This window comes from Thermobia domestica, chromosome 17 (genome assembly GCF_964235325.1).
Source record: "Thermobia domestica chromosome 17, izTheDome1.hap1.1, whole genome shotgun sequence".
NCBI classification, from domain to species: domain Eukaryota; kingdom Metazoa; phylum Arthropoda; class Insecta; order Zygentoma; family Lepismatidae; genus Thermobia; species Thermobia domestica.
The window spans coordinates 172,319,991-172,380,938 of record NC_137470.1 but is presented as its reverse complement, the minus strand read 5'-3'; the positions used below and the strand labels follow the sequence as shown (position 1 = coordinate 172,380,938).

At 36.9% G+C, this 60,948-nt stretch overlaps 1 long non-coding RNA gene across 1 annotated transcript; it reads left to right on the top strand.

The window, feature by feature from the left end:
• Positions 1-22,372: 22,372 nt before the first annotated feature.
• LOC145673815 (uncharacterized) lies at positions 22,373-47,641 on the top strand. Its single transcript, XR_014128821.1, has 3 exons — positions 22,373-22,458; positions 23,230-23,284; positions 45,791-47,641. It is a non-coding gene; the product is annotated as an uncharacterized LOC145673815 (long non-coding RNA).
• The last annotated feature ends 13,307 nt before the right edge of the window (positions 47,642-60,948 follow it).

Here is a 60,948-nt window from a genome sequence, read left to right as displayed (position 1 = left end):
ACACAGAGAGAGAGAGAGAAACTACAAGTTCGCGTGTGGTTTCAACGGGAGCTGAAAACTCATATGTTAGACACAATTTCTTCCTTTCGCTTCTGACAACGAAATTTAGATTATATTGAAATAGATTTTCCTCAGGAGCTGCCACTACAAATTAGTAAATAAAGCAGAAATAACAATTAATTAATCTTCTCAAAATCACAAGAATTCCACTTAATCGGATATTAATTTTAATTTCGATTATTAGCTCCCGGCTTGAGCATACGGGAACTTATGTTTTAATGCAAGGTGTATGTGTGTGGTACTTTATTTCTCGGTAACTACTGGCTGGATCTGAAGCAAATTTGGTGGGAGAATAGCCCATGCCCAAGTAAATAAAAACGCTATATTTTGTGACCGGGATCACCCATGGACAAGCTGATTCCGGTCACCAAATCGACTTACCTTGTGTGTGGGATTATATTTCTCTGTAACTACTGGCTAAATCTAAACCAGGTTTGGTGAGCAAATATCCTATGGCTAAAGAAACAAAAGTATTAGATTTAGTGGCCATATTTGGCCAGGGAAAGGTGGTTTGGGTTAATAACAGCATCTGAGCTTTTGAGTTTGGGTAACTTTGGCTTTTTTGATTATTCATTTGTATGGGGTTTATTGCTCGTTTAATGAAGAAGCTATGTCAGACATGGATTCGCATCACACACACTCTAACCGAAATTCAAACCCAACGATAGGAAAAAACTGAACAACCATATATGGCCTTGTAAAAGCGATACATTACATGTGAAGGAAGAGCAGTTGGACAATTTCTTTTTTGTTAGGCTGTGAGCAATCATTATCTTACATTTATTCATGGGATAGTCTTCAATTTATTAAAGGGTTTGGTTTATCAAAAGACATTTGTTTACGTACTTCGCCTATCCTTTCGGAAAAGAAAAAAACCTCAAAAATTACTTGATCGATCGGATCCCGTAGTGGCTCAGTGTCAGGATGTTCACCTCTACTGTGTGGGCCCCGTGGTTCGATCTCGAGCCAAGAGGACTTTATATTAAACAAACAACGTATCTTTATGTTTTCTGTTGGGGTTATTCTGCTTTCCCCCATTTTTCACTTCACCATTTCATACATTCAATAGTAGCAAGAAAGTTTTCGACCAGTTGGCGCGTAGTTGGCTTTTGGTTTTCTACGCTTGCACTTGAAACGCATGCTTTCATACAATCTGCCTTTTGTTGTACTTGCAAGCCATGCTTTACGTTATAGCATCACTGGCCGTTCATTGACTATTGACTTGACTTGACTTGTAAAACACTTGCGTCAAGCTTGAATTGAACACTGAAAAGTTGCCTCCATGTAACTTCGTTATTGTAATCCAATTTGCGGTATGCTTGCACGTTTTCCAATCAAGCTAGATGCAAGCTTGGCCGACTTGCAATTGAAGCTTAGAGCAAGCGCTTTGCAAGTTGTCTTTGCTACTAGGGTTCTTATCATCGCCGTCTCTTTACCCAACACGGGATATACGTGAACGTAAAGCTGAAAGATTATATTTTATTTTCATTACTACTTGATGAATCGCTATCAATATTATCCAGGGTGTAGAAAGTCCAAGATTAGAAATATAGTCTGTTTATGAAAATGATCCATCCAGTTGGTAGATATGGACAACTAAAACTCGGCCCCTAATTCATAATATGGACCGCTTAAATGCAAAGCGGTATAGCTGCAAACACAGTTATATAAAAGTTTCCCTTCGTAGTATGCAACCTAACTGAATCCAGATATCAACTGGTTGCATACCGTTCAATCCCATTCTATATAACCTAACGGTTTCGCATAGTGTACACACGACATTGCTAATTGTTTATTTAGTTGCAATCGCGAGCAAGATGGCCAGCAATACAGCGCTCACCTGGGCTTATCTGGGTTTATTGTGAACTGCATCGGGTATCTGGCTTTTTTGGATGTTGTATCTCATTTTCCCTTTCACCCGTATTAACATCATTTATGTCATAAACATTAAATTTAATTAAGCATCCTTCTCCTTTACTTTAAAAACCATGATCATAGGACGTCAAATTGTTTATTCTTATCTTATTATTGTGTTCTTGGTCTACTACGTGGACCTTTTACATCGTAAACAATGAAAAAAAAAGGCAGGTACATCCTTCCAGTTTTCCAGTAAGGCTTAAAGGTAACGTTTGAAATAATTGGTAAAGATGATCTACTGCGACACTGCCGGCATATACCAGGAAAATCATTCCTTCCATCACCGCGTTCGCACTAAACTAAGCACAGAAAACAATTTCGAATCTAGAATGCTATTGACTGGATTCAAAATGTTGTTTAATTCTTTAAATTTTAAAATGAACTATATCGAAAGGTACATCAAAATTTTTATAGGAAAACCGATGCGTCTGTAAGTTTCGCTAATTCATACAATGTTACGCGAACTACAAATCAATTTAGAGTTGCGGGTTGCATAACTATCCAGACGAAACTTGTACATTCTTAATTGGCAAGCCGAAGGTTTTGGCGGGGATCGACAGGCATGTATTGCAATAAAACCGATGTTAATTCGAAAGTCAATTGGTAACTTATATCCATAGACGACACATTCGCACTTTTTACAGTTTACGTTAACTTTGAACATTAGGTAGGCACATTGGCTCAGTAGTGGAATTCTTATCTCTGGTGAATGAGACCACTGATTCGAAACCCGTCCAACTAAGTTTGTAATGGACAACACAGTGTTTTTGAGTTTTCTGAGGGCACTTCCGTTTCCTCCTACATTCCATTACACCAATTCTTCCATCATGACTCACTTCGACTTAATGATTCGTCCTCCTTAGTATAGACAGCATAATCGTAAGACGTTAAACTAGAAGATTTTATTTTGAACAATACTGCAGTAGACACAGAGAAAAACTTTCAAATAACCTGTATAGTCATAATAGGCGTAGTTTATATTTGTTGTTTGCATCTTGGTTTTCTGTGACGTCACTGCCTCTCACTTCTACTCCAATTTAACGCAACAAGAAATAGTAGAGACAGATATACCCGTTGTCAAAGCAGTAGTGGAGAGTGCACAATTTGGAGACATGATTGTCTTTTACGTCTTCTCTTCGTGGGTGCATTACTACTTGTACACTGACAAAACGATTTAACTCTTACAAACCAACCATTCTTTTCCTTCCATGACTCTTAATAATTCATCAGTAGTCATTGGGGTTTTAGATACTCTGCTCGTTGATTTCTGAGTACTTTATACTGCCAATAGTTCTTAACTCTTACCAAATGCCCAATCTCCACCGTTCTTGCCTCTTGCTGGTTCTCACTAGTTGTCGCCAAGTGAAACGTGAGATTTGTACAGAAAATTCATTTTGTCATTAACGTAAGAGATAAGAAAGTTTTTTTTTTCTTTTGAAAATAGCTACATATTCTTTTTCTCAAGAGTAGACCATCTCATAAATCCCTGAATTTAGAAAAATAAATTGCTATTAAAAAATAACTGAAAACGTGTTTCAGCGTATATGAAAATACTGTTGCTAAGGACAGAACAACAATGTTTTTTATAATATTAAAATATCCCAATATGTATTCCCGCAACCTCCTTCCTTTCCAAAAATGGGTATTTCAGCTATAGTAGAACTCACAAAAGACTTTAACAAACAACAATCATAGTCGGGACAGTCTATCATCTACAATTGTGAAACTATACTATCCTCACAGCTATTGGGGAAACTATTACACAGTTGATTTTAAGGACTAAACATGTCAATACAAATTAAATATATGAAATTATTCTTTCTGAAACATTCGGCAGGTCATTTTGAAACAGTCCCTTTAAAATAACAACTTTATCCTGGTGTGCTGAAAGGCATATAACGTAGAGTCGTTTTATTGTCTGTATTAAGGAATTTGGTTTACCAAGAAATACTCTCTTATATAGTTACCCTACTGGTCCATGTATTCGTCCCTCCAAGAGACAACCAATCCCAAGAACTACCTGATGGATCATGTTCAATTTTAATCTGGGTATAGAGGATCAAAACTAAAGAATCGAGTTCGTTAATAGATGGGATCCATCTAGTTGTTTCGAAGGAATGGCCACACATGTTTTTACATATATTATATGAATTGCCCCTTGGCAGTATGTAACCCAACTGTACCTCAAGGTAATGATGGTTGCAAGCCATTGAATTAGATTCAATATTTTAACCAAACTTCTGCACATGATGCACACGTGAAACTGATGGAATGTGGATATGGAGGGTTAAAGTAAGGAATCGAATCCGTTGAAAGAGGTGCTCCATTTAGTTGTTTCGAAGGAATGGCGCGGGCCGCGGTGGCTCAGTGGTAGAGCGTTCACCTCTGGTGCTAGGGGTCTCGGGTTCAAACCCTGCTCCCGCCAAGTGAACTTTGTGGCGGACAAACACCGTGTGCGTGGGTTTTCTCGGGGTTCTCCCGTTTCCTCCCACTTTCTTCATTCCACCATTTCATTCATCTCTCATAATCACCGTCTCCTTTAGCCTAACCGGCATAACCGTGGGACGTAAAACTCAAAAATTTCATTTCATTTTTTTCGAAGGAATGGCCACACATGAATTTACATATGAGGTAACGAAATAAAATTACCCCCTGACAAGTATGCAACCTAATTTTACCTGAATGTAATGTTGGTTGCAGATCATTCAATTACTTTCAATATTCTAGAGCAGTGTTTCTCAAAGTGTGGGTCGCGTGTTACTTTTGTGGGTCACGAGAAGTTTTTCCTTTCGATTATGAAAATTTCATTTTAATGGAGGAACGTATGTTGTAAAGTACTATTCAGAAAATGAAAATTGGAAGCATTTGTTAATGAGTTGAAGAGTAAGTGGTTATTCACAAGTAAACCTTACGTTTGGGTGAATCGAGTTGCTGACTGAGACACATATGAGAAAGTAGTACTAAATGTGGTCAGTATTTCAGTGAAGTTGTAGGTGCGAAGCTCCAGGGGTTTAGGAGATACAGCTACCAGAACATCACATGGAAGTATAGAATAGTCTTCATACAGTTGGAGGTAAAAGCTCTGTAAGACCTCTTGTAACGACAAAAGGTGAATAACAAATATATGGGTACATATTAGGACTAGGGGGAAGTCATATAGTAAGGGTATACCTGACGGCGGCCATCTTGAAATCCGCCATTTTGAATTAAGGTTAAGTTTCTAAAATAGGGATAGGAATAGGAATAGGGTCATGTGATACATGATTTAAGGCGCAAATTTAATCAGAAGAACAACGGTGACGTTAATTTTGATTTACGCGCAATTGTTAAAAAGTTACAGGGGAAATTAAATATTGTTGCAGCATACTTTGACGCGAGAGACCCGGTTACGATTCCCCTTTTGAAATTCGTGTGGATCGGATCGCACGTTAAGCTGTAGGTGCATCTCTATTATAGCCTCGCTGTTGAAAGAGACGCTAAACTGAAAACCAAGTCAAGTCAATCAATATTCTTGCCAAACATGTTCATGTGGTGTATACTTTACACCGTTACTTGTTTTTTCTATGTCTGTAGAGATGGTTTTGTTTTTCACTTTTAATTTTCTGGTTGTGAGCATAATACACATAAAACTACTTTCAAATGAACGTTGTGTTTATGTGTATATGCATGTGCATGTGTGTCATAAAAGGGTCAAATAACAAAACTGCAATATTCACTTATTTCAGTTTTAACATCTCGCGATTATGGTCGTTGGGCTAAGAGTGGCTGATGACTAATTCAAGTGAATGATGCTGGAAGTATTGGTGGAATGTTAATGTTGCAGGAAATGGAAGTATAATAAGAAAACCCACGGACACGATGTCCACCACATTGCAATATTCACTTATTGGCTAAGTGAAAGAAAGGTAAGTTTTTCGCACGTTAGAATAAGCTTTTATTAATATCACTAGCCTTTGGTTAGCTGGAGGCTCCGCCCCGAAGCCCCACGTTCGCCTATGGTCTCTTAGCTCTTAAACCCACAATTGTACCAAATTTCAAGTTTCGTTTCTATTTCAACCATTTAAAAGATAAGATTTTGTATCCATTGGATCCATTAAATAACATGGGGATTTCTTCATCCTCCCTTTAGACCCTCTAAAACTAAAAATATTCACTTTTTTGTAATTTTTCTGTGGGTTAGTCCCGGAAGGCTACAATCATGCGAAATTTCATCATTCTAATCCTGCCGGAAGTTCCCAAACATTTTTGGGTGTAAACGATGACCCATATAAATTTCATGGGAAAGAGTTTTCAGTTCCTCATAAAACCACTCTACATTTGATTTTTATTTTTTTTTTTATTTTTGGTTATTTATGTAGGTACCGCTTACAAGAACATACATGCATACGACATTTCAAGTATTTATTCCAATTCCAAGTACCTAAAATATGTCATTATATGTCCATAACAGGGCCCTTTTAAATAACATGGAAATTTCTTCATCGCCCGTTTAGACCTCCTAAAAATTAAAAATATAAAATTTTGGCAATTTTCCTGTCGGTTAGTCCCGGAAAGCTACAATCATGCCAAATTTGAACTTTCGACGTTAACCGGAAGTACTTGTTATTTTATGTCAGTTTATGTAGTTTTGTATATAGTTAGGATAGCTGAAAATTTGAATGATTTAAAAATTGTCCTCTTTCCCCTTCTACAAGAGATATTTTCATAAACGTTACAACACGTAATGAAGATTTTATATGCCGAATTTTACACCTGTAACCTAAGCTAATTCTCACATTGTGCATTTTTTCTGGTTAAATGGTTGGAATACCAGTATGCGTCGACCGTGATGCAAGCTAACTTTACTCAAGAAACTACATATGCTTTAGATTAAAATGACTATTTTCAAGATATCGCTACTGAGTAACTGACGTCAGCAACGCCCAATTACATATAGTTACTAGATATGACATACACAAAAGTCCTAAAAAGTAAATGTGGGAGACCATCGATGGTAAGATATGAATCCCATCAAACTGTGTTTTTCCTGGTTTCTAGGTCGACTTACTGACTGATTTAAATTGTTGTCATGTTTCCGACTAGCTAGAAGTATGAAATGTTGCACACTAATATGGAGTAACGTGAGTACCTCTATAAAATACTAACATTGCAAGCACCACTGCTAGGGTCTACAAAAAGTGCGAACAACCCGCAGATGAATGGAAATGGTCACTTCGAAATCATAGAAATTAAAGTAACTAATAATATCAACAGCGCCAAATTACAGACAGTTAATAGGTCTGTTTTAAGGGGAGAGTGATACAAAGCAACTAAAAGGGTCGGAAAATTTTGCAAAACTAGTGAAAATATATTTTCGGACCCCAAAGGAATCGACACACACGCTGTTATCCAGCACAAAGCCTACATGGCACGAGCCAGGATTGAACTCGGGACGCCACGCACCAAAGATAAGAGCTCTAAAAGTGAGTCTCTCTGATACCTTAGTTTACTAGTAATGGCATCTTCTACAAAACTGCTAAATCTTAAATGAAGGGGCTCATGGGAGGTTGAGATATAAACCCCTCAAAATTTCATATTTAGTGTAAACTGTGGATTAGATCGAAATGGTCATTCGCAAGACGTTTCTGCTGACTAATTAGAAAACTAAACAACTATAGATATCTTCACGTTATCGTTCCCCAGACTCTCTAATGAAAGGAATTATCTTCACGATTATTTATCTATACAAAACTTTGCACATTGATAGTGGGTAAACACTTACATATCCTGAAAAATTCCAACACTGAGTTTCACTGAATGGGGGATACAGCGTCATCAATCTCCCTGAGTACCCCTTTACTAGAGTCGAAATAGAAAGAAAATATGAAACTAATTAAAAAAATGAATTTTTGGTTTAAACTCTTCCAATCAACATATTAAAAAAATATATATACACAAATATAGTCAAGCTAAATATATTTTTCGGCTACCACCTTGAAGACATGGTGCCAAAATTAAAAAAATATATATATAAAACATTTGCTGTACTAAATTCCAAGGAATTTAATGTTCAACGGATATGTTTTTTTTTTAAGTTATTTTTCCTTAAACTATTTACTGCAATGTACATTGAAATAGGGTTTATGGTGTACAGCAACCCGTCAAATTATGTAAAGTTCTGATATCCCAGTCGAAAACACTTAGTGTTAAAAAGGAGTCAAGCTCCGAATAAGTATAACAAAGTAACGTTAACTATACAGCCAAATTCTTCAGTCAAGGTAAGTTATGATACTGATTTTACCAAGCTACTGAAAAAAATGTCTTCATTCTGAAGGTATTTGAAGAGCTCGGCTAACTGGTTACGTCATCAATACAGACAAATTATTCACCCAATGTAAGTTAGGATCTTTATAACCAGTTTGTCAAGTTCAGGAAATAATTTCAGAACAATGAAATTTATTCCAATAACTTGACACAATAGATAGCATAATTTGCCTTGGTTGAAAACTTTAGCTGAATTGATTACTTTTTATTTTTCCAGACGAAATGTTTTAGATTAGAATTAATCTATTTTCTATATATACAACTGAACCAAACTCAAAAGTTCGGTGGGAGCACTCTGTCGAAAAAGTGTAAAACCCTTTTTCAGGTCAGCCACCCTGAATGAGGTTTTCCTGGGTTTTCCTCATTCACACCAGGCGAATGCCGGGATGGTACCTAACTTACAGGTCCCAGGCCGCTTCCTTTCTTTTTCAATCCTTTCTTCCTTCTCTTTCCCCGGATAGTGTAGGAACATCATCCCTCATACGCGACGGGCTAAATGGTTTTAGATGCCGAAAGCCCAGAAATCTAAAAAAAAAAAATCCTAAATCCTAATCCAAACTCAAGAGCTCTCAGAATGAAAATATAGCCATGTTATCAAATATAGCGATGTTTAGTTCTCGGCGATGAGCAGCTTGCTACCGAACTTTTTGTAAATCAAGACACTAGTTACCGAGAAATAGAGTATCAGATTCTAGACGAGCTTGTTTCTGGCCGACCCTGGCCACAAGATGTACCAATTTTTATTCCTTGGACAATGGACTCTTCGCTCATCAAAGGGGAGACGGTGACTCAGTGGTAGACTGTTTCGATACCCGCCCAAATAAAGTTTAGTGGACAACATCGTGCACGTGGGTATTGACCTTTCCTTCTGCATACTCATTCTATCAATTCTTCCACCATCATGCACTTGCTTTGATTATCGTCTTCGTTAGCCTAAAGGACATAATCGTGAGTCATTAAACGAGAAGTTTTCATTTTTTTATATTCGTTGATCGAATTTGGATTAGATTTGACCAACATTTACCGAGAAATAAAGTGCCACGTACAATGCAAGCCGAGCAGAGTTGAACCTGTTCCTGGCCGAGCTTGTCTACCAAAATAGCGATACTTATTCCGTAGAAAATGGGACATTCACCCACCAAATTTCGTTTAGATTAGGTCAGTAGATACGGAGAAAAGAAGTACCTCATACAAAACGAGCCGATCGGAGGAAATTTGAGCCTATTCCTGGCCTAGCCTGGCCCCCAAATGTAGCGATCTTTATTTCCTACACAATGGGCTACCTGCAAACCAAATTTCGTTAAGATCCGAGTAGTAGTTATCGAGAAATAAAGTACTACATGCCTTTCCCTGTCCAAGCCTGGCCACAAAATATAACAACTTTTCTTCTCTAGACCATGGACTACTGTATCTGTTGGACAAATTTGGTTTCCATTTAACCAGTAGTTACCGAGAAATACAGCACTGGATTATTTAGTTCAAAAATCGCTACATTCCCTTACTTTTAGTTAAAAGTTTAATTACCAAATTTCACACTTCCACCTTATTCGAAACTTTACATTGTGCACTTTTTCTATACGTTATTCATTTCCCCCTTCGGAGCGGAAAATTTGAAAAGTTCTCACGATTCCTCATTAAATATATCTATTGAGAAACTTAATACCGAATTTTGTCTTAACCTTAAGGATTTCTATTGTTTAGACAAGAATGCCATGCACATATTTATTGCTGCTTTAGTTGAAATGCACTCTATTTAAAAGAATGATTTTGTAAAGTAGCTAAACTGAAGAGAACCACAACGCAAGCTATTTCATAATGTTTTATAAACGTACTATGGTTAGGGTATGCAATATTTGTTTTCTATTCCTACTGCACAAATACTACAGCCTACCTACACCCCTATAATATACATTGGACGCTGCCATAACTGTACATTGAATCATTCGACGACTGTTTGTTTTTGATGTAAGATATTTTTATGTGTGCATTCCTTCCGTTCATCCTCTGGATTGCAGCACGTACTAAAAGCAGAGCTACCAACATCTGAGGACTGAAAAGCTATACGTTGAATACCAAATTTACGTTTAACTTCTTCGACAGTATTTCAGTCACTAACTGAAATATAATGTACTAGCTAATATACCCGTTCTTCGCACGGAGAGAATAGATTTATAGAAAACATTTGTACCCTCTTCCCCCTTAGGATATGCATACCAATGAAATCCTAACTATATATCAAACTACATGAAAGGGACATAAAATAAAAGGGATACTTTCAGTTGGCGTGGAAAGTTGAAATATTCTATGATCGTAGCCTTTTGGGACGAACCAGTAGAAAAATTGCCAAAAGTAAACATTTTTGAGTTTTAGGGGATCTAAACGGGGGATGAAGAATTTCCCCATGTTATTTAAATGGGCGTCTTTTGGACGTATAATATCATATTTTAGGTATTTGGAATTCGAAATTCGGTGTGCTTGTATATCTTCTATAGGATTATTTAATAACATCACTAGAAAAATTTCTTACTTTAGAGTGGTTTTATGGCGAACGGAAGAATCTTTCCCATGTTATTTATATGGGACATCTTCTTCCCTCCAAAATGTTTAGGCACTTCCGCCAGGGTTAGATTGATAATATTTGGCATGATTGTAGCATTCGGGGCTAACTCAAAAGAAAACTGCCAAAAGTGAATATTTTTAGTTCTTTATAGAGTCTAGAGGGGGGATGAAGAAATACCGATGTTATTTGAATGGGCGTTTTCTTGGGAAAGAAAATCTAATCCTTTAGATAGTTGACATAGGAAAACAAACATGAAAGTCAGTAGTATTGTGGATTTAGGAGGTGCGAAGACCGTAGGTCGAGCAAACGTTGGGCGAGACCATAGGCCGAACTAGTTATCCAAAGGCAAGTTGTAATTATAAAAATCCATCAGACACTCTATTTTGAAATCCTCTAACATTTTAGTACAAGCCTGTGAATCAATCTGACAAGATAATAACCTAGAGACAGAACTAACTATGCTCCAAGATTATTTCAAACGGATAAGTTGTTTTTCATAATGCAATCACAAACAATAGGCAACATCTATTTCAATATGGCTAAAAAGAAAATGCACCTTCCCCCTCCTCTGAACCCTAATTTTCGAAAATGCTGAGTCATGTGATTGTTTGTAACTAGTTGAAATATCAATACTTCGCTTGAGTCAGATAAAATATCTATCTAACAAACTGAACAACGAAAGGAAAAAATATAGATCGTTTTCTACTACTTTTACATACCCCGGTAAACGCCCCCTGAGACTCCCTGATTCGTATTTTGATGAAAAAAAACGCCTCTGGCTCCCAGCCGATAGGGGCTGTATTTTGAAGTCAGCGCTTGAGGGAATATCACCATTTATCTCACTGACCGCAAAAACGATCTATTTGACACTAATATCGGACCTTCCCCCACGCAGGTGACTCCCGGATCGCATACAATGGTAGCTGAATTTGAATGTCTTCGCTAATGAAAGTGTCACCATTGATCTCAGCGATCGCGAAAACTATGGATTTGACACTAATATCAGTCATTTTGGATTATTTTTACATGTCTTGGTATCCCCCTCCCCCCGGTGACTCCCGAGCCGCAGCCGAGTGAGGTGTATTTGGATGTTAATGCGATCGGAGTTTCATCATTGATCTCAGAAACCGCGAAAACTATGAATTTGACAATAATATCTGTCATTTTCTACTACTTTAACAAGTCTCGGTAAACTACCCCCCCCCCTGAGACCCACCTGGTCTGAATTTTGGAAAAAGTGCTTCGTCTTGGTCTAAGGCCTGGACGAAGGTACTCGTGACCAAAATTTCGTAACTCTCGGTCCACTCGCCTGGTCCCGAGGCCGTACACAGGCAGACAGACACACAAACAAACTTCATTTAATTTATATTAGATTAGATGAGGAGTGCATATATATATATATTTATTTCATCTTCCTAACTTGAGGGACTCAATATACAACCTATTTTTGGCATTAATTTTGAACTCAATACTTCTTTAGGATACGCTCTTTAATAAAAATGATGACTGGAACCTCGTTATCATTATAGGTATTGAGCCATTAACGGCAGGCCACTTGCTGCAACTGAGAATCTTCCATGCTCTACGGTCTTCCGCTAACCTCTTCGCCTTTAAGTATATTTTTTTTCTGTTTTTATATCGTCCATTAATTGTAGTCTTCTTTGCTCTCCCCCTCTCTTTCTTACCGCCATACTCCCTAGCACATTCTTCATGATACAGTTCCTTCTTAGCCAATGTCCCAATCAGGTTCTCTTCGTCTTCTCAATCCTAATACTAACTATATATAAAACTACATGAACTGACATAAAATAACGGGTACTTCCGGTTGATGTGGAAAGTTGAAATTTAGCGTGATTGTACCCTTTCGTGACTAACCTACAGGAAAATTGTCAGAATTAAATATTCTTAATTTTTAGGGAGGTCTAAAGGGGGATGAAAAATTCCCCATGTTATTTAAATGAGGTTTCCTTTTAAGCTATAAATCTCGTTTTTAGGTACTTATAATTGACATAAAAACTTGAAGTGAGATATGCTTGTACGTTTTGTTTAACAAAATCACTAAAAATGAAAGTTTTCAACTTTAGAGTGGTTTTATGGAGAATTCACAAATCTTTCCCATGTTATTTACTATATGGGACATTTTCTACACCCCAAAACGTTTAGGCACTTCCGGAAAGATGAGAATGATGAAATTTGGCATGATTGTAGCCTTTCAAAACTAACTTACAGGAAATTACCGAAAGTGAGTATTTTTAGTGTTTATGGGGTCTAAAGGGGGAATGAAGAAATACCCATGTTCTTAAAATGGGACTTATTTGGACACACAATCCTCATGTTCTACGTGCCTGGAATTGGAATGAAAACTTGAAATTCAGTATGCTTGTATGTTTTCTATAGCGTTTCCTAAGCGAATCATGAAAAATAAAAATTTCCAAATTTATAGTGTTTTTATAGGCAGGGGTGCCCACAAAGGGGGGCTATGACGCAAACTGCGTCATTGAAATATTTGGGGGGTTAAAATCTATATAAATATGTTTGATGGGGGGGTAAAATTAATTGAAAAGATTTTTTCATGGAAGAACACCTACGGATAGACAATTGGGGGGTGCGTCATGGACATAAGGGGGGGTGGGCATCACTGTTATAGGAATCTGAAAAATCTTTCCCGTGTTATTTATATGCCACACCTACAATATTGTTAAACTGCGCGGTTAATGCTATCTTATGTTATCAATATGGTAGTTACTGTTAAGCCAGTATTAAGAAGCAAAATCTGATTTATATGAGATGAGAGTCTGTAGGCTGAGCAAAAATTGGGGGCTGAGATCGAAGCCTTTATCTGACCAAATGATTGTTTCAGATAAAACCTCCAGTTAAATCATAAACGGCTGTAGATATCAAGATCAGACAAAAAAAAAAAAAAAAAAAAAAAATCAGATAGGAAAATGCCGTACAGCGCAAGTAACGGAGAATATTGTTTTTCCCACATTAATCCCTATCATGGGGCACTTGGAAGTCACTCGAAACTTTAAATGTGAAAGTATACTATTCTATATATCATTGAAAAATTATTTAAAAAATAACTTCAGTAGGATTTTTTTCCTGTGAGGTATTGTTTACGAAAAGGCTACAATTTAAATGTGAGTTCTTGCACAGCCAGTGTTTATAAATTATGAACGGCTGAGAGCAGAAAATGAGATAAAATATGAGGTAGAGAATCGTCTACGGCGCATTCAATGAGAGGTACAGTTGAATCATGGACCACTCAGGGCTCATTCGAAGTTTTAAATAGGGAATTATGTAGGAGCCTGCTTTCGGTTGGAGTTTCTAATTCATGCATGACCAATGTTTTTTTCTCTTCTTGCATGCAGTATGGAATAAGCAAGTGGCCCAAAAGTAGATATACAGTCCCGTCCCATATTTTATATGATTTTTATTGTTATCAATTGGGTAGATCTAGTTTCTTTATTATTTGTTCTTAACGTCTTTTTACTTATAACTTAAGCCCGGAACAGTCGAAGCAAATAAATCTATAAACTAGAACGTTATACTTGATCAATGCATTGGTGTATAACTACTTTTGGGCCACCCTGTACATTTCACACACAATTAATTGAGGCACTTACTATCAAAAGTTGCCAGATTCTTTTTTTTAACCGAAATTGAGTTATATATCGCTTATTATATATTGATCTAAAGGAATTTCGTGGAAACAGAATTGTGTTTAAAAGCTTAATATTTCATACTAAACGACTAGTTCAAATATGGGACTTTGTACGCATGTATATGGAGCTTCACTGCACGTTTAGCGAGATTACTCGAAACTAAGCGAAATGAATGTGGCGGATTTTGATACTAGGCACCTCAATTATAATGTCAGCCATATACCGGTATGGTGTTCATTGGGCAAAACACTCCAAACAATAAAGATTCACCTTAGACTGGAGAAATGGTTATTCTTCGTTTTTCATTATCATTTGGTCAAACACCTGACAGATATGCAACCCCTGAATACAACCATGTTGTGCTGGAATGTATAACTTATATGATATGATGCTTTACTTTCTTTTTTTAATTTCAACACTTCCAGCGTACCCCTAAAAAATGTAATAAAGGAATAACGGTCATATTTTTTTAAAATATTCAATTAGAGCTTAAACAATTCACAGACGAGTTTGAAATCGACCAGCGAAAACGGCACGTTCCTAGCACTTGTGGTTTTCGAGATCTTGTTGTTGAAAGGTTTAAAGACAAACATATAAACCTAAGATTTTAATATATAGATTAGGTGGTCAGCTATATAGTTGATAAAAATGATAAAGAAAACAACGCTTCTTAATGGCAGTTGTTTCTGTAGGGTACCGCTTATAAAAACCTCGGAGACCCAACAGTTCATTTGTTAACACATGGATAAGGCAATTGTCTTTTTTTTTTAATAATAATAATAATAATAATAAGTACATCCATTTCTTTGGGTAGCCGATTACTTCTTAGTTTTGTGATTCTGTTAAAGTCTACTTTCAAACTTCATAAGTTGTTACCTTAATTAGAATAAACAATGGAAATAAAGGAGAAACGTAATCAATTTAGAGATTATATTCCAATTTCGGCGGAGCCCATACGGTCTAATGTATGAAATAAATTGCTGGTAGGAACATATGTGTGCCTTCCGTGTCAGTACTATTATTTTTCTCTTCCCCACACGCATTTCACTACAGTATGTGCACTTATGATACCCTCAATGCTTTATTATACAAGCGGATACAGAGAAGTTTTTAGTTTTTTTTTTTTTTTTTTTAAGAAAAAAGTCAAAGTTGAAGTTTTATGATGAATTTACTCAATATATTCCCCTTATCAATTTGATGCATATTTTGCTTTGGCACTGTAGTTTGTTTAGTCCCTATGAAAATGAAAGATTTTTGTTTATGCCAAATCATTCATTTGCAACTGCAAATGCTTCAATAGTGTTGATGAATTTTTGTCCATCCAGGATGGTTTAGGGTTTAGATTTGTGGGCTTTCGGCATCTAAGACCATTTAGCCCGTCACGATTTGAGGGAGGAATTCCCTCGTCGAGCGGACAATCCGGGGAAATGGAAGGAAGGAAGCAGCTTGAGACCTATAAGTTAGGTACCACCCCGGCATTTGCCTGGTGTGAATGAGGAAAACCCAGGAAAACCTTATTCAGGGTGGCTGGCCTGAAAAAACGTGTTACACTTTTTCGACCGAGTGACCCCACCGGGGAATCGAACCTGGGACCGCTCGCACCGTGTAGACCCAGGAGATTTATATATATATGGGAATAGGTGGTAGTCAGATAGAGCTTAGTCAAGTGAACAGGGTCAGTGATTCAAGGTTTGGAACCCTAATCAAGCTAATTTGTTAATTGTAACATTGATCTTGTGAGGAGATGCCTCGTCATAAAGACAGATAATTTTCTTTCTTTCGGTTTAACGTCTCAGATGATGCCCTTTAGGATAAGGGAGGAGGATTATTAAGGCAAGTGAATGATAATAGAATAATTGGTGGAATGATAATATGGGAGGAAACGTAAGTACCGCGAGAAAACCAACGGACACGGTATTGTTCACCACAAACTTAATTGGTCGGGGACCGTACCAGGGACCCCACGAACAAGAGATAAGCACTCTACCACTGAGACACCGTGCCCCCGAAGGTGGGCAACATTCTGGAACAATCTTCACCGGCCTTTTCTCCTCAACTCTGAGCGAAGGCTACACTCTCTCTATATATAAAGGACCGGATCCAGGATTTTCTGAGGTTGGTACACCAATAACTATCAGTACATTTGAATCAAATTTATTTTTTTTTAATGCCTTTAGGCATCTGTAATGTGTATGAGGAACTGACTTAAACTATTGTGTTTATCAAAACCACTTTCTTTTAAGCCCGAATCGGAAACATGACATGAAATTTTAAGAAAGTATTGCTATTTCCACTGCCAGTTTCTCACTTTAGATAGTGTATATTCAGAACGGAGGGGGGATAGCACGTGCTCTGGTGCACCCCCTAAATTCGGCCCTATATATATATATATATATATATATATATATAGGTAAATGCAAAACAAAGTGGGAATATGTTTGCCAAACCTCTATATAAATCAGTTTACACCTACTAAGTAAAATTACTAATATGAAAGTGTTTAAAATTGCATTTTTATCAATAAAAATATTATATTGTCTTATAAATTTACTTTAAATGTGCATAGAAAACTGCAAATTTTGTAATTTAATCTAAGGAAATGTATATCAACTTACAAAATAAAAGGTACATTGATATTTGGAAATTTAAATACAGATTGTTTTTCCAGTGTATCTAGTAATAAGGTGAGCTCGGTCATGGTGTTACCTTGCTGTAAGCAAGCAACAATGGTTATCCCGTCCGGATCCCAGAAACAGTAGTAAGAAAATCTCGACACCCGAAACTACTTTAATCTGGTTGAACCACTGTGACCCTATTACTTTATTTGTCCTTTTATCTTTTTTGATCGTACAAACAGATCCACGTTTCATCATCTATGACCAAACGCGAAACCAAATTAATGGTATTGTGCTCGAAACGGCCCAGATCTTCTTTGGAAGCAAGCACCCTAGCATCAGTGGCGGATCCAGGGGGGCGATCGGGGCGATTGTCCCTCCCAGAAGAGGAAAGTTTTTTTTTTTAATTGTATATATAAATTAAACCCATCCCTGAGTTTGGAGCTCTTAAAAGTAGCTCAAACTAGTAGTATTACAACTCCCAGAAGTCCGTCCTGGATCCGCCCCTGCCAAGCATGCCTCGTAATTTAATGTAGTCGTTTGGGCACCCACTTGGCAGAAACTTTTCTCATGTCAAGATGTTCAGTATTAATGTCAGGGATGTGTTTAGAGGAGATACCTAGATCGTGTGGTATCATTTTGACAGAAATGTTTTGGTCTGAGATAAATTCATGGATACCTACCTTTCAATTGTTTCGATCACAATCACTATAGAGGGTCTCCAAGGGCAGGATTCATCTTCAGTATCTAAATGTTCTGTCCTAAATTTGGCAATCATGTTGTTTACAGTAGCATAGCAAGGGCGTAGAACCGCGTTGTTTGAAGCATTTCGTTATGAATAATCTTTGCAGATTTCCCTAGCAGGGGGAGGAACCTGATAACTACTCTAGTTTCAGCATCATTGAACTCCACTTGCTGACTCACCTGCGAGAAGAATAGGTCCATTAGTCCCGGTGCTTTGATTTTGATTCACAAATATATAGAAAAGTGTAGTTTACAAAGAAAATATAATTTATTGAAACCATATATTGGGAAAGGGAAAAGCTAAAGACTATCCAGCACCAAGGGCGCTGAGGGCCCCCCAAAGCTCATGTGGGCCCACCTATTTTATTTATGAATACATAATATTTGGCATAATTTGAGTGAAATTTGTCTTTAAATCTTCACATACATACCTTCTGCATCTGAATGGGACCCCCAAAATTTACAGAGAAATCGGCGCCCTTGTCCAGCACCCCCTAACACATCATATCACGTGATTTTTATTTCACTTTTTGCGTGATGTTTCAGAATTTTGTAATATCTGTTTTGGATTATTATATTACCTATACGTTCTTTATTACTGAGAAAGATCTTACATTTGAATGGATGATCATTTCATAAAATGTGCCATACACGAAAAGTAAAATACACACTTTTTCTGTCTTTCTTCTACTTTGTCATGATATACCAAATGACATACCTTTTCATTTACCGAAGGCAGTGAGAAAAAGAGTACTCTTCATGCAATGCGCCCTCTGACATTTTTCTTTCTCAGTTTTCCTTTAACCGTTTTATTATAAGCGTTGGGCGTATCTGACTGTGCAAGAAAATCATTCTAAATTGTTGATCATTTTGTAAACGGTGCCCCCACATGAAAAAAAAAAGTCCAACAAAATTTCTTCAAAGTTTTAACAGGAAGACCAATGGGAAAAACGAACATTAAGAAGACCTAGGTGCAGATGGGATGACAATATTAAGATGTATCTCGCAGGAATAAGAATACAAAGTAGAAACTGGATCCAGTTGGCTAACGATAAAAGTCAATGGAGAACTTTTGTGAACGCGGCATTGAATCTCATGGTTCCATAGACCATAGGGTTAATTAGTTAGTTATTTAGATAATTGCACAGGGAAAGAAAGATCTCAGCATTCAGAGACTGAGAAATTAACAAATTTCCATCATTTGGCATTAGATTTCGAATCTCTCGGCTATGAATTCACGAAGTTAAACACTCATCCACGAAGTATGCTACTTGGCGAAGTATATTTTCCTCTCATTATCTCAAGAATGGCAACAGTTTCGAGACATGAAATTCCATAATATACGTTTACTTCAATTAGCAATAGTTATTTATTTTAAATACTCAAACAGGCGTTTGCAATGTGTAGAAAACATAACATATAAGGTGCATAGTAGGCGAGAAACTTCAGCGTCTTAACTACAGTATTACAAGATCTAATAACCAAACGTTCTCTCCCAACAATCGGGGATATTGTTGGAAACATGACATATATTCCTGAAATACTAACCCGGATTGGATAAAATACACAATCCGATAAAAGGATCAAGAAGCTAGAAGGATTTATAGTTAACACTGTAATCTACGCAAAGTTTTATTTGTGCGTTAGTCTCGGTCTTTTAACAAGCTCTTCTTACTGGTCTAGTGGCTAGCATGTAAGTCTTTAGTGTATATGGTCACGGGCTCGATTCCCAGTGAAAAGTACAAAAATCTTCGAGTCTAATGTTCAACGATTATGTCCTTTAGGCTGCTACTACTACTACCACTAACACCACTACTACCACTACTACTACTACTACTACCACCACTACTACTACTACTACTACTACTACTACTACTACTACTAATAATAATAATAATAATAATAATAATAATAATAATAATAATAATAATAATAATAATAATAATAACTTACTCTATGGAATATGGAACCCGGAGGTTCAATACCCAGTATTCATAAATGCTCTCAATTCACTTATGTCCTTCGCCAACTGGATCCAGTCTCTACTTTGTATTCCTATTTCTACTTGATCCATCTTGTCCTCCCATCTGCGCCTAGCTCTTCCTAATAATCGTTTTCCGTATTGGTCTTAAAGTTAAGACTTTGAAAGCGTTTCTACTTTCTTCCATTTTGGCTACATGACTTGCCCACCTCAGCTTCCTAGACTTGATGACCCTTTGAATGTTTGGTAAACGTTATACGTTATGCAATTCTTGGTTATGAAGTTTCTGCCATTCCCCATTCCCATTTCTATTGGGTCCAAATATTCTTCTCTGGATCTTAATAATAATAATAATAATAATAATAATAATAATAATAATAATAATAATAATAATAATAATAAGAAGAAGAAGAAGAAGAAGAAGAAGAAGAAGAAATTTATTCTCACTTAGAATACTCCAGACGAACAGAATAACTGATTGGACAAAATCAACAATAATTTTGAATATCTAATGTATTTTTAAATAGCATCGTTTTCTTGTCAACCAACTTAAAAAGTACGTTCCTGCATTTTTTACATATATATATATATATATATATATATATATATATATATATATATATATATATATATATATATATATATATATATATAAGTGTGTGTGCCTGTCTGTTATTTGCGATTTTTTTAAATTTTGAGCCCTCCATTCGATAGACCATCAAAAGCTATCTGAGAAAGTGATGGAATTTTTCGCGTCACTTTTACCGTTCCCGAGATATTCCCCCCCCCCCAAAAAAAAAGTTCCGATTTCGGGAAATTTAAGTAACCATATCTCTGAAACCGTAAGTTATAGAGAGGTCATATTGCATTTAATATATACCTAAGAAGATGGTGAACGTTTTAGTACCAAATAGTAATCGGTGGCTACTGGCTTCCCCAGATATTGGCCAAAAATTTCGAATTTCAGGAGGTTTAAGGAGCCATATCTCGGGAGCCGTAAGTCATAGAGAGATGATATTTTGCGAATTTTTGCGAGAAAGAGAAGAAGGTGCAGATAAAAAGATTTACTTTTACGTGTAGAAACAATCACAATTATCCTTTCCTCTCCATCCCTCCATTCTTTTTTAAGTTCGGTTTGGTAATGCTCTTGGAGCATTCTCAAATAGTTTTTTTTTTTATTTTTTTCACACTTGTGCCCTCTGTACAAATAAAACCATACATTTGCAGGTCCTTTCCATCGGAACCTTTATTCTTCTTCTGAGGGCAGAACATGGTGGGGCAGTATAAACAGGGGCAATTTAAGGCTTTTGGGGACCTGCAGCCGCCTATTTCAAGGGGGACGTATGTTACGAATAATTCTAGCGCATAAATTTTATTTGCTGCCTTCCACAGCCTCATAGGCTTATCAAAACACCAAGAACTATGCTGTAAAATTTTAATGTGTTCCAAGTTTACAATAATTAGTTTAATTACATTCATTATTAATAGTTAAATGACCATAGACGCCAGTGTAACATATAAATGCCAAATACAAGCCAAATGGTCATCAGTCAATGTAAAAACACTAATAGAGTAAAGGAGATTTGGAAAACCTCCTAGATTCGCTCTAAGTAATGACAGAGATAATTCAAAGAAATTGTCATAAGCTAATAATTTGGTTTGTAATAGAGGCTCAAAATAGCTCACTTCCTCACAAAATACGTATTGTGAAGATACTAGTGGTAGAAGCTTTAACACAAGCGATACAGCGAGCGGAAAAAAATAGCTTGGGTCATGAGTCTATAACACTATAATATAATAAGTTGATTGCTATGTTTTAGTATTAAAGAGAGGGAAATTGGGGACCCCCGATCCTGGGGGCTCTGGAGCCTGGGCTCCATTGGCTCCGTCCTTAATCCGCCCCTGAATATATATACACTACAATGTTACTTACTTTGAACTATTAACATTGCATTTTCTTTTTCAAATGCCTACAAGAAACTGATGAAAAATATTGTATTATCTCTTTACAATGTAGTTGTTCCAGACACAAAAGGAAGTTGGAAAATAATAATAGTAGTCAGCTCATAAAACTACAAAACTTTCCTAAAACTTTTTAATAGTAATCAATTTCGAAGGTACGAAAAACAAATTAATATCATTTTAGAAAATATCGACACAAAGTTCAAAATGCAAGAGTAGAATGTAAGAATTTTTAAAATTTTACACCCACGAAGACCATTCTATTATATTGAAGCCAATATCAATTGAATTACTAAAGCATGTTATTTATTTCAAATGTTAGACAGTGGTGTAGAAATGTTATCTGATACACTAGTTACATGTCTAGAATTTTGCGTGTCAATCAATATATTTCTGCATTTCAATATTCAGTTTTTAGAACAAAATTATATGATTTTTGGACCGAAAATGGCGTACGATGTAGAATTAGATGCAAGGCATTGCGCTGACTCTTAGTCGTGTCTGGAAGTAGTGCGCGTTTTCCGTTAATAGCTGCGACGTATCTCTCCTGGTACTTGGCGAAGACAGAAAACATCGTTGAGAAGAGCGCAGTGAAGCCTACACAATTACCCACTGTTATATTGAGATTTTCTGTGGTTTGAGCCCTGAATTGTAAGTATATTTGTATTCAATGTACGGTAGATATATTACCAGCATTTATGCATTTTGTAGTTTTATTCAATTAGTTTTTGTTTTGACATTATTTGATTTTAATTGAAAGGTAATGATGCAGCTTAAATTTAACTCGTAACAACATGTCCGTTTCAGCGATATATTTTATTTACTCAATTAACTAGCAATTCATGAATTAACAGAGCACTATGCCTTAAAAATTTGTTAAACTTAACAATTTAAGACTTAATTATTTTTTAAAAAAAACTATAAACATATGTGTGAAACGATTTCAAGTAGTCCACATTTTACGGTACCATTTTCCCTTGATATATGGGAAAATATCTTGTATACATTTGAGTTGGTTGAGTGTAAGAAAAGGCAAACATAGCCTTAACTCTGCCGTTAAATAAATAAAAATAAATAAACAATTATAAAAATGACCATTTTAGGATTGGAGTTCAAAACCAAAATTATTTGTTTTCTATTTTTCGCTTGTAACATAAAATGACGGCCATGTTTATGTCGAGGGAGTCGCCATTTTGATATGTGTAAGCCTCTACGGAGAGTGAAATATTTCAGACTGGAATTAATGCATAGGAATGTAAGATAATTAGTGTTGATTTATGAATGTATCACAATATATTCATATTGCTTCTTTTATGGCTGAAATTAACTCTAAATTGTATTTTTAAAATACAAAAGAACAAAAAACTCAACAAGGTGTTTCACAGTAAAACAGATAAGTGCACAGTGTTCTTTCTTTTTCAGAAAGGCAAGGTGCGGTAGTAGTCATCTTTACTGCTGTCTACTTTTGTACTTGAAGGTAAGGAAAATAATTTTTCAGTTTTTAGATAATTTTGAGGCTTAATGTCTCCAGTCAGAAAGAAGAGACAAGTGAATAGTTTTTTTCTCTTTATGAAACAACACATGTCAGAAGAAACAAGTTTTGAGAAAAATGAAAAAAAATATACTACATACTATAATTTCTCTAAAAACGTCTATTTATTTATAATATACCAATTGAAGGCAACAGCTTCACAGGTGCGGATATCTCACAAAATGTGTATCTACGTGTAGCAAACACAACATTGTTGTTAATTTTGTGTGTGGCAAAACATGACGTGTCATTTTACAAAAAAAAAAAAAAAAAGATTCAACTGCAAACACACTCAAACTTAAGTTCTATAAAATAAGTAGCACCATACAAAAATACAATTTCTAAATTAACGGGACAACTATCCTACAGTCACTTTATATATGTGAAATAAGCAAAAAAAAAAAAAAAAAAACTGTGTGAAGTATCATTATGTTATAAGTTATATAGAGAATAGTTACGGTGTGTAGGTTATGAGGCGGATAGTTCATAAGAGAAAATGTTTATGATATCATTGGGAGAAGGAGAATGTGCGTGTAATAGTAGAACGCTAATAAAACTAACTGACACCACAGACTCAATACTCTGGAATCGAACCAACGACCCTTAGTACCAAAGCCATCGTTCTCTCTGAAAGGAACAGAGAAATTAAATTATTCATATTTAATTACTATTGCCAGCGGATGTATGTATTTAATTTCCAAACATATGCATATCTGGAGACGAAGCATAGGACTATATATGTTAGCCAAATTTAAGATATATAAAAGTTATTCTTAAGCTTTAATTAGATATATTTCTGGTATTTCTAGTTTAATCTGACCTTGCAAGCTGAATTTAAACATTGTTAGTTCAGTACAAGTTAAATAAGGTTGAAATTTTGGTATACTTCAGTTATAACCTCACTGGAAATATTCAGCCTTGCACTTAGGCAAAACAAAAAAAAAATGTTTTTTTTTTTTTTTTTTTTTTTTACATTCACGAGAGAAGTGGAACTAGCATAAATACTAGTTTGATATCACTATTACTGCACAATTGAAGACTTTGGGGCAAAAACCCGTCATGTCCAAAAAGTGAAAGTATAAAGGAGATAGCGTCACAAGGGTTTCTCGTCATCCGATTTTCTTCAAACTTGGCACATATATACTAGACCGAAAATAATTCGACAAGTATTTTTCTTTTGTTTCTTTCGGAAAATAGGTTAAGAAGAGCAAAGGACCCCTTTTCAAAAAAGGGCCACTTGATTAAAAGGGCCACTTTAAAGAAACTAAATTCTGCTGATGTAAAGATGGCTTTAAAGTAGGAAATACGAGTTTTGTCGTTTTAGCCAGAAAAGGGTTGCAGGGGCAATGCCCCCTTCGAAACGCGCTCAATCTTAATTGAAATTGGATTTCGATGGAACTGCTTGAAACCGTGATATGTTGTAGATGTTGTAATCCTGAAAAAAAAGTCGTAACAGGCCCAGCAACTAATCAATTACCGTTCGACCACTACAGGGCCACTTTAAAAAAATAACAGAAAGTAACGGTATTCATGATTTCGGTGGAATTGCTTGAAACCGTGATATGTTGTAGAGATTGTAATCCTGAAAAAGAATCTCAACAGGCGCAGCCACCAATCAATGACCATTTGGCCACTACAGGACCATTAAAAAAAAAGAACAGTACGTAACGGTATTCTGGATTTTGGTGACATTTCTTGAAACCATGATGTGTTGTAGATATTGTAATCCTGAAAAAAAAGTCCCAACAGGCGCAAGGGCGCCGATTTCTCTGTAACTTTGGAGGAACCCATTCATAAAAAACACATATAACAAAAGAAATACATATAAACTATATATCATAAAAATAAATGTGGTCCACATGTGCTTTAGATTGCCCGGGGTCCCAGACCTGCCAGGATCGGCGCCCTTGAACAGGCGCAGCCACCAATCAATGATCGTTTGGCCGTCACAGGGCCACTATTTTTCTTTAAGAAAAGAACAGAAGATAACGTTATTCTGGATTTCGGTGGAATTGCTTGAGACCGTGATATGTTGTAGATATTGTGAATCTGAGAAAAAGTCTCAATGGACGCAATTACCAATCAGTGACCATTTGGATACTACAGGGCCAACTTTTTTTAAAACACTAGAAGGTAAAGATACTCTGGAACGTTGGCAGAATTGATGAAACCATGAAAAGTCGTATCCCACAACCCAGAAAGGGTGGGAAGAGTAGCGGCCAACATCATTTAAACCTAGACAATATCCAGATGTTCATATTGTGGGACAAACGAAAACCCTGGAAATTCCTAGACAATTCTTCTCAGGATCACAACATCTACAACATATCACACTTTCATTCAATTACACCGAAATCAAAAATATCGTTATACCCGGCTATTTTAAAAAAATTTAGACCTGTTGTGGCCAAACGGTCATAATTCGATGGTTGAGTCAATTAAGATTTTTTTCTCATGATGAGAAGATCTTCAACATATCTCAGTTTTACTCAATCTTACCGAAATCCCGAACATCGTTATACTCGGCTGTTTTCAAGAACGATTGGTGTAGTGACCAAACGATTGGTGGTTTTTGGTTGTGTCCATTCAGACTTTCTCTCAGGATGACAATATCTACAACATATCACGGTTTCTGTCATTTTGACCGAAATCCAGAGTATCACTATCTTCAGCTCGGCTGCTTTCAAAAAAGTGGCCTCGTAGTGGCCAAACTGTCAGTGACTGGTAGTTTTGCTCATTAAGACTTTTCCTCGGAGCCATAATATCTACAACATATCACGATTTCAAACAATTCCACCGAAATCTAGAATACCGTTAATTTCTATTTCCAAAAAAGGGACCCTGTAGTGGCCAAATGGTCAGTGATTGGTGGTAGTGCCTATTAAGACTTTTTCTCAGGATCGCAATATCTACGACATATCACGGTTTCAGTCATTTTTACCTAAATCCAGAATATCGTTATCTTCTGCTGTTTTCAAAAAAGTGACCCTGTAGTGGCCAAACGATGAGTGGTTTGTGGTTGGGTCCAATGAGAGTTTTTCTTAGGGACACCATATCTACGACATATCACAGTTTCAAGCAATTCCATCGAAATCCAATTTCCGTAAGGATTGTGTGGAATCCTTTGTAATTTCGAAGGAGGCCATTGCCCCTATAACCCTTTTCTCACAAAAACGACAAAACCCGCATTTCCTACTTTGAAGTCATCTTTGCATCGGCAGAGTTTCGTTTCTTTACACTGTCCCTTTTAATCAAGGGGGGGCTTTTTTGAAAAGGGGCCCTTTTACCCCCTTAACCTATTTTCTGAAAGAAACAAAAAAAATCGTGACGATTTATTTTCGGACTGGTATATATGTGATAAGTTAGAAGAAAATCGGATGAAGAGATACCCTTGAGAAGCTATCTCCTTTACACTTTCACTTTTTGGACTTGACGGGTTTTTGCCCCAAAGTCTTCAATTAAATCAAAATGAGACCAGATTCTTACCCCTCTACTTCCATAGACCATTATTGTGAAATAAATTGTTTAAATCACATTTATTCACAATTTGAGAGCGTATTCTAGGCATAAATTTAACTCATAAAAGACGTACCTAATTCTCATCTTACCTTTCATATATTATATGACTAAGTTTTCATAATGCCTACATAAGACTACAGTATAACATAACAGTTATTCTTAAGTTCTAATTAGATATATTTTTGGTGCTTCTAGTGTAATCTGACCTTGCAAGCTGAATTTAAAAAAATGTTAAATCAGTACAAGTTACATAAAGTTGAAATTTTGGTATACTTCAGTTATAACCTCACTGGAAATAATCAGCCTTGCACTTAGGCAAAACCCAAAAAAAAAAAATGTATTTTCTTTACAACCACGAGAGAAGTGGACTAGTATAAATACTAGTTTGGTATCACTATTACTGCACAATGGATCTCTCCATTAAAAGCAAAATCAAACAAGATTCTCCCCCCTTCACTTCCATAGGCATTTACTGTGAAATAAAGTGATCACATCACATTATATTTACAATTTGGGGGCATATTCCAGGTATAAAGGAGCTGTTCCAAAAGTGCCCAATTTTCGTGTTTGCGTTGCGCGCATACAATTTGGTGTGGAAAGAGGACGTGGCCTTAGACCTTCACATATAAACAATGGTGGTCATAGCTCATCGGGAGCATGCCCAAAAACGGGCCAACAATACAATGGAAATGCCCATAAGGCGCGCATTTCTTGATTTTTTTTTTTTGTATATCTCCCAGAAGAGTTGGTACACTCCGTTGAGATTCAATGGAAGTGAGACTACACATTGAGCTCTGCAAGCACTGTGAGTGTCATCGCACTCGAGCCTTTGGAACAGGGAAATAAATCTGGTGAAAATCAAGTGACATACCATCTCCGATGCTCCGACTTTGTTGAATTGAGACAAACATTTTACCCTGTTTGTGTACATAGCCACTCAAGGCACAGTAATCGGTAAAGTACTGCACTTTTGTTTTATACGATCTTGTTCCGGATGGGGACGATTACATTATAGGATATTTTTGTCAATGTGCAAATGGAGCACGGATAGTTGAATGTTGTGCACATGTCATGCTCATTATTTGGTAGATAATAATAGGTGAAGCAATCGCACCACGTAAGAAGTCATCTGCATTCTTGGATGGTTTATTTTATTCACAAGAAGATGTATCTAGGCTCTTGAGCGATTACGATGAACCATTAATGTCAGAGGATGAGAAAATCGAAAATTGAATCCTTTTGCACACTTACGTATAACACATTACATCGCTCATAATAACCAACCGAACTGCCATAGCGATACTGGGAGTAAGGAAAACCCTGTAGTTCAGCTCAGGTGGCATATCTATCATTTTGTACATTTCAATACCACGTGTCACGCTAGTGTCATGGTCAGTTTTTTTTCTTTCTTTTTGTGAACATCCCTGCTTTTACTTTACTTTATTTTTTTAAAGATATGGTGCACAATGTACACAATCTTAACTACCATTCAATTCCACATATTTCATCTATAGCATTGCTCCTCAGCGGAAATACTACACGGCTACGGCATTCTCTTTCAAAAGGTTTGCCACATATCAAGCCAGTCTGAGCATCGGAGATGGTAACTCGCCTAATTTTGACCCGATTTAATTCCTTGTTCCAAATACTTGAGTGCGATGAAACTCATAGTGCTTGTAGAGCTCAATGTGTAGTCTCATTTCCATAAAACCCCAACGAGCGCGCCCCCTCTTTTAGGCGATATACAAAAAATATGTCAAAAACATGCATTCAATTTGGGGATTTCCATTGCAATGTTGACCCACTTTTGGCCATGTTCCCACTGAGCTATGGCCACCATTGTTCATATGTGAATGTCTTAGGCCACGATCCGTTCCCACACCAAATAGTATGCGCGCAACGCAAACAAGAAAATTAGACACTTATGGAACAGCTCATTTACTTCAGCCTTTGGTTTCTATTTTAATATTCATGCATCCAAAGCGGTAAATAAATAACAAAAAATGACTTTTCGATATTAATTTGACGTCCAAAGCATATATACGATTCATCTCAGCTGTTATTTTTTCTTCTGCGGTAATAATTATAATCCTAAATAGCGAGAAGCTGCTCTTGATATGGGTTCATGTCCGAAGAACAAGTTTCCCTTCTGATCTTATCACGCTATTACAGGATTAATCAAATTTATTTATCAGACACTTATTTTATAATTCAGTCCCCTTGCTCTCACTCATTCTGACAGACCCGATTTGCAATAATAATAATAATAATAATTATAATAATAATAATAATAATAATAATAATAATAATAATAATAATAATAATAATAATAATAATAATAATAGTTTGTATTTATGAAGTTTTTAGTTAAGTAGAAATTTTGGATAGCTATTGGAAACGCAAAACGTCAAACATCTTTCGTCTCTCAAGTATGCAAAAGCTAAATCGCAAATGTTTATTTCAAGTGTTGTATCATTCATAATTTTTGAGTTTTTTTTTTTTTTTCAGTGACTCGTGCCACACTTGCTTACTCTTCACAAATCGGAGGGAGCACGAATACCAGTTTGGGAAATACTGCTCTATTGCAACCAAGAAAAAACTGACCTATTCCACCTTATGCAGAGTCGTTTTGACGTATGATTAGTGTCATTGTAAAGGCCTGACTACTGCAGGAAACATATGTTAGTCGAAGTCTTTAGTATGGCACTAATCACGCGTCAGAACGACTCTGTATAAAGCCCACTATGTCCTGTTTTGAAAAAAAAATATGAAGTTTCCAAAACTACCATAGTTTCAGAATTTAAAACGAAACCCCATTGTTCACACTGGCATGTCGTATCTCCTAAAACGAACAAGAAGTTACGTTTATTGCCTTTTCGTGCTAGGGCTTTTAAGAGTGGTAAAATCAAAGCGGTACTTCATTATATTTGATGTTTTTTTTTTTTGTAACCAAGTAGCTAGGCTAACATGTACTTTCCGAATGTGGTCCTGCGCTCGATTCCCATTATATACTTACGTTGGATACAAGTCCAGTATTCATTTCAATCCCGTCCTACTTTGGGACATGACAACATAGTCGAAAAAGGGGGCACGGTGTCAGTAGTAGAGCGATTTCATCTGATGTGTAGGGTCACTGGTACTTGGTGGCCAGATACGTTTGTGGCAGATATAGTCGTATCCGTGGGTTTTCTAGATATAGTTCCTTTCTCTCCAAACTTCTCATTCCACCAATTCTTCCATCATAATTCACTTGGATTAATAATCCATCTCCCTTAGCTTAAAGTGGATAATCGTGAAAGCTAAACTCAAAGATATGATTCATTTTCATGTTTTTCATAGTCGAAAAGGGACGAAAAACTACCCAAGTCAATCATTTGAACTATGAATCTCATAGTTCATTTGATTGATTTGGGTAGTTTGCCGTCCCTTTTCGACTATGAATTTCACCAATCTGTATCTCTCTCTTCCACCTGTACTCAGGTTGAAAAGTTTATTGTGTGAAGTTTTAATTGATAATTTATGTTTGTTTAAATGTCGACTGAGAGCAGGGAATTTGTGTTATTATTTAATTCAAAATCGTTTGTCGTTGCGAATTCTGTCGAGGAATTTGAAGCTTGAAATATATAAAACGTTAATCATGACTATTGTTCTTTATGGTTGTGAAACATGGTCGCTTGCTCTCAGGGAAGATTGAAAGTATTTGAGAACAAGATAATGAGACGAATATTCGGACCCAAGAGGAACGGAAATGGGGAATGACAGCTACTCCATAACGAGGAACTACATAATTAGTACAGTTCACCAAGCATTGTTAGGGTCATCAAATCTAGCAGGCTCAAGTGCCCAGGTCAGGTAGCCAGGATGGAAGAAAGTAGGAACGCTTTCAAAGTCCTAACTGGAAGACCAATCGGAAAACGACCATTAGGAGGACCTAGGCGCAGATGGGAGGACAATCTTAAGATGGATCTCGCAGAAATCGGAATGAAAAATAGAAGCTGGATCCAGTTGGCTAAGGAGAGAAGTCAGTAGAGAGCTTTTGTGAATGCTGCATTGAACCTTCGGATTCCTTAAGCCATACAGTTATTTAGTTTGTTGATTTTTATCACAATTTTATGTGATTTGCAGTATTTTTACTAACATTTTGTATTCGAAAATATTTTTATTACACACATCAAAATTAGTTTTTACAGTCTTTTGATCCCATTTATACAATTTACTACACGAACAAAACTGTACCTGCTTCAACATTTCAAATTAGTATTTATTACACTGTTGGGTATGATGTTTACCTTTATTATGCGAAATATGTATTCTTGAAACATTAAATTCCATGTTATTGGAAAAAGTGGTTACCAATAAAATAATCTTTGTGTTAAAGTAGAAGAAAAACTACTTTCTTTTTAATCTTTGCCCTTTATTTATAACAAAATGAAATGCAAATTCTTCGCAGGTAAGAGATCAAATATCTTTCTAAACAAACTGAACAACGAAAGAAAAAGATATCGGCCATTTTCTTCTATTTTTTACCTATCCCAGTACACTCCCCCTGAGGCATCTGTTTCGTTTTAAAAAAACGCCTACAGCCACCAGACGATGGGGATTGTATTTGGAAGTCAACGTCTGTGGGAGTATAGCCATTCAGTGACCGCGAAAACTATGTATTTGGCACTAATATCGGTCATTTTGGATTATTTTTACATCTCTCGGTAACCCCCCGCAGATGGTCCCTGGCCCGCAGCCAAGTGGGGTGAATTTGGAAGTCATCGCTAACGGAAATGTCACCATTGAACTTAGCGACGGAGAAAACTGTGTATTTGGCACTAATATCGGTCATTTTCTACTACTTTTACATATTCCGGTATACGACTCCCTGAGACCCCTCTGGTTGGAATTTTGAAAACACGCTTCGACTTGGTCTTTGGCCTGGACCAAGGTACCCGTGTCCAAAATTTGGTAACTCTCGGTCCACTCGACTGGTCCCCAGACCGCACTCTGACAAGCAGACAGACACACTCGCAAACGAACTCTTTATTTTATTTATATTAGATTTGCTTACGAAGTGTAAATAAAGGCCCCGCTCATCAACTGAGTTCAGTGAGTGCCTTTCCAGAGAACAAATAAAACGTCTAATCCAATCTGCTGCAATCCCAACCACTAAAGCTTATGAGAGCCTATGGCATACCAGACAATGCATGTTCAATACGGTATTGCGTGGCCAGCACATTCACATTTAACACAATTATTTTGTGTTCTCTAGCAGATATCAACAATTCACAATTCTGCTGGTTCAAAATCAACAGTTGATTACAATCAGCAAAATGAAATCTAGTGAGTTTTACGTCCCACGCTTATGCCGGCTAGGCTAAAGGAGACGGTGATGATGTGAAATGAATGGTGGAATGGTGGAATGAAGAAAGTTAGAGGGAACGGTAGAAGCCCAAGGAATCCTACGCTCAGAGTGTTTGTCCACCACAAAGTTTACTCCCCAAACACTAGATGTGAACGCTCTACCACTGAGCCACCGCGGCCACTATTATCAGCAATTTTGATGCATTAATTTTCTGCTTGGATCCCTGAAAAAATGCGCATCTCACTAAATTTGAAAGACATAGTCACTGTAAAAAAGTACTTAAAGAAAACAAAACACACTACATTCAATTACTAAATAATAAAGGAAAATCAATGTTTAAAATTGTTTCTAGATACCGCTGTATTCGTTTCACCACTATAATCACCTACTAATCCTTCAGATTGTAGTGAGAAAATTCGAACTTTTATATCCGCGACTTTCCTTCAGAACCGCCACTAATGTAAGGTAAAATAGTATGCGTTCAATAAGTTGCCTCCGCCAAGTGAACTTTGTGGTGGACAAACACCGTGTACGTGGGTTTTCTCTGGGTTCTCCCGTTTCCTCCCACTTTCTTTATTCCACCATTTTCATTCATTACTCATCATCACCGTCTCCTTTAGCCTAACCGGCATAATCGTGAGACGTAAAACTCAAAGATTTGATTTCATTAAGTCACGTGACTCAAAGGTCTCGTCGTCGAATGGAATGCGTCAGTGAATGTGGCGCTATTCGTTTAATCACGCCTGGAGGTATGCGATTACATAAGTCCAACAGATGGCGTTGGTGAACGTGTCAGTATATCATTTAATCATGTCAGGAAGTAAATGGTTGCAAAATATTTTTGTAAATAACATATATTTTTTCTGTTTATAGGAGTAAGATCCGGCACTATTCTTGAACGTGGAAGACTATTTCAAACGTAAGTATTGATTATCGTATCACATTTTCAACGAACTTAAATAGTTCGTAACTGAATTCTCTATGTCTGTCCTCGTGTGTGTGTGTGTGTGTTATTTGCGATTCTTTTTTTCAATTTTGAGCCCTCCATTGGATCTTCTTCTTGTTCACCTCAACCATAGGTTGGTGAGCAACATGGACATTTTAAACTTTTTTCTCTCTCTTTTGGGAGAACTGTTTCATACTTTGATAAAAGCCTGTTACAAGTTCATGCAATAATGTATTGCATGCCATTTGTTTACAACACATAGTCCAAAATAAATCATTTCTAAATTAGTGATTGTAGCGATACGATCAAGATCTCAAGGTTTAGTTTATTTTCCAAGCGGTGATCGGGTTAGTAATCAATGTTTTCCATAGAGCGCAGCACATACATCGAGTACAAAGCATGGTATTGCCATCTGTGGCAGAAACTGGAACTATCTCAATAGTCCCCATTTTTTTTCTCAATATCTGAAATATTCTAATCAAAATCCTTCTTTTATTCTGTTTTCCCTGAACATCAATAGAATTCATTCTTATATATCATATGAACAATCATCACCATGTTTATTGTTTACTTATATTATAAATTCATGCCACTGCAGGACATTTACTTCTCTTTTCAGTACTATCTGAGGAGATTAACAGTTTGTTATTTCCTTTTTTTTTTTACTTAAGCTACTACTTGCTGAAGTATTTGCGTGTTTAGTGTTCCTATTTTATTTTCCAAAGTTCAATACAACAAACAAATAACCTAGTTTTATTCGAGGAAAAATATTTAAGGCAGTAAAAGCGAATGCATTTCAGTCATTTATATAGTAAGTAGCACCATTAAAGAAAAACACGACAAACCAATGGCAGGGCCGTAACTTGCGGGGCCAGGGGCAAATGCCCCCCCCCCCTTCCCCGAAGCTTCCTGCCGTTCGAGAGGGCCCACTTAAAGACAAAATTTTCTTACGCCATATACGATACGAACATGAAGAATCAAACAGGTTCACAAGCTCCTCCGTGGCTAAGAGGTTAGCATGCGCGCCTTTGGCGTGGGAGACCTGGGTTCCATTCCCGGCGGGATCTCATGTGGTGCGGATTCCACGTTAATCAATAGGTGCATGTCTCATATAGCCTCGCTGCTGAAAAGGGACGTTAAAATCAACTAAATTCAAACGGGTTTACTATATTACATAAACACGACCACATACTAAATGTAAATAAAACAAAAAATGAGTCTTGGGCATTTTTCAGTAAAAAGTGTCTACTCTTAGGGACCGTAGAAATAATATTTGTTAGCATGGCTTTGAGATTTGTCAATTTTGTCCCCTTAATTAATTTGTCATTTATGGAACGGGTCCAGGGGCGTGCGGGAGGGCACGCAGGCTCCGGGGGCCCACAAAGAGAAAGATGAAATGAATGGGCCTATTTTCAAATTTTGCGAGGGTGGCCAAAAATGTTTTTCTAGGTGTCCCAAGGTCCCAAATATTAATGCTTTCCCTCCCTCCAAAAAATATAAGTTACGGCGCTGACAACAAGCATCTCAGTCTTTCATTCTGTGCATGACGCCAATCCTAACAATATACTGTAACACTAATAGATGTCGCTACATTCGCTATCGCTTCAGTTTGTGAAAAATTTTATTTCCTTTAAAATGTTTTATTTTTAAAAATGCAAATTTATGCTCTAATTTTTTGTGAGTACCAGTGACGGTGTAAGGCTAACTGGGGTCGGGGCCAGTGAAGTAGATCGGGACCCCTTCACGAACAATCATGATTTATACACTGCTTTTTTGACATTCATTTGCATAATCATTGTTTGTTTGCTCCTCCCGCTTTCCCCGTTGGTGTGTGTGTTTAAACCATCTTAATCTGGGGTATATGAATTAAATGGGGGGAGGACACTCAACATCCCTGTCTATTTTTTTAATGCTCACAACCGCCTTTAGGCTGGTATCTATACATAAAACCGGAGCAGAACTACCATTGCATATTTTTTTAATTCATTTTTCACCACAGGACAGGATAGAAAAAGAACTAGGGATACAAGTGTAACTGAAAATACCACCCACGACAGGAATAACATAATCTTAAGAACAAAGAAAACGTAACAACAAAAAATCCAGAATTTATCCTACAGCTATATCATCTTAGTTCAAACGCGTACTGTAATTAGATGGAATATTGGAAGTAATGCTCCTAATAGTAGATATAGAGAAAAATTTGCGTACAAATTGTAACAATGAGCTGATATTGAAAAAATTGCAAATGATAATATAACCGATTACGATTTCAAAAAATAAGCTCTATGTTTCTAGAATGTTCTCGTTCGGTTCTCGCCTTTGGTGTTTCTCCTGTGTAATTTCTCATATGGTTAAATTTATTCATGGTTTCTCACCTGTCTGAGTTTATGCTACATGAGTTTTATTTGATTTGATTTCTCCCCTACAATTAGCCCCATTCACTTTAGCATTCAGTTGTTCAGTGATTATACAAGATACTTAAACATTTTTTTTTACCGAACTATCAGTAAATAATGGTTAGAATAGATTCCTCTTCTGTGTGTCTTCTTCATTTATTTTTACTATGTTTCTCTCCAGTGATAATATACGATCTATTTAATAACATTGCTTTTGCCGAAATATCAACGAATAGTGAAAAACTAGAATGTTTCTCTCCTGCTTGTCTTTTTTACTATTGTTTCCAAATTTCACACTTGTCTTATGATCATATTATTTTGTATTTAATAATTCAGTCATGTTTATATTCTGTCATTTATGACTGTTTCCATTACCACTTACTAACATACTTAGTATTAAGAATATAACAAAAAATCCTGAATATATTGAATAATTGGGGATATTATAGATGAAATATGTGAGCACAGAATTCTAGTATCGGTTGTACTATCCTACTTTTCATTACCTCTCATCACCAGTCAATTGACAGATCTTGATGGCTTTTTATTATTCTTTTGGTATTTTTGTATTTTTTTATTGTCTTAAGTTGAAACATGAAACTACTCTCGACGATAGTTCCATTACCTGATTAGCCTGTGTACCACCAGCATTCAGATTGCTACCTTCCTTGCTTTGATAGCTGCGAAAATCCCATCCATATTATCAAAATCCAAAGTAGATGTTATTTCATTTTAGATAGAAAGAATAGCCAGATTTGTGAGTCTTTCTTGACTCATTGTGGAATGCATGTATGATTTTATCAGCTTCATTTTGCTTAAAGACCTGTTATATGATGCGACAGGTACGGGCAGTGTTATCAAAATCTGAAAAGCGGTTGCCAAACTTTTGTAAGCTTCAAGCCTTACTGAAGACACATATTTCAGTATGCCTTGTGGGGAAAAGTCAAGTTGTTCTTTAGCCCTCTGAGCACACCTTAGTGAACGGATTATATCCTTACAATACTGAAATAATTGTACACCATCCAGGTCATTCGAGTAGAACAAAGCCAAATCAGAGTAACATGCTTTTAGCCTTTCCGTACTCTCATCATCTAGCTGCTGCACAAAGTTGGTGATAGAACACAGGAATCCCAACCTGTCGTTCAGGTCACGCATCTGAGTAAAACGGTCATACATTTGTTGTCTCATCTCATCTAGAATTTCACTGATAGAGCTTCACTTCGGCCTGTGCAGTCAGAGGTTCATCCTTTGCTTCTTCTCCAGCCATACATCTCCTTCTCCTACTGCGTGTACCCACAGTTATGTTCGATTCTGTGCAACTTCTTTCAGCTGCGGATATGATTTCCTTGGCCAGCTCAAGCCTCCAGGTATCAATCGACTCAACCAGGCCCTGTACCTGAATAAGAGTCTGATTGAAACTCATAACCTGTGATTGAAGGCATTTTTGGATCCGATCAATATATGGGAGAACTTCGGAGCAGAAATACAGTAAAGTGATGAAATTAAATGACTGGATGGTTGCAAGAAGACTAGCATCTCGTTGCGTATCAGGCGTTCCAGTGTCACGCATTTCTTCTAACACATCAATTACAAATAAATAAACAATGACATTTGGGAAGTAAGATAGCAGACGGGGCCCCATTACTTGCATCATAAGACCTTAGAATGTAAACAACACAATATACTTCGAGATTTCTTTTATTATATTTTAATCTACACTAAACTTTTTTCCTTTAAATTTCTATGAGATTATTGAACAGAGTGAAAGTTTTATTTTATTCATATTATAATTTTACATTTTTCCTTTAAATTTATTTGGGTCCCAAAGAAAATGAAAGTTTTATTTTACTTATTTTTCGCATACATTCAGCTTTATTCTTTATTTTTTGGGGGGAGGGCTCCAAGAGAGTGAAACGTTTTTTTTATTATTTTTTTTTTCACCTACATTCAACCTTTTCCTTTATATTTCTTTGGGAGTCCCCAAGAGTGTGAAAAGTTTACTTTATCTATTTTGTCACCGAATTTTAGCTTTTACATTTAAAATTCTTTGGGGGCCCCCAAGATAATGAAACTTTTAATTAATTTATTTTTAATCTACATTCAGTTTTTGCTTTAAATTTCTTTGAGGATCCCCAAAAGAGTGAGGCCCTAAGCTATAGATTTTTTACCTTATACGGAAATCCAGCACTGATTTTTTTTTATTAGAGAGATATTTCTGTTGGTTCATCCGATATTTGGTGTAATATTGATTTAACTATCTTCCGGGGACCCCACAAAGTGAGGCCCAAAGCCGGGGCACAGCTCGCTATCTCCTTAAGCCGCCACTGGTGAGTACTAAACTGTCCTGGCAATTTGTCGACTTATAACTTAAAGAGAAGTTACTACAACCATATATACTATACTAAATATTAGGAATTTACTGTTTTGTAGCACAAGTCTTGAGGGAGAGGGCAAGCAAGATATGAATTAGTGGCAATATATAGTGAAGGGTCTTGTCAAAAGTTCAAACTAAGAGATAAAAACTTACCTGATAAACTAATTCTTGTATATAAGAAGTAAAATATTGGGTGTTATTTCGTTAGTCTGAAGCAAAAAAAAAAAAAAAAAAAAACTGTAACTATTTACCGATGCGGCTTCCTTCAAGAGCTGCCAATGTAACGGGCTTTGTAAATAGGTAAGTGAGAATGGAGTCTGCAGAACTTAGATGGTCGTTTTGCAATCGGTTCGCACGCGTTCAGGCTCACTATCATTGAAGTTCGTGTTCACTAATCTCAATGAAATTTACGATAGCTCAAGATCACTACCCGCAATAAAGCTCGTGCTAGGTCGATCTTGCGCTCACTATCCCCAGTAGATGCTCATTTTCCGTAATGCTCGTAATCAGTATCCCCAATGGGACTTTATCTCCCTTCAGCTCGCGCTCACTAGCCTTATTGCGGCTCGCGCTCACTATCCTGAATTGCGCTCATGCTTCCTCATGTTCTCTCTCACTATCTACAATGGAGATCATACTTCATCACGTTCGTGCTCACTATCCCCAATTGGGCTCTGCTTTGTGTTCACGCTCCTATTCCCAATGGACTTATTCTCTCCTGTGTTCGCGCTCACTATCCCCAATTCGGCTCATGCTCTTTTGTGTTCACTCTCCTATCCACAATAGGGATTATTCTCTCCTGTGTTCGCGCTCACTAACCTCAATGTGCTCGCGCCCACTATCGCCAATTGGGCTCATGCTCCTTTCTATTCATGCACCTATCCCCAATGGGGCTATTATCTCTTGTGTTCGCGCTCACTAACCTCATTGGGCTAGCGCTCACTATCCCCAATTGCGCTCATGCTTCCTCGTGTTCGCTTTCACTACTAACCATGGAGATCATGCTCCTTCGCGTTCGCGTTCATTAACTTCCTTTGTCTCGCACTCACTAGGAGCCGGTCTTTGGTTTGCTATCCACTTACAGTCGTCGCTGTCACGTGTGCTGGCGCTCAACTGTTGAGGTCGAACCTGATTATGCCGGAGAGCTAGGCTAGCAAGTTAGTGTATCCTTGCCCCAGAGAAAGACTTCTGCACAACATCAATAAGAAATTACACGCCATCGGTAGCCCATTTTTAGGTCTCCGGATGGAATAGTGTTGCCAAGGAGACGAGAAATAATGTTTAAATTTGAGACGAGATGAGAAGCAGTGCAATCCTTGCCTCGTTTTTGAGGCGAGACGAGAAAGTTTTCTCGTTTTATAAATTTTTGTACAAAATTTATTCCCTGATTCTTTCTTAATTTCATCCAGAAGGTATCACAATCCTTCTGCATCGCGAAAGTTCCACGAAAGGTGTGATATAACAACATTTATACTTCTTATAATTAATGTAGTATAATGTGCGATGATGAATTGCGTATTTTTAAATGTTGAAAATGCATTTCATTGTGTTCGTACAATTACTTTATCAATTCAGTTTTTACACTATAAGTGATGAAATATTGAAACATATTTGAGATCCAACACTTGGGTGAATTGGTATATATCCTAACTGTATATAAAACTACATGAACTAACATAAAATAAAGGAGTACTTCTGATTGACGTGGAGAGTTGACATTTGGCATGGTTGTAGCTTTCCGGAACTAACCAATGGGAAAATTGCCAAAAGTGAATATTTATAATTTTAGGGGGTCTAAAGGGGCGGTGAAGAAATTCCCATGTTATTTAAATGGGTCTTTTTTGGGCTTACAATCTCATATTTTAGGTACTTGGAATAGGAATAGAAACTTGCTCATTCCTTTTCGTTAGCGTTATCTAAGCAAATAAAAAAAAAAAAACATAAAGTGATTTTATAGGGAACTGAAAAAAAACTTTCCCATGTTTTTTTATATGGGACATCTGCACCACAAAATGTTTAGGCACTTCTGGCAGGATTAGAATGATGAAATTTGGCATGATTGTAGCCTTTCTTGACTAATCCACAGGAAAATTCCCAATATCGAATATTTTTAGTTTTTAAGTTCTCTAAAGGGAGGGTGAAAAAATGTCCGTGTTATTTAAATGGGCGTTTTCTTGAGGCACAAAATCCTATCTATTAGAGAGTTGAAACGCGAGAAAAAAGGTTGAAATTTTGTAGAATTGTCGGTCTAAAAGGTGCGAGGCCGTAGGCCGAGTAAACACTGGAGTTAGAGGTGAAAGCCTCAGCTTTATCAAACTCAGGAAATGTTAAGAGCAAATGCAAGAAACCCACTCCTAATGCAAAGGTTGATCACGCCAGGTTGCAGACTGAGCAAAGGCGGGGGAGCTTCGCCTCCAGCTAGTATATATATATATATATATATATATATATATATATATATATATATATATATATATATATATATATATATAATCTACATGAACTGACGGTCATAAATTAAAGGGGGAGTTCCGGTTGACGTGGAAAGTTGAAGGACTCCGCACATTCCTTATGGAAATTAGATTTCGGCAGAATTGCTTGAAACCGTGATATCTTGTAGATACTTTCCTTCTGAGAAAAAGTCCCAATAGGCACTAAATAAATCACTGACTATTTGGTCAGTACAAGGCCACTTTCTAAAACAGCCGAAGATTACAATATTCCGGATTTTGGTATAGACTGAAATTGTGATATGTTGTAGATATTTAGTCCTGAGAAAAACTCTCAATGGGAGCAACCGCCAACCACTGACCGTTTGGCTACTAGGAAGCTACTTTATCCAAACCAGTAGAAGGTAACGATATTCTGGATTAGGGTAAGAAAGTCTGAAACCGTGATATGTTGTAGATATTTTGATCCTGAGAAAAAGTCTTAATGGGCAAACCACCAATAACTGATCTGTCGGCCACTGTATGACCATCTCTTTTAAAGCAGCCGAGTATAACAATATTTCGGATTTCGGTTAAAATGAATGAAACTATGATATATTGTACATGTGATTCGGAGAAAAATTGTTGTTTCGGACCAAGCAATTGTAGGTCAGTTGGTAGAGTATTTGTTAGCCTGAGGGAGGTTCAGCCCGGATTCACCTTACTATCTATGTTTTTTCCGGGTTTGCCTTTGTCCCACCCATTCACTTTTTCTCAGGACCAAAATATCTACAACATACCACGGTTTCAGTCTTTTCCACCGAAATCCAGAATATTGTTACCTTCTTCTGATTAAGGCACTTTGTAGTGGACAAACGATAACTCATTAGCGGTTTCGCCAGAGACTTCTTTCTCAGGATTAAAATATCTACAACAGACCAGAGTTTCAGCCTTTTCCACCGAAATCCAGAAGATATTTATCTTTGGCTATTTTCAAAAAATTGTCCCTGTCGTGGCCAAGAGGTCAGTGATTTTTGGTTGTGCCTATTGAGACTTTTCTTCTCAGAATATCCACAACACATAAGGGATTTCACCAAAATCTATCGTATTGTTTTCTTCGGCTATTAAAAAAAATTGGTGTTGTGGTGGTCAAACGGTCAGTGATTGGTGGCTGCACCCATTGAGACTTTTTCTCAGGGTGACAAGATGAACAATATATCACGGTGTCAATCTTTTCCACCGAAATCCAGAAGGTACTTATTATTGACTGTTTTCAAAAAACTGGCCCTGTAGTGGCCAAACGGTCAGTGATTGGTGGTGTGACTAGTGAGATTTTTCTCAGGATGACAAGATCTATAATACGTCAGGTTTCAGTCATTTTCACCAAAATCCTTGATATCGTTATCTTTGGTTGTTTTCAAAACAGTGGCCCTGTAGTGGTCAAACTGTAAATCTATTGTGGTTGTATCTATTGGGTCTTTTTCTCAGAATCTAAATATCTACAATATTTCATTGGTTTTCAGACATTTCCACCGAAATCCAGATATCATTATTTTTGGCTGTTTTCAAAAACTGACCCTGTAGTGGCCGAAAGGTCAGTGATTGGTGGTTGTGCCTAATGAGACGTTCCTTTTTTTTCAGGATCACAGCATCTACAACATATCACGGTTTCAATTACTCCCACCGAAATCCTATTTCCATAAGTATTGTGCGGGTTCTTTGGCATGATTGTAGCCTTCCCGGACGACCCCACAGAAAAATTGCCAAAAGTGAATATTTTTAATTTTTAGTGAGTTTAAAGAGGGATGAAAGAATTGCACATGTTATTTTTTTATTTACAATCTTGTTTTTTATGTTCTTGAAATTGGAATAAGAACTTGAAATTCGGTATGTTTGTACGTTTTCTATAGTATTGCTTAACAAAATCAGTAAAAATAAAAAAATAAAATATTCCAACTTTACATTGGTTTTATGGGGAACTGTAAAATCTTCCCCATGTTATTTATATGGGACACATTTTACATCTGAAAATTAATGCACACTTCCTATAGAGATACAATTACTTAATTAGATATGATTGTAGCTCTTCAAGACTAAGCCATAGGAAAGTTTGCCAAAAGTAAATATTTTGAATTTCAGAGAGTCTAAAGAAGTTATGAAATAAATTCCCATGTTATTTAAATGGGCATTTTTATTTTTGAACCTATAATCTCATATTTTAGGTACTTGGAATTGGAATAAATACTTGAAATTCGGTGTGATTGTACGTTTATGTTAGTGGTAGTTAAGTAAATAACCAAAAATAAAAACTTCTAACTTTAGAGTGTTTTTATAAGGGACTGTAAAACCTTTATGTTACGAGTATTTATATGGGACATCTTCTGCACCACAAAATGTTTAGGCCGTTCCGGCAGGATGAGAATGATGAAATTTGGCATGATTGTAGCCTTTTGGTACTGACACACAGAAAAATTGCCAAAAGTGAATATTTTTTATTTTTTTATTTTTAAGGAGTATAAAGGAGAATAAACAAATTCCAAGTTATTTAAATGGGCGTTTTCTTGGGATGCAAAATCTTATCCTAACTATATATAACACTACCTGAACTGACATAAATTAAAGGGGTACTTCCGGTTGACGTGAAAAGTTAAAATTTGGAATAATTGTATCTTTCCAGGACTAACCGACAGGAAAATTGCCAAAAGGGAATATTTTTAGTTTTTAGGTTGTCAAAAGGGGGGATGAAGAATTTCCCCATGTTATTTAAACGAGTAGTTTTTTAGACTTATAATCTCATGTTTTAGGTACTTAGAATCAGAATAAAAACTTGAAATTTGGTATGCTTGTACGTTTTCTCTAGCATTACCTAAGTAAATTAGAAAAAATAAACATTTCCAGGTTTAGAGTGGTTTTATGGAGAACTGAAAAATCCTTCCCATGGTACTTATATGGGACGTCTTCTACACCCCAAAATGTTTAGGCCCTTCCGGCAGGATTAGAATGATGAAATTTGACATGATTGTATCCTTGCGGGACTAAGCTACAGGAAAATTCCAAAAGTAAATATTTTAATTTTTAAGGGGTCTAAAGGGGGTGAAGAAATTCCCATTTTATTTAAATAGGCGTTTTCTTGGGATAAAAAAGCTTATAATTTCGATAGTTAAAATAGTAAAATAAACTTGAAATTCGGTAGAATTGTGAATTTAAGAGGTGTGAGGCAATAGACCGAGCAAAGGTAGGGTAGGGGTGTGGGGGCGAAGCCTCCAGTTGGACAAATTCAGGAAATATGAAGAGGAACAAACGCACGGAATTCACTGTTGATGCAAAGACTGATATGTAAGAGATGCGAGGCTGTAGACCGAGCATACACGGGGGCCTGGGGACGGAAGCCCCAACTAGCCAGAAACGGGGAGGGTACTTTGTGCCCATCAACTTAAAATACGAAATTGATGAGACACACTAACGTTCATATTGAACGACATTAAGGTATTGGCTTTAGCTAAACATGTTGAGCAATAACGTATTCTCTTACAATTTTAAAGAAACGATTAGAAGCGGAATTACAATATATATAACTAACTAACTAACTCTATGGCCTATGGAACCCGGAGGTTAAATGCCGCGTTCACAAAAGCTCTCCACTGACTTCTATCCTTAGCTAATTGCATCCAGTTTTTACTTTGTATTCCTATCTCTGCGAGTTACATCTTAATATTATCCTCCCATCTGCGCCTAGGTCTTCCTAATGGTCGTTTTCCTATGGGTCTACCAGTCAAGACTTTGAAAGCGTTTCTACTTTCTTCCATTCTAGCTACATGACCTGCCCACCTAAGCCTCCTAGACTTGACGACCCTAACAATGTTGGGCAAACCGTATAAACTCTGTAGTTCCTCGTTATGAAGCTTCCGCCATTCCCCATTCTCGTTCCTCTTGGGTCCGAATATTCTTCTCAGGATCCTGTTCTCAAATACTTTCAGTCTATGTTCTTCCCTCAGAGTAAGCGACCATGTTTCACAACCATACAGAACAACATGCATGATTATCGTTTTATATATTTTAAGCTTCAAATTCTTCGACAGAATTCGCGATGACAAGAGATTTTGAACCGAATAGTAACACAAATTCCCTGCTTTTAGTCGACATTTAATTTCTTCGTGAATATGATTTTCGTCTGTTAATATTGATCCTAAATATTTGAAAGTATCCACTTTATCAAAAGTATTATTTAATATTTTAACGCTTCCACAATTTGCAGTATTACGGTCCGGACGCACTTCCATGTATTTAGTTTTCTCTGCATTTACTTCTAAACACATGTCCCTGCAAGCGTTTGATAAGATCTCTGCATTTATTTCTATTGTTCTCCTATCATCCCCTATTAAATTTACATCATCAGCATATGCCATAACCTGGTGAATGAATAACAATATATATATATACCTTAGTGGGAACGAAGTACCTCACACCCCGTTGGTAGTCTGAGGGTTAATGTTAGTTGACTAAAACAATGTCGAGCGTACTTATTTCAGTCAGTCCAGATAATTATCGGAATAATATGTTCTTTGACTGGAGGTAAACAACACATTTCACTGCAAACAATTAGGAATTATGTATATTCAGCTACACGTGTACTGCGGGGCCGTGGTGGCTCAGTGGTGCCGGTGGGTGTAACCGAGCGGTTTGAGGCGTTAGGTTGACGATCGTGAGGTAAAACCCATTGGGGGTTCGAGTCCCTATGTAATAGCAAATATGGAATTTTAATTGTCCTCGATGTTTCTGTGTTCGTGTCCCTGTCGAGTCTAGTAGTCCTGAAAAGTGCTGGAAGTAGAAAATATGTCAGGATTTTTTTTTAAAGTAGTAGAGCGTTCACCTCTCGTGTAAGGGGTACCGGGTTCAATCCCAGCTACCACCAAGTGAACTTTGTGGTGGACAAATACCGTGTGTGTGGGTTTCCTCGGGGTTCTTCCGTTTCCTCACACTTTCTTCATTCCTCCATTTCATTCATGTCTCACCATCACCGTATCATTTAGCCTAGCCGGTCTTACTGTGCGGCGTAAAACACAAAGATTTCATTACACTTGTACTGAAATTATGTTCGAATGATGAATGCGTTTTACCAAATGAACTCAAGACAAAGTATCAGCAGCATTATTCCTCTTACTGCGAAAAAGGTCTTGTCTAAAGACATAATTCATGTATGGGCGTGGAACCTAGGAAGCGTACTTTTACCACGTGTGAAAACTCAAACATTGTGTGAGTTATGTGAGCTACTTACATATGTGAATTAGAATGTCCATGAAATTAACATTTATTTATGTTTTAATTAATTAAATATTTATTATAGGTTTAAGTTGTTTTAAACTTGTATTAACAGCTAACTCCTGCATATTTCAATATCCGTATCATCTAACTACTTACTATGTTTAATTTTTCAGGTTCCAAATTCACAAAACACAGTACTGAGAGTGCTGGAAAAACTTAAACCTTGGTTGTAGCACTCAAAGAAGAGAATCATGACGGCTAAGACATTGCTTGCGGCATTATTAGCCATGTACGTAATTCGTTTGAATAAAATGCCAGGAATACGCAATTGCATCATGACTGGCTTCATTGTGCTACTAATTCTTGCCACACGAATATGGCAAAATGACTACATCATCATCTTGAGGCTAGCTACTGAAAAGAACATCCCTATTCGTCCCATACTAAAGTATACAGGTCAGCTACTCCACCCTGCAAGCTACGCATTATTGCTATTTACGACGGTCAACGTTCTTGGTGTAATTTGTATGGGTTTGCCAGATGTGTTCCTTAACATTGATTTCTATGTCCTCGGTATTTCTCAATTTATATTGTTCGGTTACTTGTATGTCTTATCACGTCCTGTTCTTCAACGTGTAAACAACTAGTTGTAAATCCAGGAAACGGAAAAAAAATTGACAAAACCAGAAACAAAAGTAAAGAAGAAAATGACAAAGGTGAGAAACACACAAAGAGACATTCCATGACAGAGAAAACGAATCAAAAAAAAAAAACTATTTACACCAACTCCACCCTCCATGAAAAATTATGTGTATGCCGAAGATATCTTAAAATGCTATGTTTATTGTCATTTCTTTTACAATTTTAACTTTCATATAAATTTATAATTATTTGGAGACAAAAATTCATGAAGATAATGCTGTATACTCGTTTTGAAAGCTCGTAGTAGAGATAATTCCTCGCATTCAAATAAGAGAAAATGTTAATATAGACATGCAAGGAAAAGTTAATCGTTTCAGAGCTAGGGCTGTCCAAAAACGTGGAAACGCTAGATTTCAACACGTACTATTTCGAATTTGAGAAACTATGCGCTGGCGGTCCATATCAGCCTTAAGCAAATCACACATACGGAATCCAAGAATATATGTTTCCATCAATGTGTGTTTGGTGTACAGGGGAACGCCCAGACATGCTCTCAACAAAATATTCAAATATGCTCTGAACTTAAAGTGGGTCCAATTTAAGTAAAATATAATCTTTGACAGCAATGATCGGGAAATGCTTCGGCGGGAATTTGGAAGTATTAGAGATCGCCACCGCCAGCGCCAGGGTCCATCAGCTTTGAAATAACGAGTGCCCTGTTTTGTCACACCCTTTAATGTCTAAAAAAAATGTTAGATATAATTGGATAAAATACGTCACAGTATACATTATGCCGAACACAAGGAACCATAAAACTAGTAGATCCTGACACTTTGGACCATTCATCGAAGCATTCTGTGTTCACTGTTGTCAAAGATTAAATTATACCTACTTTGTCCCTCCTCGAAATCATAGCGTATCAGACATTTCTGTTGAGTGTATGTTTGGCTATAATGCCATGTAGTTAATCCTCTGCACACCCATTCCTCTGTGATAAAATACACATTTCTGGATTGCGTGTGTACGAGTTCCTTTATGCTTATATAAATCGTCAATCCACGATTTCTCGAATTCGAAATAGGACATGTTAAAATTGTGATTTCCCACGATTTTGGACAACCCTTTAAAACTATGCACTTTCCCTTACAGGTCGATATGAACTTTTTATTGTATTTTGAGTTGTTGTATCCTGATTTGTAGCTGTTTTCATTACAAAAAATAATTATATCTTATTTAGTAATATATGTGCGTCACTGGTTGGAGTTGGAGTGTCAGTGTAAGAAGTAATTGTGTTAATATGTGACACCTTAGAAGAAAACTAATACACATAGTTTGCTTGTAATTAGTGTATATTTTATGACTCATATAGTGAGAAATAAAGAAACGATGAATTTCAGAAGAATTAACAAGTATTTATTAATGATACAAAAAAAAAGCATCAAAACATCGCGATCTGGGACAATAATTAATTTTTGAATCAGGGGCAACAGAAGTTTTCAATCGCCCCTAAATCAAGTTTTCTTATTTTCTACAGAATAAGCACATTATACTGAGTTAAGTGATAGTTTGTGTTTGGCTACACTATATGCAGTTCTCCAGATATAAAGCCTACAAGAAATGTTTGATCGAAAAAATATATTAGATCTTTTGATCCAATAAAGAATTAATTATTATTGGCAAAAAATGACAATACTTTTGAGTCACAAATGTTCGTTTTATGCCGTTTCTCGAAAAACTGCAAATTGAAATTTATTCTATTGTATGTAATTTTATTTTCGTTAATCTGATATATCCATTGATATTGCAATATCCACACAATATTAGTTATGAGTAATAAAGTTTAGGAGTTAAGCCATTGCTACGTTAGAAGAACTTGTAGCTGTCATAAAAAAATCATGAAACCCTACCATATTTCACCATGTACAAATAGTCTTGAAAGGGTCATAAAACATTTTTTCCATCTTGCAAGGAGTTGAACGATGCGCAACTTTCTGGGACGTCTTGCTTGCTACCTGCTATCGCCCTCCCGCTGACATAAAGGAAAAAAACAGTTTCACCGCTTCCGAAGCAACAGATTCTTTTGGACAGGGAGGAGAAGTGCATCGAAATACACGTTTCTAATGAGGAGGTTCACTGTTTGTCCATTAGAGTGCAGTACTGCATGTGTGGAGAAACATTTCTTGCTTTTAAGAAGTTGTAACATGTAAAGGGTAAATAGAATGATCAGGTTGCAAGTTTTCTTTTATGACAGCTACAAGATTCAATTAACGTGGCAATGTGGCTTTAGTCACACTTTTGGATATACCTGAATGAAAGTATTGTAACATTGTCATGCCAGTGTCGTTCTAATGAACAACGAAGTGACGGCTTATCAGCTTAATTTAACTATGGCAAAATTATTGTAGAGGAGCATTTCTCATGCATATTAAAAGTTTTTTTTCTTAAATTTTTTCCCCTTGGAAACTATAATTGAGGATTAACATCATCCAAGTTAGTTAGTTTGTCTAAATTAGATATAACTATTGAACACGTATCACATTTTTTTTAACATTTCCTTTTGTTATATATGCTTATTAAATTTTAAAACTTCGTTAAAGCTTCTGGGAAATTACATGTGAATTATTGAAAATCCATGTTTTATGTTCCTCTACAATTTGTGCATAATCCTCTCAATCTATCTCTATACATTTATTCTGTGACGTGAAATGAAAACAAACTTGTCTTCACAGCACACTCTTAAAATAACAACAACAACAACAAAATAACACGAATCTCTATATTTACTTGTTTGTCTCACAGTGAGGACTGGTAATTTTGTTTATATTCATATTATTCATAGGAACTATCGAATGGGTGTTTGTTACAAATATTCTGGCTCATTTTTTGTTTGAATGGACCATGAGTTTTTTTCTTTCGATAGCTAGAAAATCACAGTAGAATTATTAGTAAGTACATCCACTCAGATCCACGTTATACTTATAATATTTATGTAATTTGTGTGGCATAATGATGTGTTCTCACAGAAGACTGCTCCAGAGACCACCTATGTTCATAGGGTTGGGTGGATGCTATCATCTAAAAGTAGCCAAGTTTGGACCGAATCGTTGCTTCTCACTACCGAAGGCCGAAACAACAACAAAAAAAGAAAAAAGAAAAGAAAAGAAAAAGAAAAAGAAAGAGAAAAAATGTTGATATAATCTGAGAATCAGTAGAGGTGTTGATCATGTATAAGAAAGGCCAGCTTAGGCGTGGCAGCTTTAAAACAAGATATAGAAATTTTCTTCAGAAATGAAAATGAAATCTTTATTTTACGTCCCACGTTTATGCGGGCTAGGCTAAAAGAGGCGGTGATGATGAGAAATGAATGAAACCATAGAATGAAGAAAGTGGGAGGAAACGGAAGAACCCCGAGAAAACCCACGAACCCGGTGTTTGTCCACCACAAAGTTCACTTGGCGTGAGCTGGGATCGAACCAGGGACCCCATGCACCAGATGTGAACGCTCTACTACTGAGCCACCGCTGCCCACAAATTTTCTTCAGAACATACTACCGTTATACTAAATCTATCTTAAAGTTTAAGATACAGATGAAGAGGATAAATAATAGCATGAACTTTGATCCGTACGTTCAGTAGTGTGAATTTAAAACTGTGTCTTCCCAAAATAGGTAACAAAACTCAACTAACCAAAGCAGGATATATATATATATATATATATATATATATATATATATATATATATATATATATATATATATATATATATATATATATATAAGATTAAATATACTGCTTTGGTCAGTTGAGTTTTGTTAGCTATCTTGAATTTTCCAAAGCTGCAACGAATAATTTGCAATGTGTCTTCCCAGTTGACCACGTTAACTCTACCGACTTGTGAAGAAATGCTGCTACCTGCCCTTCGAACTTAAAAAAAGCTTCTTAACAAAACAGGTTTGAAAAATCAAGTAGTATAATAGTACATGAATTTCGCACTTCTTTTTTCTCATGTATCACTCTGATTAAGAAACTCTTACGTGTACACAGTATGTTGGAAAAGCAACGGAACTTTTTTCATTACAAATAACCAATAGCTCCTTCTGTTGAAGCAACATATCATCGGAAAGCTGAATATCTGCTCAACAAAACGAGACCACAATCATGAGAACCGATTAACGGAGTGTCAAGTTATAGCAAAAAAAAAAAAAAAAGTGAATGTATCTGGTGTCACCTCGCCACAAAAAGACGATGTAAGTAAAACATTTACACATACATTGGAAATGATTAAACAAGTGTATGGTGATGAGTCTCGTACACGTGTCTTCAAGAGGTATACGCGAATCCGGGACGGCCGCGAGTCCTTGTAAGGCGAACCAAAGCCAGGCAGACAGATAAAGGAAAATCGCGATGAGTTGGTGGATCAAGTGCGGAAATGTATTCCACAGGGTCAAATTGTTAATGATGAATATTATCTGGGTATTATGAAGCGTTTGTGGAAGCGAATAGTTCGCGTAAGGTCCGTGTATCGATCGCTAAGCAGTTGCTCTTTATTGCACGACAATGCGCCATGTCATAGAACCGTCGCATTTTATGACTTTTTTTTTTTTTTTTGGCTAAAAAGGAAATATGTGTGCTTCCATATGATCCGTATTCGCTTGATTTATCGCCATGTGACAATATCCTATTTCCAGAATTAAAATTGGCCATGAAAGGAGCATTTTATGACATTGACATTGTTACACACGTCCAGTCTGCCGTGACAAGGGTCGTTGAGGCGATTCGGAAAAAAAGACATCAACACGTTCGCTACCGACACAAAAAATATATTAGGGACGCATTGGTTTTCACCAAGGACCAGCGTCCCATATGTGAGACGCTCGGGCTTGTTCTAGCAGATGGTCTGTGGGTAAGGTAATTTTCTTATGACCGGTCTATTGTGGCAGTTTATGTCTATGAATCGGTCCCTCGTAAAATCCGCTGTGTCCCATATTTGGGACTTTGGTAGCCAACGTGTTAAAAACCCTAGCATTGGTTGAACTTGCCCAGTGGATTAGTGATGCGGAAGGGATGTATTTTGAATAAAAAGAGCTACATTTGGTAAAATACTTAATTTGTTTTGTTTAATTTAGAAAGTTCTGTTGTTTTTCCGACATACTGTGTATTGTGATCGATACACAATACACCAATGGTCAATGAACCGTAATTATTTCACTACTTCCTACAGTAAATCGTAATAGAGTATACATATTGCTTTGTACAGTAAGAGACACTTCTGGATGGTACATCAATATGAAAATTTACGGCAAAAATGTACCATCCAGAAGTGTCCCTTTCTCTACCTTTTTTACGGTATACCTGCACGTCATCATATCAGAAAGGGAATGAAGAATATCGCTAAAAGACGGACGGAACAAAGTAGTGTTTAATAGAAGTGAATAGTGTGTAGAGTTGACAGATTACTTACAAGAGAAGTAGGTGAAGCAGTACGCGGTGATCTGCATGTGTGATATATCGTTGGAAAGGTCACACTGAGTACACCTGACATGTGAAATATCTCGCTTGAATGAGGTCTGTAGGGGACATGTCGAACATTTGAAAGTCCAAACATTGCACGCTCCGAAACACCAGAAAACGTGGGCAAAATAGGAAGTTGCGTAGCTGAATATGAATCCGACATCAAGTGTTTACAAATCAAAATAGTGGATCCAACATGACGGACACAAATTATATATATATATATATATAAACAAGCTATGGACCTGAAATTGGGTATATGGAGATACTCGACGTTGCTATGTATGAATCGGATACTAAAAGTGTAAAATTTAAAATGGCGGATCCAATATGCCAGATTGTCGGATAAAATGCACATTACAGATTCATCTTTTTTTGTAATTTGTGTCCGCCATGTTGGATCCGCCATTTTGATTTGTAAACATTTGATGTCAGTTTCGTATTCAGCTACCTTTTAAACCTAAATATACCACGTCTGAAAACAATTACATCATAGCTTCCTACCATGTCTACGTTTTCAGGTGTTTCGGAGTGTGCCTCATTGGGATTTTTAAATGTTCGCCACGCTCCTTACATGTCCTATTCAAGCGAGATATTTCACATGTGAGGTGTACTCGGTGTGACCTTTCCAACGGTATATAACACATGCAGATCTCTGCATACTACTTCACACACTTTTCTGCTTACGTTTCTGGTCGTCATTCGGAAGAAAGGTTTTAAAAAAGCTCGACAACAAGGAATTGTAAATTATAGAGGCTTCTATTAGAGTGGATGAATATTGAATTCATCAGTGAGTGGAGAGTGAACAATGAACTGTGAATATATAAATAAATGTGGTATAAACTAAACTGAAAGTCAAACAAAAGCTTGATTTGGTTATTTAAAATTACTACTTACATTGAAATATCGTCGGTTTTTCTTTTTTTTTTTTTTTTTTTTTTTTGAGAGCAGTGTTTATGGTTATGATGAGGAAGATTGTGTATCCTCGCAAATCATTTAAAGTGATGTGTTAGTGGAGTTATCCACAATGTTTTTTATTCATTTGCAATATTCCCCCTTTTTAGGATATATTGTTCTTGTTTATGTATGTTTTCCTTCACATCTCAAGAAATCATCTGTACGGTGACAAGAAAAGTTTTGCTTGCATTCATTCATTCAGATGTTTTTGTTTCAGGACCGATATCTGATACGGTATTTTTGCATGTTGCTACAATAACAAAGATGAAAAAATATTACAACCCTAACAAGGGACCATTCCGATTTGGTGAATTCAATTGCTGAAAATGATCACTAGCACTGGATACAGAGCCAAAAGAAACATAGAAATAGAGGGTGTTTAGTGTTAGATCGTATACAGGGTGGGAGATAAATGAGGGCAAAATGCGAAGATAGAAAATGTCTAGAAATGGCATGTTAATTTTGAAACGAGTAGAGGGATTGAAGTCAAATGTTGGATATGTGGAATGCATGTAGAGCTCCACTGAATAGGCGTAATGTGAACCGTGTTTTAACTGCCAATTGTATGTAACTGATTGTGAGAAGAGTCACCAGTGTTACAACCGGTACGTTTTGTTGGATGGGGTCATTAATATAGCAGAACCCTGAGTGGAACAGGTGTCTTTGTGCAAGGTAAAATGCCAGCATTCTTCTAGTGGAACTACTACTCATTCCGTTACACGCTGCAAACATTCTTCTTGATGTTTCAGGATTCAGTTCTATCTTTTTCTACCCATCGTGCATACAACGTGCTCATGGACCGTAGTACACGGTCTCTGGTTGCTTATTCACGTCAACTTTACGACAGTATTGATACATTACCATAGTGTGGAACGACTCCTGTTACAGAGGCTTTAATCTGTATTGGTCACTATTGATTTCAATAGATGGTGTGTGTCAAGAGCCATATGACACATGATATCTTTCCCGTATATTCTTCTTGCGCTACGTCCAATATGGATGCTTTTCAGATACCTCCCATGATTCACATTACGCCTGTTCAGTGGAGTTCTACACATATTCCTATATATCCTACATTTGACCTCAATCCCTCTATTTGTTTCAAAACTAACATGACATGCCTAGACATTTTCTACATTCTATCTTCGCACTTTGCCCTAATTTATATGCCACCCTGTATACGGTGTGCCACTAAACACCTTCTTTTTCTCTATTTCTTTTGGTGCTGAATTCAGTGTAGCAACCATTTTGAGCAATTGAATTCACCAAATTGGAATGGTCCCTTGTAAGTTGGCCTCACCTCTGGTGTTGTTGTAGATCTTCTTGAAGGCTAGGGAAAGATAAATAAAGGAGTCCGAGTTCATGTGTTTATGAAGAGTGAATTAACTAGAGAGGTTATTCTTAACATAAACACATCACTACCTTGTTTGCTTCCTTTACTTAAATTTGAGGAAAAAGGAACTTGCTTTTTGTTTGATTTTCTTTTTGCTCTGATTATTAAGATTTCTTTCCAACCCTCTTTTGTTATGCTTTTAGAGTATTACCATTTCACTTTCTCATAATATTGCATTAACATCTATAACTCAGTGTTTGACAATAGCCATTTTGATATGCACAGAAATTAAGCTATTCCCACTCATAATAGTATCCCACATTGTGTTAAGACACTTCGCACACAACGCACACTATTGAAAAAAATCATGTATGTATACTTGATCCCACTCACAACCGCACTAACTTTAAAACGTCGAAAAAAAATGAAAATCGTGTTCAGTCCATGCTGATGGTGTCTTCCCGTGTGGCTTATTCTTGTTTCGCCTAAAGACCTTCCAGCATTCCATTCCATAAAGCGGAGATTTTTCGATTATTTTTTCAACATCTCGCACCGTTTACAAAATTTAAGCCTACTTCCGGTTGGAGTTTTAATTCATGTATGATCAGTATTTTCTTTCTTCTTGCATGCAGTATATAATAAGCAAATACTTTACATACATAAGTAATTGTAATGTCAGTGATATATGGTGTTGGGCGAAAAACTCCAAACAATAAAGATTCATCTTAGCCTGGAGAAATGGTTATCCTTGTTTTTCATCATTTGCTCATGAAGCAAAAGCCTGAGAGATATAACACTCTTGTATACCATATTGTGGAGTTGGAATGTATAACTCGTATAAGGTGTTTTACTGTTTTAAAAAAAGTTTCAACACTTTCAATGTATCCCTAGAAAATATAATAGAGAATTAACGGCCATGTTTTCTAAATATTCAATTAGAACTGGACAATCTACACAAAATTTGAATTGACCAGTGGAAACGGCACGTTTCTAAGACCTGTGGTTTTTGAGATCTCACTGTCGAAAGGATTGGAGATAAACATATAAGCTTTTCTTTGGAGAGAAATATATAAACCTAGCATTTTAATATATAGGTCTAGATACTCCCTACTCTCTTATCGTCGCTTAAAAGTAAAAGAAACAAATAAATAAAAATGAAAGTGGAAATTCTTTTTTATTTGTAAGGAATTACAACTCAGTTTCTTCACTCATCTTGTTGAAAAAAAATTTTAAGCATTATGAGGATGCATAAAGCAGTGTTAATGATAAACTAAAACAGAGTGTATGAACCATTGGAGATAAACGAACGGATAGGAAAAAATATTTATTTTAGTATAAGGTATTACCCAGAGATGTTCACCCTCGCGAGGGTGGCCCTCTCGAGGGCATCCTCACCCTCAAGTTCCCTCGCCCACAGTGACGCGAGGGCGAGGGCGAGGACAAGTTTTGGCCGCGAGGGCGAGGGTGCGCGAGGGCGACGACAAGCTTCGATGGCGAGGGTGAGGGTGCGCGAGGGCAACGACAAGCTTCGATGGCGAGGGTGAGGGTGCGCGAGGGCGAGGACAAGTTCTAGCCGCGAGAGCGAGGACAAGCTTCGATGACGAGGGTGAGGGTGCGCGAGGGCGAGGAAAAGTATCGACGAAGAGGGTGAGGGTGCGCGAGGGCGAGGACAAGTTTCGGCAGCGAGGGCGAGGGTACGCGAGGGCGAGGACAAGCTTCGATGGCGAGGGTGAGGGTGCGCGAGGGCGAGGACAAGTTCTAGCCGCGAGGGCGAGGGTGCGCGAGGGCGAGGACAAGCTTCGATGACGAGGGTGAGGGTGCGCGAGGGCGAGGAAAAGCTTCGATGGCGAGGGTGAGGGTGTGCGAGGGCGAGGACAAGTTTCGGCAGCGAGCGTGAGGGTGAACGAGGGTGAGGGCCAAGTGTTACTGCGGGAGCGAGGGAATCGGGATTTTCCCGTTTCCTCCCGTTTTCTCATTCCACCTATTCTTTCATCATCATTCACTTGCAATTCCATCAGTCTCCTTTAGCCATCGATGGCATAACCGTTGGATGTTAAACTAAAGATTTATTTTTTTATTTTATTTTATTTTATTTTTTCATTTTTTTTATTTTTTTTTTAAGATTGGTATCTTTGAAAGCGATTTTAATATAGTGTAAGAATATGCAGCGCACAGTCTTGAAAAGGGAGACTATTTTGGGCGTCCAGTAGGCTTCTTTCTGTGATCTGTTACCCTTCATTATCGACGTTTTTATTTATTTTTTTTTTCGCTAAATAGGATATTAAAATAGAATGATTTGGTTCTATATCGCAAGTTTTAAAGCTCCCTGACAACTGATATTTAGTCAGCAAAGCATAGGAAAACTTAGAAAAAAGAAGCAAAACTACCTGAAGTATTCGGCTATGGTTCATCTAATCATGGGCGTCGTAACGAGGGGCTTGGGTGGTCGCGTTTCTCCCAGATTTTCGTCACACGTATGTAAGCAAACTAAGAAAATAAAAGCATATATTCAGGGGTGTAATCGAGAGTATACGAAGGTGTATTGCTCAATCTTAGTCATTTGCACATACTTTCTGCTTCAAGGCGTGTAGTACTATATTCAAAACTAGCAAACCTGTGAAATTTTTAAGACTAGCGTATACTCTGTGAAAATTTTAAGACTATGGTGTACGCCGTGTGAAATTTTAGGACTTGAGCAGGAAGTTTTTGATAGTCTATTATTGCAACACAGCCCCTGCCCGCTGCAGCCCCTAGTTATTCGCCTCTACTTTCTAAACATTTTCTATATATTTTACATCCCTGGAGTTGGTGGCCCCGCATCGTGGAGGTTGTGGGGACATTATCTAAGCCTTTGATCAAGTGACCTTACATTTACATAGATTACTATTGAGATAAGTGGGTAAAACTGCATTCAGGTTTACACCTATAATTTCATGATTCTTAGTGTTCATCCTCCCGAAGGGGAACTTTCGAAGATGTCCTCAATTCTAACTATAGAGAAACGTTCACACACAACAGAATAAACATAATTTCAAACCGTTCATGATCTATATTTAGAAAAAAATAGCACTCTACTAACGTAATTTGCTGTTTTGGAAAATATAAGTTTTACTTATGAATATCTGGGAATCAGTCGATCTGTCAGTATTTTGACGTATTAGAGTTAATGTCCCTTTATAATTCATCACCGATGCCGATGCTAAATGGTACGTGAATCTATAGTTTATGGTAGGATCCGAACCACCATAATGCGTTCAAACTTCACTCAAGGGAATCGAACCTGAGACTTTCTGCAAAGCAGACATGCTTGCTAGACACTATACTAACTTCCTTTGTATATTTCAGGGGTGCCCACAAGGGGGGGCTATGACGCAAACTGCGTCATTGAAATATTTGGGGGGGTTAAAAATCTATATAAATATGTTTGGCGGGGGGGGTAAAATTAATCGAAAAGATTTTTTTTCATGGAAGAATACCTATAGATAGACAATTGCGGGGGGGTGCGTCATGGACATAAGGGGGGGTGGGCACCACTGTATATTTCAATATCATTAACTTTCAGTAATCACCGGTAATCGACCTATAACCAGAGTCGAAGTCTAAGAGGGAGTTATTGAAAATGTTTAATTATCCTAATTTTTATGTAAATATTTCACTTTAGAATATTAGCGTTTAAATACTCCTCTCCCCCATACAACCATTACACACGCTAATACTATGTTACAAGCAATAACGACTACATATTATCAGGTGCAACATTTAATCAATCAACATATAACATATAAAGCTTATAAAATTTCAATTAGTCAGCTGGATTACATCTTATGAAAAAAGTTGAATAATTTCCACCTTATATGTTAGCTGTTTGACGTAACGTAAGCATGAAGGTAAGCTTAGATCTTTGTTCGAAATTCACATTGAAATGATATTCGCAAAGAATCTTCAGTGGGCTGAATCTCTTACGTTCCAGGTTGGCTACAAGACTGCGCTAATCGTAGGACGTAAAAATGAAGATTTTTATTCCCCAGTCAGAATTTTTAAACTATCCTATCTCTTCGAGTCAATAATTGTCTGTTTTGCATTATTACTTTTCAACCACAGAGCAAAATAATTCAGTCACTCTACTCCTGTTTTAATGATGTATGGCAGCGTGTAACAAATTGTTGCGAGGTCCTGGGCAAGAAAAGTTTGTGATCGCCCTTTCAGTTTTTAATTGCTAATTATAATAAAATTTCTGGAAATCAATTAATCTACACATTTAATTATTTGTGCTAAAGAAAATAAAGGTTTGTTCTCTTACTTTCCCGTTCCACCATTTCTTTCATCATCATTCACTTGCAATTTCATCCATCTCCTTTAGCAGTTACATAACTCTGGGGCGCTAAACTAAAGATTTCATCTTTTCTTTCATTACTACAATCTTAAAGTTTGCACGACATTATTAATTGTTGAATTGCTAAGCCAGTGCTAAATCATTTTAGGCTCGATAATCTTTCCAAGGCCCCTGGAGACGCTAAGCTCTGAGCGTGCCATTTAGGAAGGAACGGTGGTTCAGCGATAGAGAAATTACCTTTGTTCGATTCCCGTCCAAGTAAGTTCGTGGTGGAGGACATCGTGTTCGTGGGTTTTCTGGGGATTCTCCAGTTTCCTACCACATTCTCATTCAACTATTTGTTTCATCATTCACTTCTGTCTCCTTTAGCATTTAGCTTGCATAATCGTGGGATCTTAAACTAAAGATTTCATTTTTCATTTGCTTTTACGTATTTGTAGTGTAAGGAATCCTTGAGACAACGTTTGAAAGATATCATTTCATAATCGTGGGAATTACTGAAAATAAACTTTCCAACAATGATAGCTGCCAAAAATGAACAAAGACCAAAGTGATAAAGTGCACAAATTGGCCCCTAGGATAGTTTCTTAGGACAAAGTTTCATATTTATGGCAATTATTGAAAAAAAATTAAAATTTTAACATTGTTAAGGTAGGACAAATGTATCTCTATTAGTGGTGAATATTAACAATATTTGAGCATCGAAATTAACCTTACAAGCACACTGACACATTTCAGTTTATATTTTAAAATACCAATTAACTTAGATTCACATTCAAATCAATGAAGTCATTCATGTTATAGGTTAGAGTGGGTATATATTTCCGAGTGATAATTCAACAATAGTGTTCTGAAGTATTTTATTTGTTTGCTGACGGAGTTTCAAAATTAAGCTCTTTAGATCTTTCCCTTTGAATTTGTTCAAATTCCTGTTACGCTACATACATCAGGGATGGCCAACATGTTGACTGTCAAATTCTGACAGATAGTCCGCGGCAGTCACTCTACCGCCACTCATCAAACCTTGATTTCACCCTCACCCTCATGAGAGCCGCCCTTGTGTGGCTGAATACTTATGCTCGCATCGTAGTTCAAGGAACATTTTGAAGTAAAGGCATTGGATACTGTTGATAAATGATGTAAACGTCACTATCGACCGAGATCTCCATTGTAACAGTTGTTCCATTTTAGGTGTTCCACAGTAAGTTATACGATGATATGTTTAGTTTCCTTTCTTTAGGACGTATGTTAAGCAAGGGCGGATCCAGGACGGACTTCTGGTGGGGGTGGTGGGTTGTAATACTGCTACTTAGAGCTACTTTTAAGAGCTCCAAACTCTGGGATGCGTTTTTTTTTTGTATATATAAAATAAAGAAGTTTCCTCTTCTGGGGGGGAGCGATCGCCCCGATCGCCCCCCTGGACCCGCCACTGACGATAAGGAAATAATTCAACAAATAGGTTGAATAATTGATGCTCTGATCCTCACGAAGGAGGCCCTCTCGAGGCCTCCTCACCCTCAATTACCCTCGATTACAGATCGATTGTCTAAACAGTGTCTTGAGTTACAAAATTCTTTTGCATTGATATCATTTTCGGATGTGCTGCAAAAGTCCAGTCGGGGAGGAACTGATAATGTTTCACCGCCACACTCCTAACCACCTCCAGAGGAGACTTGGATCCGCCCCTGATTGACATGGTAGATAAAGATAACTCCCTCTAATGTCTAAATTGTCATTATTTAGCATGGTTTGGTAATTTTAAACATCCAGTATTTCTGCCATATTTTGAGAACTTTATTTAAAAGAAATATATCCAGTTTTACATTGGAGGCGATAGGGAAGCGATTAAAGTTTAAACTGGGTGCCTGGCAATTGAAGGTTCCTTGTTCTTCCAAGGAACTGAACTCCAATGAAATTAAGGAAAAAATGAATTTCGTATTAAAAAATAAAAAGAAATAAAATATACATTTCAAGGTAAGTCTTACAGGCATTTGGTTATTGTACAGGGTGCGGCAGCGTTCATAGTAGGATATTAAAAACACACCATCAGGCAGTAACTGTAATTTATTTATTACCTCTTATGTCAATTAATAGTTAAAGGTATGCCATTTACTAATGTGTAAGTCATTGTCCATTGCGTGGGTTACTTTTTGAATATGACTCCTGTCAAATGATGCCCCCTCTGCACAACACATTCATCTAGGCAGCGTTGGAAGCTTTCCATAACTCGGCGTAACGGACATTGCCGACTGCAGTTCTGATGCGATCCTTCAACTCAGGAACTGTGGCACAATGTGTTCGGAACACTGCTTGCTTCAGGTAGCCCCAAAGGAAAAAGTCTGCACATGAAAGATCAGGTGAGCAAGGCGGCCAGGAAATGTCACCAAAACAGGAAATTACTCTACCTGGAAATATCTGTCGCAAGAAATCCATGCAGATTCTGGCTGTATGCGAGGTCGCTCCGTCTTGTTGAAACCATAATTGTTCCGTATCCACATCGACCATACCTAATTCGGGAAGAACGAAGTCTTGCAGCATCTTTAGGTAGCGTTCCC